This window comes from Medicago truncatula, chromosome 2 (assembly GCF_003473485.1).
Source record: "Medicago truncatula cultivar Jemalong A17 chromosome 2, MtrunA17r5.0-ANR, whole genome shotgun sequence".
In the NCBI taxonomy this organism is placed as follows: domain Eukaryota; kingdom Viridiplantae; phylum Streptophyta; class Magnoliopsida; order Fabales; family Fabaceae; genus Medicago; species Medicago truncatula.
In genome coordinates this window covers 930,478-1,000,222 of record NC_053043.1, presented here as the reverse complement: position 1 = coordinate 1,000,222, position 69,745 = coordinate 930,478, and the positions used below count along the sequence as shown (strand labels likewise).

The 69,745-nt window shown below is 32.8% G+C and overlaps 9 protein-coding genes and 1 long non-coding RNA gene across 14 annotated transcripts in view; 5 read left to right on the top strand and 5 right to left on the bottom strand.

The window, feature by feature from the left end:
* LOC11419778 (FBD-associated F-box protein At5g56370) overlaps window positions 1-5,585 on the top strand; it is a 5,725-nt gene extending 140 nt beyond the window's left edge. For 2 of the 4 annotated variants that reach the window (XM_039830204.1, XM_024777213.2), the window contains exons 2-5: window positions 189-1,120; window positions 1,396-1,533; window positions 1,620-1,909; window positions 5,115-5,585. In XM_039830204.1, coding sequence (XP_039686138.1) covers window positions 272-1,120; window positions 1,396-1,533; window positions 1,620-1,904 — 1,272 coding nt within the window. In that variant the 5' untranslated portion in view covers window positions 189-271 and the 3' untranslated portion in view covers window positions 1,905-1,909; window positions 5,115-5,585. Of the gene's footprint in view, window positions 1-16; window positions 1,121-1,395; window positions 1,534-1,619; window positions 1,910-5,114 lie in introns of those variants that run through there. The other 2 variants (XM_003593019.4, XM_039830203.1) reach the window with 2 other exon arrangements.
* Window positions 5,586-13,640: 8,055 nt separating this feature from the next.
* LOC11423576 (uncharacterized) lies at window positions 13,641-14,392 on the top strand. Its single transcript, XM_039830102.1, has 2 exons — window positions 13,641-13,821; window positions 13,928-14,392. Exons 1-2 carry the CDS (start codon window positions 13,669-13,671, stop codon window positions 14,201-14,203), a joined length of 429 nt encoding a protein of 142 aa, XP_039686036.1. The 5' UTR covers window positions 13,641-13,668; the 3' UTR covers window positions 14,204-14,392.
* Window positions 14,393-15,556: 1,164 nt separating this feature from the next.
* Window positions 15,557-22,742, top strand: LOC11423575 (FBD-associated F-box protein At5g38590). The gene is made up of 4 exons (XM_003593015.2): window positions 15,557-16,345; window positions 17,151-17,276; window positions 17,372-17,516; window positions 22,516-22,742. The coding sequence occupies exons 1-4, from the start codon at window positions 15,557-15,559 to the stop codon at window positions 22,740-22,742; spliced, it is 1,287 nt and encodes a 428-aa protein (XP_003593063.2).
* A 2,185-nt stretch (window positions 22,743-24,927) lies between these two features.
* Window positions 24,928-26,242, top strand: LOC11419777 (FBD-associated F-box protein At4g10400). Its single transcript, XM_003593012.1, has 3 exons — window positions 24,928-25,611; window positions 25,694-25,819; window positions 25,922-26,242. Exons 1-3 carry the CDS (start codon window positions 24,928-24,930, stop codon window positions 26,240-26,242), a joined length of 1,131 nt encoding a protein of 376 aa, XP_003593060.1.
* A 7,985-nt stretch (window positions 26,243-34,227) lies between these two features.
* LOC11419776 (E3 ubiquitin-protein ligase RZF1) lies at window positions 34,228-36,342 on the bottom strand. The gene is made up of 2 exons (XM_003593010.3): window positions 35,175-36,342; window positions 34,228-34,972 (listed from the first exon to the last, which is right to left on the bottom strand). Exons 1-2 carry the CDS (start codon window positions 36,274-36,276, stop codon window positions 34,938-34,940), a joined length of 1,137 nt encoding a protein of 378 aa, XP_003593058.2. The 5' UTR covers window positions 36,277-36,342; the 3' UTR covers window positions 34,228-34,937.
* A 1,932-nt stretch (window positions 36,343-38,274) lies between these two features.
* Window positions 38,275-43,304, bottom strand: LOC11424205 (uncharacterized). Of its 2 annotated transcripts, XM_003593009.4 has the most exons (11): window positions 43,013-43,304; window positions 42,510-42,738; window positions 41,930-42,077; window positions 41,608-41,706; window positions 41,251-41,408; window positions 40,856-41,021; window positions 40,525-40,661; window positions 39,604-40,273; window positions 39,329-39,441; window positions 38,828-39,083; window positions 38,275-38,737 (listed from the first exon to the last, which is right to left on the bottom strand). In XM_003593009.4, the coding sequence occupies exons 1-11, from the start codon at window positions 43,164-43,166 to the stop codon at window positions 38,441-38,443; spliced, it is 2,427 nt and encodes an 808-aa protein (XP_003593057.1). In that variant the 5' UTR covers window positions 43,167-43,304; the 3' UTR covers window positions 38,275-38,440. The 2 variants fall into 2 exon arrangements, with proteins under 2 accessions (XP_003593057.1, XP_024632330.1); XM_024776562.2 differs by lacking the exon at window positions 43,013-43,304 and having other exon boundaries at window positions 41,930-42,085; window positions 42,510-42,649.
* A 5,283-nt stretch (window positions 43,305-48,587) lies between these two features.
* LOC112419225 (protein MAIN-LIKE 2-like) lies at window positions 48,588-50,007 on the bottom strand. Its single transcript, XM_024776393.2, has 4 exons — window positions 49,849-50,007; window positions 49,471-49,728; window positions 49,277-49,351; window positions 48,588-49,226 (listed from the first exon to the last, which is right to left on the bottom strand). Exons 1-4 carry the CDS (start codon window positions 50,005-50,007, stop codon window positions 48,588-48,590), a joined length of 1,131 nt encoding a protein of 376 aa, XP_024632161.1.
* A 1,936-nt stretch (window positions 50,008-51,943) lies between these two features.
* On the top strand, window positions 51,944-55,280 carry LOC11429223 (probable plastid-lipid-associated protein 4, chloroplastic). Its single transcript, XM_003593007.4, has 6 exons — window positions 51,944-52,282; window positions 52,382-52,495; window positions 53,703-53,798; window positions 53,891-53,965; window positions 54,638-54,705; window positions 54,853-55,280. The coding sequence occupies exons 1-6, from the start codon at window positions 51,977-51,979 to the stop codon at window positions 54,923-54,925; spliced, it is 732 nt and encodes a 243-aa protein (XP_003593055.2). The 5' UTR covers window positions 51,944-51,976; the 3' UTR covers window positions 54,926-55,280.
* A 959-nt stretch (window positions 55,281-56,239) lies between these two features.
* Window positions 56,240-57,864, bottom strand: LOC11429222 (increased DNA methylation 3). Its single transcript, XM_024776392.2, has 3 exons — window positions 57,246-57,864; window positions 56,769-57,101; window positions 56,240-56,542 (listed from the first exon to the last, which is right to left on the bottom strand). The coding sequence occupies exons 1-3, from the start codon at window positions 57,862-57,864 to the stop codon at window positions 56,310-56,312; spliced, it is 1,185 nt and encodes a 394-aa protein (XP_024632160.1). The 3' UTR covers window positions 56,240-56,309.
* A 9,383-nt stretch (window positions 57,865-67,247) lies between these two features.
* LOC120578428 (uncharacterized) lies at window positions 67,248-68,781 on the bottom strand. The gene is made up of 2 exons (XR_005644243.1): window positions 68,202-68,781; window positions 67,248-68,072 (listed from the first exon to the last, which is right to left on the bottom strand). It is a non-coding gene; the product is annotated as an uncharacterized lncRNA (long non-coding RNA).
* Between the last annotated feature and the right edge of the window lie 964 nt (window positions 68,782-69,745).

The window sequence follows — 69,745 nt, the reverse complement described above, 5'->3', positions numbered from 1 at the left end:
TTTTTCTTGATCTGATCTATGTTTTGTAATTGTTCATTGTTCTAATATCATATAATTTGTTCATAATTTTTGATTTTATTTCAGATTTATTTTTTTCACTAAAAAATTTGGATTGCAATTTTACAATTTTGTTTGGTGAAGATTTGATGTTGAGATTGATGCAAAAGCTGCATTTCTTTAATTTGTAGATCCTCATTTATACCTTAATTGTTGATTATCTGCGTAACTCCACTTGTGTGAAGTAGAAGAAGAAGAAAAAAAGGAAGGTGAAATGCAGCGACGGCGACCGATAATTTCAACTTCAGAATCAAAGGTGGATAAGATCAGCAGTTTGCCCGACGAAATCCTTTTCCGCATTCTCTCATTTGTATCCACAAAAGAAGCAGTTGCTACAAGCGTTTTGTCCAAGAGGTGGACTAATCTCTGGCATTATCTTCCCAATATCGATTTCACCGACATCAGAGTGAATACCGTTGAATCCAATCTCCGTTTTAACGAATTTGTGTACTCTGTTTTGGTCTCTCGAGACGCTTCTGGATCTCGTTTCATTGACAGTTTCCACCTCAACATTCAGTATAGTGATTCTCATCTTGCCTATAATAAAGAGTTCCCCAATCTCACCAAATGGGTCAACTCTGTTGTTCAACGCGGACTCAAGTATCTTCATCTCCGTCTTCGTGTGCCTCTTCCTGATCACTTTAGTGGTTACCCATACTTCCCCAAACTGCCCATTAGCATCTTCACATGCAAAACCCTTGTAAGTCTAAATCTCAGTTGGTTCCGTGTGGATGGTTTTTCTTTTACTTCCGTTGGATTTGAATTTCCATCACTTAAAACCCTTAGTTTGAGACTCATTAAGTTCTCAGAAGTTCGAGATTTTATGTTGCTTCTAGCCGGATGTCCGATTCTTGAGGATCTACATGTGGCTCTTGTATTCTTCTATTACGAGGAAGATTCTCATACCGTTCAGGAGTTTAAGAGCTTAACCTTACCCAAACTGACTAAAGCAGATGTGAGTAAATGTTGGTGTTCGTGTTATATGGTGAAAGCACTATCTTCTTCGGTGTCTCTCTGCATGGAAACATCTATGTTTTATGCAAAAGACGACAGAGTTTACAAGGTCAGTTTGATTATGGATATGATGCATGCCACCTCAATCTATGTAGCACTAACATTTCATATTGAAGAGGAGTCCGTTGTTTGGCATGTGTCCGTGTTTAACACACCGACACATGGATTCCACTTCTCAGCCGTGACATGTATTAGTGCTTCGTATATCTCAATTGAATACAATACATTGAATGAGTGGGATGGAAAACATAAAAAATGTAATTCATCCAACATTTTTGAGGAATTTTACCCTGATTTGATAGTGTGTCTTTGTACATAATTTAGGCAAATAAGCTGCAGCGCCCTTGTGTTGACATTCCCATGTTTCATAATTTGACCCACTTGGAGCTCTACAATAATTGGGATTTGGTAGTACAAGTGCTCCACCACTGCCCTAAGCTTCAAAATCTCCAACTTTATCAGGTTTGTCAACTTTTAGAATAATATTCAATTTACCTTTTCTTAAGTTGCCTTTATGTTTTGTTTTAATTTTTGTGTACTATAAATAGGAGTTATACCTGTCGATATCGAATCAACAAGATGATCAAGAAAATTGGGTGGAACCAGAATTTGTTCCACAATGCCTTTCATCATACCTTAGAACTTGCACTATTCGAGATTGCTCAGGCCTGCGGAGAGAGTATACGGTGGCAAAATATATTTTAAAAAATGCAAAATATTTACAAACCATGACAATTTGGAGCAAAAGAGAACCACCTGAAATAGAAACGAAGTTGTCCCCATGCCCGAAGGCCTCTGCATCATGTCAACTTTCTGTTTTTGATTACATATAGACTATGTAAGTAGTAGTTTCTCTAACTTGTATCTCGTTTCATTAGCTTCTACCATGCATCTACTTGATTTGGTGGTTTGAACTTTGAATTTTGAGCTATTATGAAAGTCATGACTTTGTCTCGCTGCACAAGTTAAGTAAAAATCATCTTTAAATGATTTATCTAGCACTTGTTTACCTGTTTTATATGTTTATTTATCAAACTTGTTTGTGACTACAATTAGATCAATACTTATCCATTTTATGGCCACTTGTATGCTGAATTTAGATTTGATGCATAACCAAAGGGCATAATAATAACTTATATCAAAATAATAAGTTATTATTTTGCCCTGTGGTTATGCATCAATACTTATCCTTCTTTGCCTTTTGATAGCATTTAATGTTTTGGTTTTCCCATTAATAATAACTTATATGTAAATGATCATTTTGAAAATTTGGTTTTGTTGACCGAGTTTACTAGGCAGTTAAGGTTCACAAGGAATAAACAGTAGTTATATAGTGTAGTCTAGTAGGGCAGGAAAAGGTTGCCCAAAATCTACTGCTCCACAAAATGCCGTAATTATATAGGGCAGTTTAGTAGGCAGGATAAGGTGCTTAAAATCTATTGCTCCATAAACAAAATGCAGTAATCGTATGACTTGTGATTGTGGAGAAGCTTATGCTAAGTGTATTAAGAACATTGGTATTAAATAAATAGTATGTGACCGTGGTCTAGGCCACATCAAGGTTCTGTTATTGAGGCCTCAGCAACCGCGTCTGACAGTGATTCTCTGCAATATCAAAGATTGCGACACAACTGCTATTATCCTAACAACATTTTATAATACCTTGTTAGAAGCTTATGCTAAGTGTGTTACAAACCACAGTATTATGTGACCGTGATGTAGGCCACAACATCGAGGTTCTGTTATTGAGGCCGCACCAACCGCGTCTGACAGTGATTCTCTGCAATATCAAAGATTGTGACACATCCGCTGTTATCCTAACAACATTTTATAACACCTTGTTAGAAGCTTATGCTAAGTGTATTGCAAGCCACGGTATTATGTGACCGTGATGTAGGCCACATCATCGCGGTTCCGTTATTGAGGCCTCACCAACCGCATCTGACTGTGATTCTCTGCAACATAAAAAATTGCGACACAGTGATGCTATTTATTTAATACCGCGTCTGACAGTGATTCTCTGCAATATCAAAGACTGCGACGCAGCTGCGACCATTTTCCAAACAACATTTTAAAACACCTTGTTAAGAACCAAATCCAATGAAGCTTTTTCCTTTTAAGAACCTTCGAAGAAGATAAAAAGGAAAGAACCTTGTTAAGAACCTAATCTAATGAAGCTTTTTCCTTTTAAGAACCTTCGAAGCAGATAAAAAGGAAAGAGATCACTTAAGTAAGGTTAATAGAACTTTCAAGAGGAGTAGGACTAGGACACTCTTCCACCCTCTAATATCTTACTGTGCTTTTTTAGCACTCTGTTTGATATCTTACTCAAGCAAAATTCTTAACTAAGCATTTATTTCTTCCTACAGGCCATATTCATATTTCTATAGTACTAAGCATTTCTGGTTTTTGCCATTTTTTAAGAGCCTTTATTTTTTCTCCTTTAATTTTGTCTTAATGTGATACTGATTGTGTTACATATTTTTCAATGACATTAAAGATGTGGCTGCATGTTAATTTTCGGCCGATACACTGATTGACTTCCAAACAGCTGTCTTTGGATTGACCTAAGAATCGGAAAACTTCAGATGCAAGGCAATGATATACTTACATGTCCCTAATTGTCAGTGGCAATGGATAATAGGCCAAGTAAACTATCAAATTATGAATATTTCAAAAAGGTCCCCGACTATTAAATTGTCAACTTGGTCCCCAAATTTAACCACTTACTATCAATTAGGTCCCTATATTTTAACAACTTAGTTCAATTTGGTCCCTATCTTTAACCACTTATCATTAATTTAGTCCTTAACATGTTTTCAGAAGGACTAATATGAGTGAAATTTGACAAAGTCAGGGACCTTTTTGAAATATTCATAATTGAGAGTGTCTTACAAAGTCAGGGACCTTTTTGAAATATTCAGAAGGACCTTTTTGAGAGTGTCTTACATAGTCAGGGAGACGGACTAATTTGATTGTTTACTCTAGTAGGTCAATGACCAGCTTGGGAAATATTTATGTTGTCACTACTAAAGGGTCTCATGTTGCATGATATAAAAAGGATCTAGCATGCTATTTTTGTGCTGTAATGTTTAGGTTGTACTTTCTACAGTCAGCAGGAACTACATTAGGTTTTTGTGTGGTAGGAAACTGCATTAGCTTTAATTCTTGTTGGAAGGTCCACCATGGAATTGTTTTTCCAAATAACTTGTCCCTCATGTGACTCTTTAACCTTGGTGATCGAGTGGTTCCTCTAGTTTCCACTTCTCCTTCCATTTTTCCGTCTCAGTTCTCTGTATAGGATTTGTCTAATTTACAACATCTAGTTTGTTTTATCTTTCTAGTAATAAGGACTTCACAGTTGGTATTACCCAGTGCTAAATGTTAATATCTACGCTGTTCTCACTCTCAGTACTTTTATTTACTTTCATCTAATATATAACTGTGGCCCCATATAAGGTTTACCATGAGAAAAAATGGTCCACCCCTGCACTTTAGTTTTGTGAGCCATTTGATATTGTAAATATATATAATTGTTGGAAACTAGAGTAGAGAGCGTTGATAATTATGTATTAATGGCCCTTACTTTACAAGAATATTGTTATATAGAAAATGAAGATTCTGAGGAACTAGACACTAGATTAATTGGATCTATATGCTTCTGTGTTATAATATAAAGATTATGAAGTTTGCTAATTTGCCTTTGACTGCAGCCTGTTTTGGAATTATTTAGAAAACATTGCATGTGACATTGGAGAATATGACCGTCAAATAGAACCATGAAAATTATTGATAGGAAAAGATATCTTCAGATTGTCTCAAAAGAGAATACTGCAGTGGAGAAAATTTAAAACGAGTATTTGCAGTGTCCAGATAACATCAATATGTTTCTACTTTAGAAACAGAACAATTTGTGAAGTTAAAGAAACAAGTATTATATTGTATTTGTGTTGAATGCAAAGTTTCTATGGCAAATTTACTTCAAAATTATTGAATTTATGCAATTCAATTAAGGCAGAACATTTTTTTAATTTTGTATGCAGTTATGGACCTACTGAAACAGTTTAGTCTTTCTTGGTGGTTATTTGAAATGATAAAGAGTTTTACAAGGTGACTCTCTTGGTGGTTGCTTCAACTACACGAAACGGTTGAGTTTTTCTCGGTGGTTGCTTGAAAGGAGAAAGAGTTTTACAAGGTGACTTTATATTAGCAAGACATATTCTAAAGAATGCAAGAATTTTACAAACCATGAAAATCTGGTGTCAGGAAACGGTCGCCTGAAATAGAATGAAAATTGTATTCATGCCCTATTATGGCCTCTGCAACATTTAACTTTCATTTCATCGATAACATATAGGATATGCATGTAAGGGTTTCTCTACCCACTGTTTCATTAGCTTCGATTATGTAACTGCTTGATTTTGTAGTTTAAACTATAAGTTTATATGAATGTAACAGACTTTGTCTTAGTGAACAAGTTAAAAAATAGTATCCTTAAATAATTTAGTTTGTAATTGCATGATCTTTATGAAGATTTGCTTATTGATGTAGGTTGCTAGTAGCATATAAAGGGTAGTTTAGTTGGCAGATAAATTTCCAATGTAGGCATGTAAGATCTGAGGACATAAACTAAAATTATTTCCTGATTGAAGAATTAGAAAATTTGCAGGTCCCCAATTGATAATACTCAACCTACCTGAGAAATACATATCACCATTAGAGCAGAGACTAGGGAAATGGGTCAAAGCTACCCTAGCTCCTATATATTTCATAAGTTATATGTATATGCTCTAATGGTGATAGAGAAAAAGTTCATCAACATAACATTGCATAAATTTAGTATGGAACCCTCCTCCTACACCGACCTCTTTCCTCAGTATGCTCTAATGGCCTCAGTCTTACCTCTCCTCCCTCTCCCCTTCTCCTCCATCTCCAAGCCTTACTGTAGACAAACATATATTAGGAATCGATCTAATATTCATTCTCATTTGATCCCAAATGTGTTCTCACAACCATAATTCCATTGCCTGGTTATTTATTGTACGATAATATTAAAATTAAAATGGCATCTCCCCCATCTCAAACAATGCATTGGCAATAAACTTGGATTTTGTATTGCCACTATAGCCATTAAAATCCATGGCTTCCATGCTTAGGATTAAAGCCAATGAATTTTTGTGAACTATCTAAAAGTTCTTTAGCCAGACACAGTGACAACAATCCAGCACTGCAGCTATTCTACTTAGGCGGCTACTCTTTACGTTGTTTTGAATTCCAAAGTTGTTAATGCGTGGTGTGAGAGGGAGAAGTAACAATTTGACCCAATGATGTCAATGCTCTTAGGTTGTATGTATATTGTGTTTAGAAAGAAGAACCTTGGCAATTGTGAAAAGAACCAAATTCAACTTTGTTTTTATAAACATCAGGAGGAGCTCATGAACTACGCATTATTTTAGCCGATGATGTTAGAGACACTGTTTTGTCTAGTTTGAATTCGTAATTTAGTTTCCTTTTATAAAAAAATAAATAATGATATTCAAGTTGCACTATTGATGACTTTTTTTTTTCTTTCTGGTTGTTGTTCGTTTTATTGATCTTTAATAAGATGGAAGGAATTGAAATTGTTTTTTTCTTTCTTTCTTTTTTACAAAACTTTGTTGTTCAATGATTATACAATACTCACACAATACTTGATCAATCACAATTCAAGTTAATAGTCATTTTAGTCAATGCATGAGTATGCGTGGAGTTCACAATAAGCCTGAATGTGTCAAACTTATATAAAAACACACCTGAATGTGTGTGTGTTTTTTTTCTTCCTTTCTTTCTTTTCTTTCCAATAAGCCCAGTGACTAAATATTCACTTCCTAAAGATGAATAAGTGGGTGTCCAATGTTCAAACCCTGATTCTTACATATTATAGTACATTGTCCTTATCAATTAAATTAAGCTCACGGAGACACTTGAATGTGCCTTTTATTAATAAGTTTCATAGTTTTTTGAACAACAAATGTTAGTATAGTTAATTTTGAAATTAATATTTATTCATTCGTCTGAGTTTGATCCTCTCTAACTCTTTATCCTTTACTTCAAACTAATTAAACTACTTAACTCCGGTCAGCTTGAATATATATATATATATATATATATATATATATATATATATATATATATATATATCTTGGTTAATTTGATCCACAAATCGTCCTTTTTGATAAGGAAGACGTATTCATGGATGATTTTTGTAGTTTTGATTTATTCGAAGACTACATTATCACTGGTTCACAAATTTATGAATCAAAATGATTAGTTACATAATTTATGGATCGATGTTTACATTGTCATTTAATTACAAGTGTGCTCTCACAAGATACCAAACCTTGAATTTAATCATTCAACTGATTTGAGTTAAGGGATTAAAGGAGTTGAAGAGTTTAAGGTTCAAGGTTCAAGTACTGACAAAGAGAAAAATATTACTCCATCCGTTTTAAAATGAGTGTCGCTTAAAGTTATTACACAGAGATTAAGAAATGCAATAAAGTAGTCAAAATACATCATTTTTACTAAACTAACCCTATCAACTATTGGTGTGTATCTAATCATCATAAATGTAAAGTAAAAGATATTGTTTTAGGATTAGTGTAATAGTAATAATTAAAGGGCATAAAAAAAACATAAATAGTTGAATTATTTTTTATTTAGAATTTAATTTTTTTCTTTATCAGGCGTGAACCCGACCCAATATAAATTAGAATAGTTTGGTTAAATCTTAATGTTAAAAGCACAGGTTGAACACTCAGCCTAAACAAAAGACAGTTGATTGGTTTGGATATCGGAGAGGGATGATAAAATGGGTTAAACCCACCAGATCAACCCATTTAACCCGCCCTTTTTAGTGGGGTGGGTTGATATTTTGAACTCGCCACTAGTAGACTGTCTGTCTCATCTAACCCGTTAAAAAATGGAGCGCTAACGGGGTTACCCGTTGGGTTGAAATTAACTAAAAATCATGTCTTTTTATTTATAACTTACAATCACTTTTCCAATATTCTTTCTTCATGAAGTAGAGATAAGAAACTCATTTAATTTAATCCAAGGACGCCTTCGACAATTCAGATATCCTCTTTTATAATGTTGTTGACAACTTTCATTTTAAAAGAATTGAAACAAAAATCCAAGACCACTTATAGTGACTTTTATCCATAGATGCATAATTGACTGCAAAATTATTGTCTTTCATAATTTTACCTATAGAAAAATGACATTTAGTGACGGATTTTGTTCCCATGTACAAGTTTTTTTTCTTTCAAATTTTGAGGCCCCTCTAGTTTTAAGGCTTTGTGCCAAGAGCCTTAATTTACTTGCACATGGTCCTGCTCGCTTTTGTTTCATGATTTTAGCCTGATGCTTTTACTAATTAGTCAATTGGTGAACTCATGAAGTATTAATTTTGTATGTTTTGTTGATTTATTATAGATTTTTAGATGATGTAATTTATTTAGTTCGAATGATAATTTTGTTATTTTTTTGCCAAGATGTTTTTGTTGTTTTTAGTATAGTCATTAGTTATATAATTTGATTTTCTTAAATTGGCTTAACATTTACGTATTTTTATATTTTGAAAGATAATTTATATAATGTATTTTTTTAAAAGATATTGACGGGTCAACCCGCTGGTCAACCATAAAACAGGACTGAATGAAATTATCGGCCCGATCCAACCCAACCAGCAACCTTGGCTATTTAAACAAAAGTTTAAAGCTTAACAACATTTTAGCTTCCAACCCTCTAGGGTTAAAATACTTGTTGCTTCCAAATCTCATCTGTCACCGTAATAGAACACTTCTTATGTGAAGATCAAACACTGCAGTAATAAAATGTCTGAGCAGGAAGTTTCAACGGCAGCCATAGATAGATTTAGAAGTTTATCTGACGATATACTGGTTCATATACTCTCTTCTGTTCCTACGAAACAAGCCGTAGCCACATCCATTACTTGTACAACCCTAAATTGCCTGATAGTATCATTACTTGTACAACCCTAAATTGACTCATTTGGTGCTCAACTATGATTGGAATATAGTTGTACGAGTGCTCCACCATTGCTTTAAGCTTCAAAATCTTGACCTTTATCAGGTTTGTTTGTTAAATATAAGATCAGATTTTTTGTTAAATATAAGATCAGATTTGATTTATCTTTTCTTATGTATTGTTTTATTTTATTTGTATCTGACCATCTGTATTACTAACATAAGTTACAAGGGGACAATCGGAAAAATAAGTACATTACAAGAAATTATATACCAAATTGGGTCGATCCTAAATCGAAAAAGGAAAAAGATAAAGGACGAAAATGATACCTAATTACAATATAAAGGATTAAATCTGGACAAAAAAAAAAGATAAAAACAAAAATATTACCTAAAATTAAGTTAAGGGACAAATTGTGTAATTTTGCCTATTTTTTCACTAAATTGTAATTTGGATATTAAAATTTATTCCAAACTATACGACATAAAATTGAATTAGATCAGATATTTTATTTATAAACCATCCAAACCGAATGAAATTGTGACTATTTAAATATATTTTTTTGTTGAAGAAGAAGGCCAAATGCCCAAAAGAAGAAAAAAAAATACTAAGAAGCTAATCGCATATTCCTAGGCATGCACGCTCCATAAATATCATCAAACATGAAGTTTTGAAGCTCATTAGAAGGATACTCCAAAACTACCAGATTTCAAGAATTAAAAAATAAGCTAAAATTTGCTAGCCAATCATCACATATGTTGCCTTCACACCAAGTGTGAATAACTTGAGTATGTCATTCTTGCCGAAGGATCTCTTGAATACGTTGAACCAAAGAATGAATGGTTCCATTGATGTTACAATTCTTAGTAACCATGTCAATAAACACCATTGAGTCACTCTCTACAATCAAGTGAGATAAACCCTCTCTCCAAGCCATATCCAACCCAGATAAAGACCCCACATCTCAAAACATTAAGATTTCATATTTTATTTAGAAACCATCCAAACTGAATGGAACTGTGACTATTTAAATATTGGATTAAATAAGTAAATAGTCTCTCTAAATATACCAACATTTGATTTTAGTCCCCTAAAATATTCTTTAGGCTTTTGGTCCCTCTAAAATTTTTCATTTATGAAATTAGTCTCTGCTCTAGTGTAATACTCAATGTTGAGCAGAGACTAATTTCATAGATAAAATTTTTTAGGGGACCAAAAGCCTAAGAAATATTTTAGAGGACTAAAATCAAATGTTGATATATTTAAAGGGATCATTTACTTATTTAACCTTTAAATATTTTAGTGGTATGATTATCCGTCGGAAAAATGAGTTCCTGTGAGTTTAACTCAGTTGACAGGGGACAATGCATAAAATATGCAAGGTGCGAGATTTGAACCCGACCAAAAAAACAAAATCTGTCACAAAACCCATATAATTTTCGAAACACCAAACAAGTATAATCGATCGATTTTCTTTAAAATAAAAAAATTGGATTGATTTTTTGTCAGAGAAAAATATAATTGATTGATATTTAGATATTGAATTTGTCAAATTGCACTGAACCCTACCTGCTAACACCGGTAAACCTGGCTAGTCTCTTATTCCTAAACAAAGCTTGGTTGCCCTAATTTTAACCTAATATTTTAGCAACTTTTCCCTCCTTCAAAACCTAACCATATTTCCTAATTCCCCTCCTCGAAACCCTAACCATGATTTCCTAACTTCACTCCCCCTAAAACCTATCTAATTGATTTCCATAAACCATATCTCCTAACTCCCCTCCTCCAAACCCTCACCAATATATTTAAATCCTTTCTCCTAAACCGAAATCTATTTCTAAAACCATACCTTTCTCTTAAACCGAAATTTCTTAATCAACCATATTTCCTAATTCCCCTCCTCGAAACCCTAACCATGATTTCCTAACTTCACTCCCCCTAAAACCTATCTAATTGATTTCCATAAACCATATCTCCTAACTCCCCTCCTCCAAACCCTCACCAATATATTTAAATCCTTTCTCCTAAACCGAAATCTCTTATTCCTAAACAAAGCTTGGTTGCCCTAATTTTAACCTAATATTTTAACCTAATATTTTAGCAACTTTTCCCTCCTTCAAAACCTAACCATATTTCCTAATTCCCCTCCTCGAAACCCTAACCATGATTTCCTAACTTCACTCCCCCTAAAACCTATCTAATTGATTTCCATAAACCATATCTCCTAACTCCCCTCCTCCAAACCCTCACCAATATATTTAAATCCTTTCTCCTAAACCGAAATCTATTTCTAAAACCATACCTTTCTCTTAAACCGAAATTTCTTAATCAACATGGCTTCCAGAAACATTCAAACTTTGTTGTCATACCACTACCTCACTGGTAACCATATCTTCATTCCACTCTGGTTTAAACTAAATATATAGATTTTTGCTCTTATTCCTCGCTGTTTGAAAGTATAAATCATTCTTTCAATCCCTTTCAATCTTTTGTAGGTCCGTTGGTGAAAAACTCTTTTTCCGATCTTGACAAAGCAATCAACAAGCTCAGACTGAAATACAGATCATATATCGTTGAATATGACATTGATGTTGTATGTGTTTTTTGCGAAATATACCTATTCTTAATTATTTGCATTCTATTTTATCAATGTTTGTGATGTTTTTGTTTGTTATTTTTTTAGGGTGCAGTATGCTTGCCAAACATGTTTGGCGGTGATTTCGGAGATCAAATTGGGCGCTATGCAATATTGACTGATCCTAAGTCCAACAAGGTGTGAAGATCAGAGGGGATGCTCCGATGGTTGGGCCACATGATACCATCTACCTTGATGTTATTTACAATTAGTCCATGTTTAGATAAATTGTGCAAGACCTTTTCAATTTGAATTTTAAGTTTTAGTTTCTTAAAGTTTTGGAAGCATCTATTTTTTTTGTCTTTGAATTTAGCAAATGTCCCTTGAATTTCATAAATAATTTAGCCTTGCTTGCTTTGCTTTTTGATTTATATATTTGTGTTTGTTTTTGTGTTGCTGAATCAATTTAGTAGCATGGTTGTGTTACTGAAGCATTTTAGTAACATGGCTTTTAGTAACATTATTAGTAACAATTACTAGAATCAATTTAGTAGCATAGTTGTGTAACGTCTCCTCTTAACATTATTACTAACAATTACTAATCCAAATCTATAAAATATGTTTTGGGTGGAAACAAACTAAAATCCTAATCCTAATTTCTCTCAATCAAGTAACTAAGAGATTTCATCCACATCTCTAAACTAACTTTTTGGTGGAAAGAAACTAAAATCCTTATTTCTCTCATTCAAATAATTAGGGAATTTCATCCACATCTCTAAAATATGTTTTGGGTGGAAACAAACTAAAATCCTAATCCTAATTTCTCTCATTCAAGTAACTAAGAGATTTCATCCACATCTCTAAACTAACTTTTTGGTGGAAAGAAACTAAAATCCTTATTTCTCTCATTCAAATAATTAGGGAATTTCATCCACATCTCTAAAATATGTTTTGGGTGGAAACAAACTAAAATCCTAATCCTAATTTCTCTCATTCAAGTAACTAAGAGATTTCATCCACATCTCTAAACTAAGTTTTTGGTAGAAACAAACTAAAATCCTTATTTCTCTCATTTAAATAATTAGGGGATTTCATCCACATCTTTAAAATATGTTTTGGGTGGAAACAAACTAAAAATCATAATTCCTCTCATTCAAGTAACTACTAAAGATTTCATCCACATCTCTAAAATATGTTTTTGATGGAAACAAACTAAAAATCCTAATTCCTCTCATTCAAGTAACTACTAAAGATTTCATCCACATCTCTAAAATATGTTTTGGGTGGAAACAAACTTAAATCCTAATCCTAATTTCTCTCATTCAAGTAACTAAGAGATTTCATCTACATCTCTAATCTAACTTTTTGGTGGAAACAAACTAAAATCCTTATTTCTCTCATTCAAATAAGTAGGGGATTTCATCCACATCTCTAAAATATGTTTTCGGTGGAAACAAACTAAAAATCCTAATTCTTCTCATTCAAGTAACTAAGAGATTTCATCCACATCTCTAAAGTAACTTTTTGGTGGAAACAAACGAAAATCCTTATTTCTCTCATTCAAATAAGTAGGGGATTTCATCCACATATCTAAAATATGTTTTGGGTGGAAACAAACTAAAAATCATAATTCATCTCATTCAAGTAACTATTACACATTTCATCCACATCTCTAAAATATGTTTTGGCGAATCAACTATGGTAATTCTTAAGTAAAAAAAAAATGTAAATTCTTAATTAAAACAAAGTGCCCCATCAACAATATTAATTTCATTTTATTCATATTAATCTTTATCCTAAAATGTTGGCCACTTCCTAATTTTGTTCCACTATTTTGTGCTTATCCTGATAACTAATACTCTTTATTGCTCAACCGACATATCCTACTCACACATATTCCACCTTTTTCCTATAAATATATCATAACCTATTAGCCAAACCATCTCAATCTAAATAAGCATCCTCTTTCTTGGAAAGGAAAAAACAAGCCAATGATGTCTGCCAAATACACTCCAATCTCAGCTGTTTCTGGAGGAAGAAAGAATCTCAAGATGTGTGTGCGAGTTGCTCACATTTGGTTGATTCGAGAGAAGAAGGTCCCCACTAGCATCATTTTCATGAACATGTTACTGGTCGATGAAAAGGTTTCTGCATGTTTGCACTCTTAACTTTAAAATTAAAGTAATGTCATTTTTGTTTTTTAGTTATGTAATTTAACCAGCTGTTTAATGTTGTTGTTGTCGTCAACAGGGTGGACGTATTCACGCCACAACTAGAAAAGATTTGGTGGCAAAGTTCAGGTCCATGGTTCAAGAAGGGGGTACATATCAGCTTGAAAATGCAATTGTAGATTTTAATGAAAGTCCTTATAAGGTAACTTCACACAAACATAAGCTTAGTATGATGCACAATTCAACTTTTACCAAAGTACACTTGCCTGCTATCCCTATGAACGTTTTTGAGTTCAAGCCATTCAATGAAATTCTCTCTTCAACTGTCGAGGAAGTATCTACGGGTAGGACTTGAATTCTGAATGTGTGTTGTACATTATTTCTACCTATAAGCATTCGTTTAGGAATTTCATACATTTGTTTTTGCTTTTGTATACGTAATTTCAGATGTTATTGGTCATGTAATTGAAAGAGGTGATATAAGGGAAACTGAAAAGGACAGAAGGAAAAGCAGGGTTATTGATCTCACTTTAGAAGATCTTGAGTAAGATTTGTCTCTTTCTTTGTACCTGGTTGTAATATAATTTTAATATACCTTATGTTTCTGAATTGATATTTTGGTAATATTTTATTACAGAAACAACCGCTTGCATTGCTCTCTTTGGGGTGAACATGGCGACAAAATTGTGACCTTTTTTGGCAACCATGACAACGACACACCTACTATATTGATATTGCAGTTTTGCAAGACACGCGTGTATTTAGGTATGTCGTGTTTTAAGTTTTTGCTTTCTGCTGATATCAACAATGAAATGGGAAATTATGTTCACTTGCTGTTGATTTTTAAAAAAATTAGGTGCTATGGGAGTTGTTAATGCCTTTAATGGGACTAAGCTGATACTTAATGGCGATTTGCCTGATGTCGCTGCGTACATGACACGGTAACCATTTATATTTTCATATGCTTTAGAATAAAGACAAGTTTTTTTGGTCATAATTAAGTTGTCTGGAGGTCTCACCACTCTTCTATTAACATTGGTGCCATTTTATTAGAATGAAAAATGCATCAATACAGTTCACCCGAAGTGTCAGCCAAATTTCAACGAACAGCTCCGCGTCTTTATCAGATGACTTGCTCAACACTAACCGAATGACAATTGAAAGCATGATTGAGTCAACTGAGGTAGCTATCTATTTATTGAAATTTTTAGATGTCGTTTTGGATTCATCTTTGTTATTTTTCACATGGACAGTTGTACATTGCAATATCACAGGTTACTTCGAGGGGTGGTTTAAAGATATTGATTAATGACGACGACGGCGATGATACCGATGTTGCATCAAGTGTGGTCTACAGAGAAGTTTTCCGTAATGTGTAGGACTTTTTTGGGTACTATTCATTTTCTTACTTATTGAAAGTATTTGCATGAACGAACTTCAGTTATAGGAACTACGTACTAGAATTATGGAACAATAACAAAGTCTATGGTAATTGTCATTTTGCTTTGATTCACGACAATTTTTACATTCAAGCGAACTACAGTGTCTTATTTTTCAGTGAGTATTAATTTTTTTAAATGACACGTGCGTTAGCACGGGTCAATGGTCTAGTTAAATAAAAGCTTGTTGCTTCTAAACCCTAATCACTTCCAGCCCTATCTCTTGCCGTCACTCACTACTACTGTGAAGAACACATCGCTGGAAAATAATGTCTAAGCAGAAAATTTCGACGTCGGTGATAGATAGGATTAGCAGTTTTCCCGACGACATCCTGATTCGCATTCTCTCTTCTCTTCCCATTGAACAAGCCTGTGTCACTTCCATTCTTTCAAAGCGATGGACTCATCTTTGGTGTTTTGTTCCCGATCTTGACTTCACCAAAACCAAATGGAAAGACCAAGAATCCTATTCCCGCTTCGAGGAATTCGTCTTCTCCGTCTTGTACTCACGAGAAGCTGCTGGTAATCATTCCATCAACACTTTCATCCTTGACATTGAATACGATTCCTCTGAACTTCTCTTAGATGGCATTAAAAATATCCACAAATGGGTTGACATAGTGGTTAAAAGCAAAGTTCAAAACATCCATCTCTATCCTCATGTCCCTCTTAACGGTGAGGAAACAATACTCCCTAAGTTTCCTATGAGTAGTATCCTTAGTTGTACAACCCTTGTAGTTCTCAAGCTTCGTTGGTTCAATTTAACTGTGGTTAGTGATCTTTCTATTAGATTACCCTCACTAAAAACCCTACATTTGAAAGAGATTTACTTTGATCAGCAACGTGATTTTATGATGCTTCTAGATGGATGTCCAGTTCTTGAAGATCTTCAACTATGTTATATATACATGACACGTCAGAGTCATCATTCTCTTGATGACTTTGAAAGCAGCTCAATGTTAAAAAAATTGAACAGAGCAGATATTACTGACTGTGAATGCTATTTTCCGGTGAAATCACTTTCAAATTTGGAGTTTCTACGCATAAAACTATCCGAGGTATGTTTTATCATAGAATGGAATGAGAGTGAACAATGTGATTCATTTGTATTTTTAATTTTTAATTTTATAGAATTGAATTTTACCCTAATTTTCTATGAAGCACAGACACCCCCCGGATTAAGCGTGTCCCGTTGTAGACACATGTCGTGTCCAACACGACACCGACACTTGTAATTACACTGAATAATGTGATCTTTTCAAATTATTAGTTGTGTCGCGTGTCCTGTTCGATGTACGTATATGTGCTTCATAGCTAATTTCTACTACCCAAGGTTATCAATATCGGGACTTTACTTCAAGTCGAAAGGGAGTAGCAAAATCGGAAACTCGTAAAATCGCAATCAAAATCGAAGGATTTTACTCAAGGACTTTTGTAGAATCGATATAGGATAGCGAAGTCGGGACTCGTAAAATCGCAATCAAAATCGAGGATTCTACCAAAACAAAAATAATGTTAAATATATGTTATAAATTGCATATAGTCATAAATGACTTAAAGTTCAAAGTCCACAAAATACATATACATAAATGACTCAAAGCCTAGATGCAAATATTCTTTAGTAGTCATAATAATGTTAAATAACCTAACAATGCTAAATAATCCTGTGTAACAATTGAGGAAGTGAAAAATGAAATTTTTTGGCATTTTTTGTCACAATTTTGATAGGATTTTGCCTGTTTTTGGGACTTTGCTATGAATTTGAGTCATTGAAGCTACACAAAGTCGCAAAAACCAGGATTTTAGGACTTAAGTCGCGTTTTTGATAACAATGCTACTACCTGTCTTTTTAATAAAATTTAGGTTTATCACCCTCGTGACTTTCCTACGTTCAACAATTTGACTTGGTTAGTGCTCAACTATGATTGGGATATAGTTGTTCAAGTGCTCCATCATTGCCCTAAGCTTCAAAATCTTGACCTTTATCAGGTTTGTTTGTTAAATTTAATTAACATTCATATTGGATATGATTTATCTTTTCTTAACATTCCTTTCTTTTGTTTTATCTTTATTATTAAAATAAGGTACGAGGCGAAGACGAATGGGAGTACGAATATGAGTTCTTTGCAGAAAAAGAAAATTGGGCCAATCCAAAATTTGTTCCAAGTTGTCTTACATCAAACCTTACAACTTGCACTATGTGGGACTTTGCATATGCAGGCCAACAACGTAATCACATTATGTTAGCAAGATTTATTCTGGAGAACGCAAGAGTTTTACAAACTATGAAAATCTGGAGCAACAGTAAACGATCTGATATAGAAAGTCAATTATCTCCATGCCCAAAGGCTTCTGCAACATGTCAGCTTTCAATTAATTGTCATATATAGGGTGCGTTTGCTTTAGCTTTTAAAAAAATAGATTTTGTGTTGGAAGAATCTAGAGATTTTAAAAAAAATCTAAAGTTATTTTTGTTTGTCTACTAGCCATAAAAATCCTTTTTTTTTTCCTTCCAAAAAATGAATTTTAACATGTACATGTGCTTCCTCCTTGTTGAAAAAAACAGATTTAAAAAAAAACTAATCCTAATAGCTTTTCATTTTAGAGTTAATAGATTTTTTTGATAAAATGATTTTTCTAAAAATCCTAAACAAACACTTGAAAATGAAAAAAAGTGATTTTTTTAAGGAAAAAAATCCAAAACAATTGCACCCATAATATGTAAGTTCAAGTTCATCTATTCTGTCTTTTGTTCATTAGCTTCTACCATGTAACAGTTGAATTTGGTGGTTTAGTGAGCTATATGTTGTTATGAAGGTCGTCATAAAAGTTCACTCTATGCTTTGTTGATTTTCATTTGTTTTGAATAATTGTGTTTGATTTATTTTAATTTATTTTGCTTGAATGTATAGTGCTTTATTTTATTTTTAATTAATTTGCTTTAGAATGCATGTCACTAAACCAAAATGTTTTAATCACAAACAGAAAGTTTGTAATATTAGCACCTATATGAGTTTTGAAAACATGTCTTATTTGAGAACTTTTCATTATCTTTTAATTAGTTAGGACCAATACGAGCATGTTGTGTTGTTATCACTGAGGTAACAATTTCTTCATATCATTTTTGTGAATTTACTGTTGTTGGAATAGAAACTTGGAATTTGCGATGATAAGGGTTTCAGTTTGAAGTTTATGATTTTGAGTAATTTGAAATGTGAACTGAACTAGTGAAGTAGCAGGCTAAAGTTCAACAAGTTGTTTAAATATGTGGCTATTTTAAATAAGTTGGAATGTATACTTTTAAATGTCAATGTTTAGTAATAATTTGCTTATCATGTGATGTTTTGATCATGTTTTTCAATTTTATATACAAATTTATTATAACTTTTTTGATGTGGCATTTTTAACATCTTTAAGCAACATACCCTAGCTGATTTCCACTGGCATTTGGTACGACTAGTCTATTACTTGTCTAAAAAATATTAGACTTTCCTTATTGTCGAACATAAATTAATGTTACTTTGCAAGTAGATTTGTTTACTATATTTCTTGCTTAAGTGAATTTTTTAAACCATTTTCAGGTATAAAAAGGTGGGTATGGAGTATATGTAGTTGTTTTTTGGGGAGATCTTTCGATTGGAAGTATTAGAATCAAGAACTAACATCTTGAATTGGTATGATCTGAATAAGATGGGAGGCACTCTATGTGTGATTCTGGTTGATTTGGTGAGTAAGTGATGTGTCAGCGTTTCGAACCCCGACTTTTATATATTACAATGCATTGTTCCTATCAATTAAGCTAAAACTTATGGGGAGGTGGTTGTGAGATTTCTAGTTGGCTCTCAAATGTTATGGACTGCTGCTATAGTTGGTTTAAGGGAATACTCTTGATTGTTACTTTAGTTATACTCTTGAATGAATGAATTACTTTAAGGGAATCGGTCAAAGAATATGTATGTTGTCTTCACAATTGATTTTATGTTATTTTTTAAATCCATATTTTGGTGTTATGTCGATTTTTGTGTTCTGTTGTTCTTTTTAGAAGTTTTCCAAACTAGGATTGGTTGGTTGGTTGATCTATCCAATATGTCATCAATTACCAAATTGACATCTTGCAGAATAGCTTTCTTAGTCCACAAGCTTTACCCTTCGTTGAAGATGGCACATCATCATATTTTGTTGTTTTTTGCTTTGAGCTCTACACATGTCAATGCCAAAAGCCCAAAAAACAATCATTGTCTTTGAACAATGCAACATCAACATTAGGGGTGTGCATATAAACTAGTTTTAGGCCCAAACCCATAACCATATCCAGTCCACTTTAAAATATCTGGATTTTTTGTAAATGGGTTACCAACCAACCCATTTTAAACGGGTTGGATATCCAAACCGGTTAAAATTTGGATCCGGATCTAACCATTTGGCCATTTTCTTTCTCTCTTCCAAATTTCCAATTCCGAAATGCCAAATCGCGAACCCTAAACCCAAATTCTCTATCACTAGGCAGTCGGCACACACTCTCTGTATGATTTCTCTCTTTTATGATTTCTCCAGGTTCATGATTCATCTTCTTCTTCTTCATTTTATTTGCTCCATTTTGATCATTGTTTTCAATTTTGTAATCAAAATTTGATTTTGCTTATGTTTTATCATCTGGGTTGTTTTCTAATTCTTATTATTTGAAGCTTAAACTGGAATATTTCAATAGGATTGTGAATAAATAAACGTGCATTCATTGTTAGAAGATGGTATTTCAATAGGATTTGTTATTGTACAATAATCTTTACACTATATGGTTTATAGGTAATCTGATTTTGATTGTTATTTAGTTCATTATCTACCTTTCGATTGTTTTTGTCTCTTGTTGCTTGGCCACAATTCTTAGGTACCGTTTGACCAGACTTTTTTTCGGTCTAAAAGCTACTTTAAAACAAAGTTAAAATAAAGCTCTTTAAGAAAAAGGTTAAAGCTGTTTGGTTTCTTTATTTTTTTTTTAGTTCTAAAGTTATTTTTGAGTTAAAAGCTGTTTGGCAAAATATTGTACAAAACTTTGAATTTATTATTTTTTGGTGGTGTCTGAGGTTCGAACCCGGAACCTTGCATATATTTATGCATTGTCTATAAATAAAAAAACTTTGAATTCATTAAGAATTTACATAATAAATAAAAAAAGGTTTAAATATGCATTTAGTCCTTGCACTTTCATCAGATTTTGGCATTGGTCCCTACACTTTTTTTTGTTTGAAATTGGTCCCTGCACTTTGTAAAAATATTGGTATTGGTCCCTCTATTAACTTTCTGTTAAAAAAAAACACAAAACTATTGGTATTGGTCCCTGAACTTTGTAAAAATATTGGTATTAGTCCCTGCACTTCGTAAAAATATTGATATTGGTGCCACGTGGCGTGAAATGATTGGGCCACGTGGCACTCCGTTGGTTTTGTGTTTTTTTTTTTAATAGAAAGTTAACAGAGGGACCAATACCAATATTTTTACAAAGTGCAGGGACCAATGCCAAACAAAAAAAAGTGCAGGGATCAATGCCAAAATCTGATGAAAGTGCAGGGACCAATTACACATTTAAACCATAAAAAAATGTCTAAAATATTTTTTGAAGGGAAAAAATGTTTAAAATATAAAAGATATATTTTTACCAATACTATATTTACTCAATGACGTTTATTTTGTGTAACATGAATACAAATTTGTATCATCATATAAACGACTTGTTAAATATTTGAATAGGATAAATAATTTAAGGAGGCTCAAATAATAACATTGTTACACGGCCGAAGTTATTTATCTCATTTTGATTTCTTCAAAAAAATAACATAAATAATATCAAAGTAGTTTGAAAAATTAAAAACAATAATCATTTTTTTTAAAGACATAAATCATCACAAACTCAAATATTTCTACTCTCCATCAACGCAACTCCTATTTGATTTCTAACTTTATTCATGTAGCCTCCATCTTGCACTCTTCCTGGATTATATGAACTGATTTCTTCATTTATATTGCTTTCTTCGTCACGCTCAATCATATATATAATATGTATATGTGTGTATATATAATGAGAATAATTGGTTTTTTCTTTTCCAATTATACTCTATAACAAATTTTGTTATAAGAATACCATATTTTTAGTGTTGGTCAAACAGATAAGAATTTATATATATAATATTATATTTGTTACATTGCTGGTGTCATTGAAAAAGATATGTTTAGTTTTTTTAATAAGAAAAAGATATGCATAGTTTGTTACAATAAAAATGTGTAAATTATATATAAGTATAATTTTTTTAGGCAACTACACTTGTACTTTTAATTAAAATCAAAATTTTATAAAAATAATTATACGCATTACAAAACACTAACAAAAATTATACGCATTAGCATAACAAAAAAAAAACAGAAAGAGGAACATAAAGTATTACTCTAAACACTAATGTGTGTGTGTATTTCTGTGGTTGAAGAAAGGGAATAAAAATATTCGGTGTCATTCATTGACAGCGTGAATACAAATATTTGCGTGGTTGTGATGATCAAAAGATATTGAAATTAATATATAAGTGATAAAAAGATAATAAAATTCCTTAAAAAAATAGATAATAAACTTAAATGGAACCTCATTAAAAAATTAAATGGACCGGTTAAAAAAAAAAAATGGATGAAAAAAGCGTATTGAAAAAATAAAACAAAAGGTTGCCGGCGGGAGTTGAAGAGAGGTGCTTGTGAAATAAATTGGGGAGAAATAGTTTTTTGAAGTAGCATTCAACAACTTTTGGTTAAAGCTCATTCCATTCAATTTTATGCATTCTAAAAAAAGTACTCTTTTTCGAAGGTACTTTATTGATATTGTGTTTGGCCTAACTTCTCCTTAAAAACGTAGAAAAGCTGAAAAAAAGCCGGGCCAAACGATACCTTAGTAGGGGAAAAGAAACTAGATTTCTACCCTATTGTTAATTGTTTTTGTTCTGGTCTATTTCATTCATAAGTTCTGGTCTATTTCAATGCCAATCTTTCATAATCTGTGTAAATACGATAATACTATGATAAGAGTTGAAATATAGTATTTGTAGCTATGATGTTAACTACTTTGAAGTTTGACTATGTTTTGCTTGTATATGTAGTTTGACTTTGGTAGTGATGTCAATTGTAGTGAAATTTGTTGAATGTTGATTCTAAGACCTGAAGGTGAACTCACTGATTTTGTTAAATGTTGCAGTGATGGATATTCGTGACTTTCCAACCTCTGAAACATCAGAGCATGAGGTTTCTAGTCCTACCCCTGCTGCCAATCCATTACCTCCTCCCTATCGGATATGCAAGAATCGCTCAGAAGCATGGGATCACTTTATAGTTGTTTTAGAGGAGGAAAAGAGAGCAAAATGTATTTACTGTCCCAAGGAGATAAAGTTTAACGGTGGAACAAGTTCAATGAGAAATCATTAGTTGAAACACCAAGAGGAAGATAGGAATAAGAAGCAGAAATCAGGTTCATGCTCAACAACATATATGGAAGGGAGTTCATCCGCAATCTCAAAGTTTGATCAAATGGAACTTCAAAAAGCATTGGGTAAAGTGTTCATAGGTCTTGAGCTTCCCTTTAGAAAGGTGGATCATGAAGCACTTCATTATTTTTTGAACCTTATGAAGGTGAGAAAAACACAAGAAGGGGGGGGGGGGGGGGGGGTTGAATTGTGTTTTCTTTTTCTCTTAAAAATTCTTCTTCCGGTATTACTTCAGAAGCTAGTTGGGAGTGCTTCTGATGTAATGTTCAGAATCAGATATGCAGCGGAATAAAACAGAGCAGAGAAAAGAAAGAGAGACACAAGCAATTATCCTGGTTCCTTCCACAATCCGGAAGTAGTCCAGTCCCCCTTGCACTTCCAAGGAGATTTGCTCTAATAATCACACAGATTACAAATGCTCAATACTCTCTTAGTATGAGACTTCTCAAATGCTCAAGCACGCAGGCGAGAGACTTCCAATGCTCAAGCACTAAAGCAAGAGTCTTCTAATGCTCAAGCACGCAGGCGAGAGGCTTCTAATCAAACAAAATTACACAGAAAATGTTTGACTTTGAACACTTGATATACAATCAGTGGTGTTCACAATACAATGCAATAAAGACTCTAGACTTAAGAATTTCTAAGATATATCATATCAGTGCAGAAATTCAAAGTGCTTTATAGAATCAAATTTGGCAGAGTTTTGACGCTTTTAACTTGTGTTGATGTCTCTTACCAATCTTCAAGTCTTCACTCCTTTATATAGAGGTGAGTAGAGAGACGTTGAGATTTTTAGCACGTCTAAAGAGTCGTTGAGTTCCTTTGATCATCCACCAGTAATCTTTTGCCTGATTTGGGTGTAGTCCTGTGACGGATCAACTTCAAATTCATTCCTATCTTGAAGGAACATTTCTGCAGGCATAGCTGTTGTCTTGTCTTGTAGCGTAGACAAAAACAGAGTAGTGGAGGTAGTGGTTGTACACTTGTACTTTGTCAACTCTTCAATGAAGGACAAGCACCCAGTGCTTTTCAAATGACCGTTGATACCTCCCTTTCAATTCTTCGTTTTCTTAGACGAGATTAAAACGAAAAACAGCTCCTTTGAAACTTCAGTTTAAATTTACTGATCAACTGTAGCTTCTGGTGATGATATAGCTTCTGATGAAATCTTGCTTCTGATGGATTTCTGCTTCTGATGGACTTCTGCTTCTGATGACGTCATTACTTCAGAGGCACTTGTAACTTCAGAAGCACTTCATAGCTTCAGACGCAGTTTTCTTTAGATGTTTTAGATTCCTTTGCTTTCTACTGTTCTTCCAAGACCTATTGAAATTGATTAACTATGCCTATGGTCCTGTACACCTGAACAATTATTAGCAATAACCAATTGACAATTTTTAATACCTTGTTATCATCAAAACTCATTAAGGTTTATTGTGAAACGCATTTTGTTCCAACACCTTAGAATACCACAATTTAAGATTCCCTCACGCACTACGTTATAAAAGATGATCTTACGATGCTACTGTGCTAAAATATTGTTGCTATTTTTTTAACTGCCATATATATTAAGGAAAATGTTACATGAACACCCTTTAATCATACACCCTATTGTACACCCCATGCATTAAGAACGTTTTGGTAAATTCATCTCACAAACATACTTTCTCTTTCATCTCCCCTCCCTTTTCCTTGCCACATGTCAGGATTTTGTGTGGGTGTAAGAGGTGTATTTCCACATGGGGATGTACATGTATCACCACTCATATATTAATACCACTCATTCCATTTCCATGTACAAGACAGACGCGAAGTTCAACTAATGCCTTGTTTTTGTACGGTCAAAACAAATTAACAAATTTTAGGGTTGGAATCAAAACAAATTTTTGTAGTGTGGGTAAACCAGAAATCGGTAATATTACATGATAAACATATATTAACAAAATAAAAAATATCAATGGACGTGTGTTTTGGATATTGGATTTGGTTAAATTCTATTCAACCCAACCGCCAACACCCTTGGCTATATAAACAGACTTGTGACTAAAATCCATTGCTTTCAAACCTTTCTGTCATCGTAATAAAATAAAACCCTGCTATTGTGAAGAATACTGTGCCGTAATAGAATGTCTAAGCAGGAATGTTCAACGGCGGCTGTAGATAGGATCGGAAGTTTACCGGATGATACATTGATTCACGTTCTCTCTTTTGTTCCCACCAAAAAAGCGGTAGCCACATCCATTCTTTCAAAGCGATGGATTCATCTTTGGTGTTACGCTCCCGTTCTCAACTTCACCGAAAGGAAATTGGAAGGCCAAGAATCCGTTTTATGCTTCCACAAATTTGTCTGCTCCGTCTTGCACTCACGAGAAGCAGCCGGCAATTATTCCATCAACACTTTCATCCTCCACATTGAATACTTCTTTGCTGACGCGCCAATCCCTAAATTGCCTATAAGTGACCTTACAACCCTTGTTGTTCTCAAACTCCATCGGGTGTCGTCTAAGACTTTTGATTCTATTTCAAACTTTCCCTCGCTCAAAACCCTACACTTGAAAGACATTTACTTTGATCAACTATCTAACGTACAGTTCTTCAGATGGATGCTTGTAGATGGATGTCCAGTTCTTGAAGACCTTCAACTATCTAACATAAACTTCTTCATATGTTACACTCATCATTCTTTTGATGACTTTGAAAACAGCTCAATGCTAAGAAAGTTGAACAGAGCAGATATTACCGACTGTGAATGCTATTTTCCGGTGAAATCACTTTCAAATTTGGAATTTTTACACATACAACTATACGAGGTATGTTTTATCATAGAATTGAATGAGAAAGAACACAATGTTAGATAGTTTATAATACTGTCTTTTTTTTTGTATAATTTAGGTTTATCACCCTTATGACTTTCCTACGTTCAACAATTTGACTTGGTTATTGCTCAACTATGATTGGGATATAGTTGTTCAAGTGCTCCATCATTGCCCTAAGCTTCAAAATCTTGAACTTTATCAGGTTTGTTTGTTAAATTTAACAATCATATTCGATTTGATTTATATTTTCTTAACATACCTTTAATTTTGTTTTCTTTTGTTTTTTCTATATTATTAACATAAGGTACGAGATGACGACGATTGGGTGTATGAATCCGAGTTAATTAAGAAATATTATCAAGAAAAAGAAAATTGGGCCAATCCAGAATTTGTTCCAAGTTGTCTTACATCAAACCTTACAACTTGCACTATGTGGGACTTTGCATATGCAGGCCAACAACGTAATCACATTATGCTAGCAAGATTTATTCTGGAGAATGCAAGAGTTTTAGAAACTATGTCAATGTGGTGCTACACGAAAGGGTCTAAAGTAGAATTAGAAAGAGTATTATCATCATGTCATAGGGCTTCTTCAGCATGTCAACTCTCAATGTATTGCTTGTAGTTTCTCTGTTCTGTCTTTTGTTTCATTAGCTTCCATGTGTTTTTACTGTCAAAATAATGAACTATGACTTTTGACTTTATTTCAGTACACAACTTATCTTTTAACCAGTTTAATTTGTACTTACATAAAGGCTATTTATTCACAAAAGCTATTTGTTGTCCAAGGAATGATCAGTTAAATATAAAGAGTAGTGTGATAGGCATAGGCAAATAAGCTTTCAAAAATCTACTGCTCCACAAAATTAATGTTCCGAGTTGTCAATGCCATGGAAAAATAATAGCTCAATAACCTGCATAAAAAATGACGCATAAATGAAGCAGGTTTATGCATAATACGTGTCTCTCCTTCCGCTCTTTATCATGCTTAATTGTATATTTATTTTATCACATCCGATTATACTTTCTTTTTCTTATGTCACAATCAAATAATTTTGTCAAATAGTATAAAATAAGATTTGTTTTCTATTGCAAAACTAAAAGTTTTATTAAAGGCACTCCATTTTTCTTTTAATTTTAAAAAGAACCATAAAGTTATAATAAAGAAAAGGTTATCTAAATACAATTATTCTTAGAGTGATGCTAAATGGTGCGAAAATATTTCGCACAAACCACGCGAAGCATCTGTTTTTATTATTCACCTAAGTATGTTTGCACAATTAAAAGCAAGTTACTTACTAATCGACACTTTATTATTTTTATTATTCTCCCAAAAAATTATTATTAATATTATTATTATAAATAAACAAATGATCGATGGGTACTCCGTGTTTGTTTATTTGCTCGTTTTATTGTTTTGGCGCATGTAAATTATGTACCTTTATATTGTAACAATCTATATTTATCTTTTTCAACGATACAATTTAACAATTATTTGTAAAAAAAAAAAAAAAAAAAGACTTAATTACAATTTTGGTCCTTCTATTTTTATCTTTTTGAGGAATTGGTCCCCCTATTTTAAAATTCGACAGTTTTGAAAAATAAAACTGTATCTTATACCTTAAAGATTATAGACTATTATTAATTATCACAACTTTCTCGCTACAATTTAATTGAAAAATAAAATTAATTAAATATATCAGTTTTATGTCATTTTATATTTATAAGATAGTTCAATCAGTACTTTATCAAACACTAGAAATTTAATCAACTGGTTTATCCGCTATTAGTTATACACAAACTTATCAACTATCCGTTATAAGTTCTGTTATCAAATATTCGTTATTTTTTGCGAAACAAATTTTAAAATTATTATTATTATTATTTAAAATAAAAATTACCACATATGATTGTTTTTTATGGTGCGTACTTGCTCAGTGTTAGGGGAATAACAAAAATGTATGCTTCGTCCTCTCAAAATAAAATAAAAAAATACATGCTTCGTGTGATATTTGCGAAAATGTTTCGCACCATCAAGTATTTTTCGTATTCTTAAACTTAACAAACCTGATAAAGCTCGAGATTTTGAAGTTTAGGGCAGTGGTAGAGCACTTCTATAAAGATATCTTACTGTATATAAAGAAAACTTTCAACTCTTTTGGGTTGACTTTTTCTCTTTTCAAAAATGTCCTTGATTTTTAATACAAATAACTTATGTAACAAATAGATAAGAATAAATTTAAATATTAAAATAAAAGTATAACAAACAAAAATGTCCAGTTTTTTCCTTTATCATTTAAAAGTGTAACAAACTAGATGATTGTATTTATACTTATTTTTTCAATATCCCAATTATACCCTTAAACAACAACTTTTTTTATAATAAAGATTGTTGTTGGTGTCATTAAAAAAATAGAAATTTAGATTATATTATTTTGTTATTCTGTTGGTTTCATTAAAATAGACAATCATGGTTTCTGTTGGTTTCATTAAAATAGACAATCATGGTTGGTTTGATTTGTTACAATTTGAAAACAAAAAACATTTATATTTTCACTTTTAATCAAAATAAAAATTTCATAAAAAAAAATAACGTTCATAATTTTCAAACGTTAGCGCAGTGCCCGTCTTTTCGCTAGTACATATAATAGTTGATCACCAAGTGAGTCAAAAGACAAAATCAGAAATCAGAACAAATTTCAATAAAGCAAAATACAAATGAATCATATATCATATTCAAACGAACCTGCCATAGTTGTATTCTTAGAAGTGCCTTTCTGAGGCCTTTCTGAGTTTATTAGGTTTCTATTTGTTGGGTCATGGGGGAGTTTGGGGACCGTCCACATGCTTTATGTGCAAACGGACCGGCTACCTCAGTCGCACCCTTCATCGAACCGGGCTCTAATACTACTGTTGGATCATGGGGGAGTTCGGGAGACCGTCCACATCGAGGCTAGAACAACCACACAAGCAAGAGTGACAACACACTCTTACCCAAAACCTTAAGACAATGGGTTTATGGGTCCTCTCACTTATAAGGTGTTCAACCTTTACTTTTCTATCCGATGTGGGACATATAACTCACACTTGCATACAACATTATTTCCATTTTTTATCTTTAGTTTCTTTTTTCGGTTCTTTATACCATCAATCAATGTTTCTTTTGAATTATTAGACACGCAGCAATCGCGTTAATCGTTAGTGAGTTTATTTAATGCACGGAAGTTATGAGTATTGAAATCTTTTAACTCCTCTTCTATTTCTATTAATCTTTTTTTATTGTTTTTTGTTATAAGTTTTTTTTTTCTGATTTTGTCCTTTTGGGTGCGTTTGATTCCTAAAAAAACAGGGCACTAGACTAAACAATTAATTTGCATTTTGTTCGATTGAAAGACCATTTATGAAACGGGAAAAAACATATACCAAGAGATTCTCGACTAAAACATAAATTCTTGTCCTTCAATAAACAATGAGACAACTTTTTGTCTCAAGTATATAAATAGAAACCGAAAGGATTCAAAAAATAATATTATGTAAACCGCACCTCATGTGTCTGGTTTGACGCACACCGTCCTACATAGCTTCTTGCCATTGGTCCACAACTCACATAACCATCACACACACACACACACAAAAAGTGTCAAAAATAGAGTGGTAGCCAAATTGTGTGCATGTGTCCTTAATAGTTGGAAAGCAACAAAGACCTTCGCATGGCAATTTGTTAGACCCATATTAAGGATCCTCAATTTGTAAATTGAAATTGTATTTTAGTTGTTATAGTATTAACACATTTACTTGTAATTTAAATTTGTTAGAAAGAAAATAGACTAGACTAAGTTTATAAGGTATAAGTATAACCTACTTGAAAAATATTAGACATAATTTGTCATATTTCCTATCATTATCTTGTAGTCCCATTTTTAAGGCATAGCCTAACCTTTAGAAAACTTTAAAGTCTTTTAAAAGTTTAATTCACTGCTAAGCCTAGATACTTAAATGGTGAGTCGTGTAGGGTTTTACAAATAGATTGTTATCAATGAAAAAGATTCTATATTAGTCAAAAAATTATTAAGGTGTCTACCTTAATAATATTCACATTATCAGTTGAGTTAGACCTTAAAAATATCTACCTTTATATGACATCCTATTTAAAAAAAATTACAGTAACCAGTTTGTTGCCTATTTATATGTTTTTCTCAAACTAAAACCATAGTAGGCCTCCATTATGAAAAATATTAAATCTGAAGTTTTAGAAAGAAATTGTATCATCTAAAAAAATTATTTTATTTTTAATTAATAAATTGAATTAGGCCTACTTTAGATTAATCTCATCATTAGATTGATTCTAAAATTATGATTACTAGAAATTTTATTTTATTCAAATTTAAAATATGGATTAGAGTAAAATATTTAATTAGGTAAAAAGGTTAAAGTTGTAAATAAAAGAGTTTAAGTGAGATGTAAACTTATTAGAAAAGTTATACAATTGTTTTTATTTATTATTCCTTTTATTTTTTGGATGGTCGGGTTTGAATCATGGACCTTGCATATATTATGCATTGTCCCTACCAATTGAGTTGAGTTAAGCTCACAAATACTGTTTTTATTATTTGTAGTACAACTAGCAAAACACGAACAATAGGAATAGGTTCGTTAATCAATTTGGCCTGAGTTTCGTTAATTAGTTTTAAGGTTCTTCTCAATTCCATGTCTCGTATAACAACTTCATTATTATATAATGGCATTCAAACGGTCATTCCGTATCTGTCTGTCCGATCTTTCTTATTGTGTTAATGCATATAAATTATAATAAGAACAATATTATCTACAACAATATATATAAAAAAATATGAGATTTTGGGTTAGATAATTTATTATTTCAATTATACACTTAGACAACTTTTTCTAAAATAATATTTTTTATTTTTTAGCCCACATATCAAAGGTCTTCCAACACCTCAATGCCCCTAGTTAGTAGTTAGGTTACAAGCTTGTGTTACAAAACTCGGCTATAATAATGTTATATTATTGATGTCACTGGAAAAAGATAAAAATTTATATTAGTATTTGTTATATTGTTGGTGTAAATTTAAAATACAAGCATATCGTGACAATTTGAAATTACAAAAATATATACGTATAATTTTAATAAAATCTAACTAATTTCATAAAAATAATGTTCATAATTTAATTTCGTTAGCGCGATATAAAAAAATGCATACGGGCACGGAGTGTCCATCTGAATGCTAGTAGATATAAATGGGATAAGGGATTTTGGGCTGACTTGTTTTATTATTCCAATTATACGTTAAATAAATTTTCCTATAATAATGTTTATTGTTGATAACATTAAAAAAGATAAGAATTTATACAATATTTGTTATATTCTTTGTATCATTGAAATAGATAAACATAGTTGGTTGAATCTGTTATAATTTTAAAATCAACAAAATCTATATTTATTTTTTTGACACAACAAAATATATATTTATACTTTATATCAAAATGAAAATTTTATAAAATACACAGTTCATAAATCAAAGATATTTCCTTAAAAAAAAAAAATCAAAGATGTTAGCGCAATAAAAAAATCATAAAGACAATCACGCGAGTATATTATAACAAACTTATAAAAACTTCATCGTATATTTTCGATATTATAAAAGGGTTATTATATGTTTAACCCCTGTACTATTAGTGATTTCTTGTTTATCTCCTTGTAAAAAAAATTGTTTAGATTCTCACTTTGTTTTTTTTAACAAGGCAAAATAGAATTAAATACCAGAAGTAATTCATCTCGCACAAGATGTGCAAAAGAGAATCACTTAAAACGATACAAGTTCACCGGTGCCACTAACACAAGCACCGTGGTTTCAAATTCAAAACAAAGAAGATTACATTAAAACAAAGGGTTATTAGATTCTCACTTTGTAATGTAAAGATTATTTAATTTTGAACCTTTATGACATTAAATTTTAAAATTTAAGGTACTTTCGCTCCTTGAAATTTGAGCAAATTTCAATTTACCATCATATTATATGAATGATTTTATACGGTCAAAGTTCATAGAGGTTCAAGCCCAATATATTTTCAAATTATAAGGGTTGGAATAAAAAAAAATAAAAATTATACGGTGGATAAACGAGAGATCACTAATATCAAATGGTAAATATACATTAAATTGTATTCTATTTCAATAGACATGTGTTTTTTATATGGGAAAATATACATTGACACCCTTTAAAGGGTGTACCTTCTATACACACGCTGACATGGCAAAAAAAAAAACTATTAAAAACTAATAAAACAAAAGAAAAAGGAACAGATCTGGAAGAAGAAGAAGGTCGGAGTTCCAATCTCTCTTCCTCCAACCACTTTCTCATCCAAATCCTCTGACCGCTGCCGCCGCCTACCGTTCTCACCTCATATTTTCTCTGCAACACGTTGGCGACCTCATCTTTCCCATCGCATATCTGCGCCCACCGTCCACCACCCCACCGCCGTAGCAAAAAAATTCATGTTGTCTGCTAGCTCACGTCGTCGATGAGAACAGAATTTATATCTGCACTGCCCCACCGCCGTCGCTTAAAAAGAATGGTAAGAGCCCCATCGCCGTCGCTTAAAAAGAGTGGTAAGAGCCCCACCGCTGTCGCCTAAATGAGTGGTGCGAGAAAGACAGAAACGGTGGTGAGAGAAGGAAAGAGGGAAGAGTGGTGTTGAGGACGGCGGAGAGAAGGAGGAGGTAGCGGCGCGGTGACGGTGGAGGAGGGAGGGGACGCTGAGGGGAGAAGAAGAGAAAACGTTCTGATTTTTTTCAATTTCTTTTTACACAGTTGTTGTGTGTTTTGACAAAATTGCCCTCAATTAAGTATTGAAATATCAAAATTACCTTGCCACCTAGGGGGTGTATAAGGATGGTTGCCAGCTATGTATGTCTCCCTAGAGAATTGCTGTTCACACATGTTATAAGGCTGAGAAACACCAGTAAAATACCAAAATACCCCCTCTGCAGTTAACTACCGAGGAAATGTTCCATCATTTGTTAAAATAAAACAACAACTAAAGAGGGGGTATTTTAGTATTTTGATGTCATCGTAATCATGTCTAAACAGAAATTTTCAACTGCGGCCATAGATAGGATCGGAAGTTTGGCGGACGAGATTCTGATTCACATTCTCTCTTTTGTTCCCACCAAAAACAAGCCGTAGCCACATCCATTCTTTCAAAGCGATGCCGATGGATTCATTCTACGCTTCCACAAATTTGTCTGCTCCGTCTTGCGCTCGAGAGAACCTTACTTGTAAAACTCTTGTTGTTCTCAAGCTCCTTCAGGTGTCGTGTAAGACTTTTGATTCTATTTCAAACTGTCCCTCACTTGGAAGACATTTACTTTGAACAACGATCAAACTTAGTCTTCTTCAGATGGATGGTTCGATTTCCAGTTCTTGAACACCTTCAACTATCTAGTATACTCACACTTGATCGGATGTTACACTCATCAATATTACCGCATGTTATTGTGATATTCCGTTGAAATCACTTTCAAAAATTTGGAGATTCTATAAAAAGTAGTTGGGTAAAATCCTTCCATTTTGATTGCCATTTTATCATTTTTGACTTGAAGCCAAATCCCGATTTTGACAACCTTTATTCTTTTGTTTGTATATGTATTATTAACAGAAGTTACAAGGCGGCAATCGGCAGGATAAGTACATTACAAGAGATGATATGCAAAATTGGGTAAATCCTAAATCAGTTCCAAGTTGCCTTTCATTAAACCTTACAACTTGCACTATGCGGGACTTTGCACTTGCAGGCCAACAAAGTAATCATCTTATTTTAGCATTATTTATTCTGAAGAATGCGAGAGTTTTAGAAACTTTGTCAATTTTAGCATTATCCTCATGTCCATGGGCTTCCTCAGCATGTCAACTTTTAATGTATAGGTGTTAATTAATTATTTTCTCTATTCTGTCTTTTGTTTCATTAGCTTCTACCATGAAATTGTTGGATTTAGTGGTTTGATGAACTATGAGTTTTTACTGTCAAAAAAATTGAACTATGAATTTTGACATTATTTCGGTGCACAACTTATCTTTAACTGGTTTAGTTTGTACTTGCATGATCTTAATGAAATTTTAGTTTATTGACAAAGGTTATTTGTTGTCCAAGGAATGATCATTTAATTATAAAGAGTAGTGTAGTGGGCATAGGCAAATAAGCTTTCAAAAATCTACTGCTGCACAAAATGTAGTAATAGTGTGTTACGCTGTTCCGTTTCTCTTGACTTTGTTCATTTGTTAAGAGTTATTCTTACATTTCTTGCACATAGCATTCGTAAAAAAATAGCACATCTCTTTACAAAAATAGTACCTTCCTAGTTAATCAAGACTCAAGATCATGTATTGATGTTATAGCGACATTTCTGCAGAATCAGAAGTGATATACAATCTTAACTACAGGGTGAGAAAACAGACCCTAATTAACAATGGATAAAGATAATTCAACCCTGGAAGCAGCCGATATATAGAATGTTTATTATTAACAGAACTAGTCCATTTTCATGAAGATATAAACTAGATAACTGATCAAATTTTTTGTAAGTTGTAGTGAAATTAAGCTCATGAATAAACGAAAAAAGACCTTGAAACAGGAGTGAAGAAGAGCCTCAAGTTGGAGATGGTGGCTGATGTAGCGGAGGTAAGCGGCCGTGATGATGGAGGCTGTAGCACATCCAAATCTACTGTAGTATTTATTTCCAATTCCACACACAAACTTTTTCACCATCAATTCCTGACACTATTATTGTTACGCAGCTATGCTACATGTTTTATTGTTCTCTTCTCTCTTTTTTCCATCTTTTGTATTTAAGGTGATAAGAGTTATGGAAATTTCAAGTTTTCTTACAATAGATACAAAAACAAACTAAAGTTTACAAACTGACAGAAGAAACCAGATTGAGTAGAAAATAAAAACACCACAAAAATTTAGGGGGTATATTACTAACAATATAGAAAACAATCTTTGAATATATTTATGCACATTATCATATATACAGTGTAATTAATTTCTTGTGACATGCACATTACCTATATGTACACCTCTTGTATTGTATCAACTAAATTTAATGGAACTGCAATTTGCACCTTACAATGGCCAAAAGCCAGACTGATGAAAGTTTAAGTTAGTGCAGCATGTTAATGAGCATCACACAATTTGATAGGCGAACACTCAACAGTATAACCCTCAATAGTGTGAAGCAAACGACTTACCATAAATAATGGAATAGCTTCAGTGTGATCGAGATCTCATAGACGAATCTATGAAATGAGCAATGCTCTCCACCAAGCGCTACCTGCAGACAGTTATCTAACGACTTTGTTACTCTTCAAAAATCAAATTATAGTCTCCCTCCTTCCTAATGATTGGAGTTATTGGCTTATAATTAAATTAAACAAATTAATATCATCATAAGGTAAAAAAAATGCAACTATAGCAAAATTTGAGGTTACATGTGAAACAATAGAAGTAGCAACAGCCTTAGAGTTTGATCTTACTTCTACTACGAGCACGAGCGTGGAGTTCAAAATAGGACCGCGTCCAATCTAGGACTGCTCGAATAGGCCTAATCGAAGCAAGTTGGTTCCAAATCCAATTAAAGCTGCTTGTAAATTCCTCAAACCCCAAGAACCCCTGCTGCTCAATCTCATTTTGGAAAAAGTAGTAATTAGCATTATGATTATCAACGCCTTGTAGCTCGTGACGGCATACAGGGCAAGTGTTATGCATTTGAAGCCAAGGGAGAATGCAGTCAGAATGGTAGAAATGTTTGCATGGTAACTCTCTCACTTGCACATCAACCTCAAACTCATCTTTGCATATTGGACAATTCGGATCACTTGCTAAATGTGTTTCTGTTACCTTAACCATTGGCAAGGCTTCAATGGCCGAAGGTGACGCTGGAGGCGGCCCCGGTCTAATGTTGTTGTGAATCACACCATCAAAGAACTCGTCTAATGACGGGGTTTCAATGTCATTGAGTTGAGGAGCCATGTTTTGTGGTGGTGGTGGTGCAATAGGCCTTGTTGGACGAGTTGGTCGTACAAATCTTAGTGTAATCCATGCTTGTGGATTTTGATTTTGATCATCTTCATGTTCTGTTCCCCATTGTGGTGTTGTGTTGTTTTGGTCTTGTCTTCTAAGAGACGGATCAAGGATGAAAGCTAAGCTACCCATTAACTGATTAGTAGAAGGAGGAGGGTCAATATTTCTGTTGTTAGGGTCGTTCATGAGAAGTCTTGGCCTTGATATATCAAGTTCATAACGCAATTGATGGAAGCAATATGGACAGAAAGAGCCATAATTTTGAATGGTATTTGTTGATGGTATTCTAACAGTACGTTGGCAATTGAGACACCAGAAATAGTGGAAGGTTCTCATTCTTCGAACACCGTTGACAATGACACGAGGACGGCCTGTCAGAGACATATTATTGGAAGAAATGAAATGGTAATGTGGTTGAAGTAAATTGTTGAGGAAGATGGAAGGAAGAATATGGAGAAAGTATTTTATTTTATATGTGGGTTTTGAGGAAGGAGAAAAAGGGTGAAAGGGATGGCTTTGGATTGAAGTCACAAAAAGAAAGGGATTCCTTTTCATTTGTATGTTACTATTGGTGATATTTGCTTTGGTTCACCCTAATGTTTATGTTATCATGTTTTGCTTTTCTTCACAAACTGAGTCTTCCTCTTTATAAGGCAAACAAAAGATGCTTGAATGATGATGGCAAGCAAGTTAAACAAAAATGCTTTTTTGTTTCCTTGAGGAAAGTTGTATGTTATAATACCATATTGTGTTTGGAAAAAATATTGTTGACAATTGTGACAAGAACCGATTCAACTTTTGTTTGTGCATGCTATTTAGAAACATATATAGTGGGGAGGTCATGAACAATTTACTCTGGCATGCAAGCCTCTACTTCAATCCAATACCAAATCTTTCTATTACTTTGGAATGAAGGTCTATGGTTTTTTGGTCACTGTTGCAATGTGAGTGAGTGAGAGAGCCTTAAATTATTAATTAAAAGAGTTTCATAAACTACTAATAAACGGTTCATACAACGCTCCATCATACAACTCATACACATTTTGCTCTTATGGTAAAATAAACAAGGTACCTTATATTAATGATGATAGGATACCACACACAAATAAGCAATTATGATAGAATATTATATTATGCAACTAAACATTGATGTTGATATCATACTTTATTTAAGTTTCTTCTACAATTTTTATGTTACCTACTTTGACACAAAAAATTCCTCCAATAAAAAAGAAAAAATCGTGAATGAGTTCATTCTTCTATAGAAATCACTTGGATATCTTCATTGGAGATGTTCTAAGTGCATATTTGGATCGAAGTGAGTTCAATAGAATTATGTTGTCGTGATTTAATCAACTACTCTACCAACCAAAAAAAACTTATTTATTAGGTAGAAAAGTCTTATAGTTTAAGTATTATTGAACATTTGTATCTACATATGCGACTTATTTTTGAAATAATAATTTGACTTATTATTTGTACTGTATACTTTTTTTACAACAAAAGGTCCATGCTAGTTAATTCTCACTTCATGCATATCGACACCACAAAGCAATAGCAAAACTCAGGTGTAGCATATATAGGTATGCAAGAAAACTGGGTTTCAGAATATATTCCAAAGAAAATAAATGTTCACAAACACAAATTATTTGAGTAAGTTGTTTTTATCTCGAAAATGATCATAAGCAAATGTTGCTTCAATCAGCATAATTTATCTATTAACTAATATAAAACGAAAAAACAAAAAAAAAATCCATCATTTTGTCTAATATATCGTCGGTTAGACCCTTAGACCATCATCAATGATAATGCTCAACTTATGAAGCATTGGTATTCAATATTGAGGAGAAATTCAATTGGTGCTTGTGGAGCAAGAGTGCTCAATTAAGCTCTCTTTTTGCAGGACCCACAATATTTTAATATTAAAATATTAAAATGTAAATGATATAAGTTATTGGTGGGATTCATTTACCACTTTTTTTAAAGATATTTGGGTGGGATGGAATGATTGAGTGTTTATTATTTACTATTATTAAAAAAAAAATATAAATGAATATTTATTACTCTCTTTGTTTCATAATAATTGAGGCTTTTGTTCAAAATAATTCTCTCCGTCTCATAATAATTGTATATTATTATTAAAAAGTTATAATAGAGTATATAATTGATTTAGTTACGATTACAAGAGAGAATTTGTAACAATCAAATCATGAATCTTAATGAAGTAGATGTAGTGTTTATTATCTTTGTTGCAAAGTAGACGTATTTGGCAGCATCTACTTTGTAACCACAATTTAAGAACGGTAAAATACTGAATTCTTATTAGATGTCAGTGTAAACATAAGTCCCCTATATGTTTTCTATTTTCTTTTTGTCCTGAACTAGGACTATGAATTCAGTATTATACAGTGTAAAATACTGAGGAATGTAAGATACAGTGTCTCTTTCATCCCTAAATAATCAATAATACCCCTCTCTCCTTATAAAAAAAAAAGAGAAGACAGTCTTATAATGAGAACCAACATTGAAGATGGTTGAAGTTAGAGAGAGGAGTTGAAGCTGAAAACTATCCAACTCTAGCATTGCAAAACATAAATATGAAAAATCCAAAGAGCTAGTTAAAAGCTAGTACACAAACTTCCTATTTTTATTTACAGCAAAAATTAAAATAAAATTTACATCTTTACAGTTTCTGTAAGAAACCCTGAAAATGGTATCACTATCCGGACTTCCTCTTGCTTTGGTTTCCTGGTGGTTTTGATTTGTTCTCAAGTTCCTTCAAGGAAACTTCTGATTTAGATTCTTCGTTTTCAAAAGGTAAAACTGCTACTGGAGCAGCAGGAACTGCATGCCACCGCTCTCTTAAAAGTTTCGTGAGTCTCTCAACCATTTCCCTCCGGAACTCGAGCTCGCGTGTGAACATGTCGAAGAGAAGAAAGGAAAGAATGTACTTGAATGGAACAATGAAGAGAATGGTAGCCCAAGTTAACATCAGCACAGCAACCTCAGTTGTTATCTGACAAAGGATTGGATCAGATTAAACTTCTACAGAATGAAAGTTATAACTAAATCTCTCATTAACCATGCATGATATTAATTATAATACCTGTGGATTTCCAGAAAGTAAAATTGAACGTATTTTGAGAAGCGAGACATTCACTTTCTGTGTCATATTCTCAACGTCACGCATGGCATCTTTTACAGCAATGATCTTTTGTATTGTATTTGACGGTGGCTGATCGCGTATCATGACTCCGCCAAAAAATCGCCCAAGGCGGCCTTGCTCCTTAAGGCTCCTGATAGTCAGCATTCCAACAGCCGTGATCATCAGCATAACTGGAAAGATATATGACAGCAAGTTTCTGGAAAGACATAACAAGAAGGTGGTCAGAAACAACTATGTTCTTCAGCATCAATTACATCCAAATTAACATTTTCAACAAGTATGCTCTATGGGAAATGTTGATAAGAAAAATAATCCTTCAATATGAGAAAACTAATTACCAAATAAGTTTACATAAAAAAAAAAACTAAGAAACAAATCATATTATCAGACAAAATAATCATCATTAGACAACAGCAGCACAGAAAAATGAGGTGAGTTTACCTAAAAATTAAAGTATAGGCAAGTCCAAGAAACCCAACAGTCAGGTGTGGCTCCTCCCAGTGCCTTAGCTTTTCAAAGTTTTTGGCAGTTAAGGTGATAGGAAATATTAGCTCCTGTACAGGAACATGATTACTGTTTAAGACCGTATTACTTTTGAAACCCAATCAAATGAAAAAAGATATTAGAAATATAATTGATCAAGGTTTTCTCAATAGTTAAAGGAAATTGTGAGAAATATCATTAAAGGAACACAAAATCAAGGTAAGCATTCCAACCTTAAAAAGATCAATGTTGCTTGGTATGCCTTTCAGTGTTGCAGCATCAATGGTTGCTTGAGTCTTCTCCACAACCTGAGACTTTTGTTTGCTTGTTTTTGCTGCTCTTTCAGTGAGCGATAGGTCAGCTACAACATGATTCTTACTTAACACTAAACCTTTTGTTGAAGTGTTCTTCCAAAAACTAGTAGAAGTACTAGACCCCCAAGATGGAGATTTCATCCACTTCCGCAAGTAGACACTTCCGTCGATGTCAAAAACATGGTTACTGCTATCAGCTATTTCATTAGAAGGTCGATTTTCTGGCTGATGGCGGGTACTTGTAAATCCTGTAACCAGTTGACTTCCCCAATAGTTAACAGCTAAAGACTGGAGGACAATATCACCATTCGGTGCATTCTGTAAATATGAGAACTGAACGAGCTTGGTAGGATCGTCGAGCAACTTCCGCAAATGTTGAAGGGCCTGGAGTCTAGCTATACCATTAATGGCACTGCTTGTTGCTCTTTGCTTTCCTTTGCGAGCCTCGAAAACATTAGGTCCATACTCATCAGGTCCATACTCATGCGTGAACTTGTGTAAAGCGATGACTTCGCTAATCAAGGCATGCCAAACATCCCTCCTCATATCACCTCCCAAGTCAATAAATTCCAGCACCCACCAATTCGACCTAAGTATGAATGTAAGTAAAAATATAAGCACGGACTATTTAAGATGATGATGATGATAAAATGCAGCAAAAAGCAACAGAGAAAAATGGAGGACAAATGCTGTGAGTTCTAAATACACGATGAATGTTAACTCAAATAACCAGAACATCAGAGGACATGGTTAGAGTACATCATCAAATTTTCGTAGAATGCAAACGACAATTCTAAGACAGAAAAAACTGATAAATAGTGTTTGAAGCAGCCTACTCACTCTGAGCCAGAAGAAATAGAAACAGCAGAGTCAAAAAGCGAAGACCCTAAAGGCCCAACTTTTGCCTTCTCTACTCGCAATCCATCATATGTAAGATCCAATCTCATGGCTCTCTTATTCCCCAATAAGCCAGCTCCCTAGAACATTGGAGAACATCAATAAAACAATATGGTGATTAACTTTATTCTATCAACAACCTACCAATCCTACTTACGAATTGTGTTACGACCCTCGTGTTTGCGATCATTTACCAGCCTACCGATCCTACTTAAAAACTTGAACCTGACTACATTGTATAAGGCAGCATATATAAACATTTCAGAAATTATACCTCAAAATAGATTGCTTTATCCGTAAGAGTGAGTTTGCCAGGCCATGCCATATTATTCTCCCACTTCAGAACAGGTTGCTTACTGTTGGAACCAATGCATAAGATTTTCTCCTCATCAATTTGGGGAAACTCTGGAATCTGATATGACCTATTTTCTCGACGTACTCTACAGAAATATCAGTACAAATTCAGCAGAAGAATTCTATAACTCTTGAAACTTCATTTTATTAAAAATTAATTATCCAGATAAAATGGGAACACCTAATGAACTAGAAGCATTTGAAATTGGAAAATCATTATTAGACCATTTATCTTTAACTCAGGGATCAAAAACACATGTTGCTTCTCCTAAGGTCATTATATCATCAACAAAAAGATGATCGTTAGAAACTCACTTGACAAACTCATTAATGTAAGCTAGCCACGTGCTCATGGAAATGCCATCTTTATCACCGGCAAGAACCTTAAAAAGATTGTGCACTGTGGGGCGGTCAACCACACCAGAGACTGCAGGAGCAATACGAACAAAAGCCTCCTCAGTGACACGCTTACTCTGCAAAGTTACCCAAGCGACCTCTCAAAATCATAAAGATAATAGAACTAAATGGAATAATACAGATAAGAAGAAAAATAGAACAGGAAATCCCTAACAAAAGAAAATCACTCCTCACACATCTTCTGCATCCAATCGGCTGTGTATTCACATGCTCATAGAGTGGCTGAACTAAATTAAGTAAAGAAAATAAGTGAACCTGTAAAGAAGCCTTCTCTGCATTGCTGGAAAGGACATAAGTGTACGGATTTTCCCAGGCAAGCATTGTTATGAATATCAGCCTCTGGAAAGCGGGATCCTATAAACATGTCCAAGAGCAACAAACAGCATTACATTTCTTTATGCGATAGAATACATTTTATTCGGTATTACTATATTTGAATAGCTAATTGAAAATGATAAAATGGAAAACGGAAAAAAGGCCAAATGCAAGTTTGATGAGACTATTATGAACTTATACAAAACAAAACAGAAAATGAACATAGTTTTCAATTTATCATCCAAAAAACAGAATACAATACCTGGAGAGAAGGATGAACATCGGAGTTGTCCCTTGACAAAAATCTAAAGCAGCAGTACTCAACCAAATTACGGGCATCATTATATACAGTTTCTGGAACAAGTGTTTCAAAAATATTCTTCATTTTCTTCCCAGTCAATCCACTCATCCTGCATATCTTATTTCCAAAAAGTCAAATAATAGTATATGTATCAGTTTGATAGACATAAACGTCAGCAAGAAATGCAAAAAGACAAGACCATCGTTAAGGAAGGATTCAGATTTCCATTGATATTAAATCAACAAAGCCGACTTAGTCATAGCTAGCACAAAGGCCAAAGAATGTAAATATAAAGATTTCAAGGCAAAAGAAGAAACAAGAGAGTGGAAAATATACATGATTATTAAGTTGTTTGGGAGTAAATAATTGTTTTCTGCATTCCAAGGACACAAGTTCAAACCATATGTAACTTGGTTAAAATATTATGATTTGGTGTATGCATCGGCACAAGTAGAAGGACAGAAAAGATAGACTCTGCAACATAAAAAAAAAAAAAATATATATATATATATATATATATAATGATGTATATGTAATTCACCTGCTGAATTGCTCAATACATATAACAGCAGCTAAAGAAAGGTTCCCATATGGCATTTTGCGGTCAATTGTTTTCTCTACCATCAATATATCTTCCATAACTTGAAATCCGATATCATTTTCAGGATCAGGCTTCCGACTTTGAGCAGTTTTTGCAAGCGGAGAAGTCACTTCATTCAAAAAGTTTTGTGTCCTCGACATCAATACATTCAATCTTTCTTGGATAGAACCTTCGTAAAAGAAGTTAAAATTTGAAAATTAGAAGAAATAGCCAGGAAGACAGAAAGAATTTCGGAAATACTATATTGAAAAGAAGTGCTTGGCCCTGTTTGGAAAAAGAAAAACAACTTATTTGCAGCTTATAGCACAAGCGCGATTAAGTATAAATAAGCTATTTCTATAGGAAATGTTATAAGCTGTTTTCATAAGCAAAATCTTGGAGAATAAAAAGTTGAAAACACGAAATAAATAAAGTAATAATGAATGAATCGAATCGAATCATACTAGCACTTAAGTCACGGAGCTTGAATCTATGACCCAAAGATTTGAATGAAAATTTCTGGTGAGAGAGTATTATACTTCTTCTAGAAGAAGAAGAAGAAAAGAGATAATAAGTTGGTGATGTTCTCAACTGAATCATGGGAAACTTAGTACCCATTCTTCTTCTTCTTCTTCTACCTTGTGTAAGTGTTGTTGGCTATATCACTTAGATTATTCACTTCAAGAAAAACCATTAATCGAAAAGTAACTCAACTGTTCATATCATTAATTAATCATACGAGAGAGAGAGAGAGAGAGAGAGAGAGAGAGAGAGAGACAACGAAGCAAAGAAAGTAAAGTAAGCATCAATGCACGTGCCATTAAGATTAGATTAGTTCGACTCAACTTCTTTGGTCGTTTCTGTTGATTTTTTGTTGCCAATGGAATTTATGTCACGCGTTTTTTTTTATTCTACAAATTTATGCTACACATTTTAAGTCTTTCTTTACACATACAAATATCAGTCTTACATTATGATATGATTAGATAAAAAAGTTATATCGATTTAATGTTTTAAATTTTTTAGTTAAAAATATAGTATTTAAATCTCATATCTCAGTTGGCATAGATAAACATTATTATATAAAGGCGGTGATGGACCCAGGAATTTTAAGTGGTGTAGGCCACAAAAATATAAATTCGTTGAGGCAAAAAAGAAAAAGAAAAGAATATATACATATATGTATATATATAATATTTTATTTTTAAACGTATAAATATACATCATAATTGTTCTCTACAACCTTTCATACTCAAACATTAAATAATTTTCTCATTTTCGATGTCAATAAAAATATCACTCTCAATATAAGTAAATAAATAATTAATTAATCATTCATCTTCCATGCAATTTCACATCCAATTCTTGTAAATATTCATAACAAATAACTATTTCATTAGTTGTAGTTGCCATGTTTTATCTCGAATGGGGTTTGCAATTTGAGAATTGAGATATATTTGACTTTTAGTTTAGGCGTTAAATATACTTTTAATCCCTACAAAATTATGAGCTTTCAAGTTTAGTCTCTGTAAAAAAAATTATCCACTTTTAATCCTTATTCGAATTTTATAGGGACTATTTTGGAGGACTAAAAATACATATTTTTTGCCAAAAAGTTTTCAAAAAAAGGACTATCCTTATACACGACAATAGTATTTATAGAGGATTAAAAACTACCATTAAATTATTAAACTTAAAAACTCACTAATTTTGTAATGACTAAACATATTTAATTATTTAGATTATTAAGGGTGGCCTTTTACTATTTATATCTTTATTTATCAATTATGACTAGAGTAGTAGTATATATAATAAGTGTTATGATTAGAAAGAAAAAAAATTGAAAAAGTAGTGAGGGTTTTGGCACTCATAGTGCTTAACGTAGGTCCGTCTTTGGGGGTCGGAGTTCGAATTTATTAAAAAAAGAGTCTCATATTACTCGTAGCTCAAATGATAATTTCTCTTTTTTTAAGGCTTGTATGGATTTTCATACTCCACGAAGTTTGGAATCCATGTGGTGAAGATAGAAAATAATTTGGAAGATATCAAATTCACCAATCCTTATAGAAAGAGCAAATCAAGTGCATATCTCAACACTTCACTATCAAAATTCCTTCAACAACGTATGTGTTTATCGTCGTCTTTGATACCATTTTATTTCTCTTTTTGTTTGCTTGTTTTTTCTTTTATAGTTTGTTTTGGAGGATACCTTCTTATTTTCTTTTTCTAATTTTTTTACCCCATCTTAGTGAAAAGAAAAAGTATCGTAGCAACAAAATCTCTATATAGCATGTATGTGTGATTAGATTGCTTTTAAGAGATGCAAGAGTTTGTACATATTTTGATAGGTTCATTAAATCAATGATGTGAACTTCAATCTCCAAAAACTTGAATATTTTTTTTTTTTTAATAACAAATGTTAGTATGTTAACGGTTATGTTTAACAAGAACAATCTTTAATCTCTATCCATTTATCAAGTTACTCAAACTCACATAGAGATCCTAATTGAAAATAAGAGAGAAAGATTTGATCGTTTGTCTAACGAGATCTCAACTACTCAAGATGCATGAAAATTGTTTCCCAACCCAAGAATCGCATTGAAAGACACTTCATGCAGTTGACCTCATGATGAGTTGTGGCAACGGATTTGATTCTACTACGTTTAAGATAGAAAAATCACTTTAACTTTATGTTTATCTCTCCTCTATATTGATCTCTCTCACTTCATATATATATCTTCTTCTTTTTTCATCATTATCTATCATATAATACATCAAAATGCACTCAAATCTCGGTGATTTTTGAGTCACCAAAATCACTAAATCCCAATCCTTGTGGCAATAGAGTAGGGTGCAATGTATTAACCATGTAGAGCAAGACAACTTGATCACTATGGTGAGCGATGGCAGTATCGAAATGGCATACTGGTGGGGGAATTGGTCATTTGTGGACAAGTACACCAATTTCTCATTTATTTTGTATCTTATACTTATATGGATATGGATTGCATCAAAATTTCTCTCAATCATCTTTTGAATTACCATAGCTACAAATATCTTTTTGTGGTCGTTTCGTCCAAGCAACAAATTGTAGCTCAATAGTTAACATCAGTTGACCAATTTTCCATCTTGAAAACAAACTAAATAAAAAATGGATTATATTTTCTACTAAAACGTGGTAATATAAATCATTTTTAAGGAATGGTAATCACAATTATTGATGAATGAATGAAACAGTTATTAGTCCTTTAGAAGAATAAGTAGGGACAATTTAATCCCTACTTTTTAAAAACTTTGTTAGGTTCATGAAGAAAATATAGACAAAAGAAAATAAAGAGAAAAGAAGATAAAATAAGATGATTATCTAGTGGTTTGGTACGAGAAAAATGAAAGAAAATTATGATTGGAAATACATGTGTTATATAAGATACATCTCAAAAAATTTATATATAATAAAAAATTATTATTTCACTACGATAAAAAGAATAATAAAAATACAAAATAAATTCCATAACAATATTTAAAAAAAAACAAATAAATTATAAAAACTGTTTTATTGCTAAAAGACAAAAAAAATAGAATTTTTGTATTTACACTACATACTATGAATAATAAAATATAAAAAATAATTTAAATTAATAGATAAAAATATCAATCAAAAATTACATAATAAATATACTATTATTAAAACAGAGTAATTATTGTCTTTTTTATTGTTTTATTTCCAAATTTAGAGGATTAGTCTTTAGACCGAAAACTGATTTTAGTCATAGAGAAAAATTGTGAGACTTAATTTATTTTATAAAAAAATTAAAAACAACTTTTATTCTTAAAATATAACATTTAAATGCATAAAAGTATTCGATAATACTCCCTCCGTCTCAAAATGTAAGTAAAAATTAGTCAACATAAGTTGATGTATTTGGTACAAATTTTGAACTAAATACATTAACTTTTATTGATCGATTTTTGCTTATATTTTGAAACGGAAAGAGTAGTTGTTTATATCAAGGAATGTAGGGACTATGTTATCTCGGTTTATTTTTCTTAGGGTCTTAAAAGTGACTATTACATTTCTTATAGACTAAATTGGAACTTACGATTTTTTTCAAGGACTAACAATTTTTTACTTGTTCTCCCCTAAAAAAATTACTAATCATTCGATTAGATTTACATGCCTGACAAATTATGACTAGTTTGATTATCAAGGATGACCCAACAAATTTAGATGCCTAAATCAAAACGAGGACTTTACAAAATTAAATAAAATTAAAGATGTTTTTAAGTCTAAGTAGTTTTTGAAATATTAGACAATACAATGTTTCTTTTTAGCTAATACTCCTTAAACAACATAAAGTTAAATATTAAATACTTTCACATGATTGATTAAATTTTTAGTAAATCAATCAGTAGAAAATTAATGAGTAAAATTAATACCATATGACGTAAAATAACTACTAATAATATTCATCAAATCAAAATAATAAATGTCTAAGAAAATGAGAGGTCATAGATAGGGTTGATAATGCAGGCCTACCCGCCTCGTTTAGGTCCGGCCCGTTATTAGCCCGTAAAAAATGAGGCGGACGGGACGAGCCAACTTAAAGTAGTGAGCTCAATCACACACCCCACCCTGCCAAAATTTTAAGATTTTTGACTTTGAACCTTCACGAATTTTGACTATACAAAATCGATGATATAAGAGGAGGTAAACCGAAATTTGTTTAAATTACATGAGATAAACTAAAATTTGCTCGAATTACAGAGGACGAAAGTAGCATAAATTTTGTAATTTGATGCCTTAAAAATCCAAAACCAAAAAAATTTCAAATTACAAGGATGGAATCTAAAAAAATATATTTTATAGGGGTAACCCGAAAATGACATATATTACAGGAGGTAAAACACTATTAACCCATCATTTTATTCTCATTTTAATCCCACATTAAGAGAAAACTATTGTCTAATAAAGAATTGTCGAATTATTTTTAGGAGAAAAAACTCAAAATTGAAACATTTATTATTTATTAGTACAATAATAATTAAATAAAACTTTTTTAATTAGCATGCGTCCCACCCCGCTACAACCCGTTTTTTCAACGGGTTTAACGGGATGGACCAATTATAGGAGGTGAGTTCAAATCCTCGGTACAACCCACCTAAAACGGTGGATTAAATAGATCGACCCACCGTTGTACCACCTCTAACTTTAGGCAACCATGTCACTTGCCAAATGCCACTTAAAACCAATACAATCATTTATCCTGATAAAAGAATATTTATTGACACTCATTTTGATTATTAGTAACACTTAATTTTCTCACTTTACTAACTAACCAAATCATTTATTTTTATCTCGAAGTCATTTTTTTCATTTTCCACTCATCCTCGTTGTTGTCCCTTATTTTTGTTGGATGGAGAGTGTCGATAATTCCCCGAATTCTGTTCATTATCCAGATGGTTTCGCTCATTCATAAAGTAAAAGACTTTTTTACCCTTACGCAACTTAACATGCGCTGTGCAAATTGGAACGTGACTTAAGACAGGTAGCGTGACTTAAGTCACGCTAGTGCAATATGAAACGCAACTTAAGTCACGTTACTTGACTTAAGTCACGCTAGTTCTGTCTCTTGTACAAAGCATGCACCAAAAACTTCAATGAGTAGTGTGAGTTAAGTCACGCTAGTTTTAACACGAGCGTGAGTTAACTCAAGCTGGTGCTTCTGCTATGCACGCTGTAGACCAGACTGGTAGTGGCAGTGGCAGTAGCTGCTGCCTTTGTTCCTTCATTCCTTGTTTAGTGAACATGCAATTATTCAATAATAATTTTGGTAAAATCATTCATTGATTCAACCAGAACGAATAATTTAGAGAACGAATAATTTTAGAAACACAATTTTAATGAAAAATAACGTAAATGTCATAAATAAGCCCAACCGTGCAAATGTAAAAGTAGTACAACCATAATGTCAAGAAAATACTACAAACATCCAAAAAGTCATAAAAAAAATAAAAAAAAACAAGTCATAAACTAAGACCCTACTGTTGTTGCTCCTGCAGACTATGACTCCTAGACCTCCTCCTCGGAACTTGTTGATCGTCAAACACGCTATAATCGGTCTGGAGGCCCTCTAAGATGTTGAAGAAGAGTGGATTAAAAACCACCTCTGGAATCTGCATCGCATGCTCCACTCTGCCTCTCATGTTGTTGATGACCTGCAAAGGGTCGGGAGGATGTCTAGCCCACTCCTGGTCAACAAGAATATCCTGGTAGACAGGCCTCGGCATGACAATGTCAGGCTCTGGAGCATGGTTGACGATGAGAGGATGGGATACACGGTAGAACCACCTAATATAAGTCTCTAAATGCTTCCAAGGCTCGTCCTCCGGGACCTGGCGACCCCACTGCTGCTGGGAAACGACATGCAGAGCAAACTTCAAGAAGGCAGCAGCCACATCTACTGTGGCAAGAGGCATAACCCTAGTAGGAGGTCGAGGAACCCTCTGAACATGTTCGTACTGCCTCAGCACCCGCTCCAGCAAGTGACACACCATGCTTTGTCTGTCGACATGATCCATCTGGAGTACCAGCACACGTCCTGAAAAAGCATCACGTCTTGTCGGTGCTTGTACGGCCTCCAGGTGACGTGACAATGCTCCATCGAATCCAGCAAGCCCCTGAAGTGGTCAGCATGTTTAAACCCCATTTGTGGTCTCCATCTACCCACATACGGGTTATGTCGTTCATACTCTTCAAATTTCTTCCTCGGAACCACATGTCTGAAGTGAGTTATAACCCATCCCTACAAAAACAAAGAGACAAATCTATATCAGCACACGGGTGTCATTAAAGAAATTATACATTTACGTTTAACTTAAAAAAAGAAGGAAAAATATATTACCACAAGCAAGCTCATGTAACCACCAACTGAGCAACACTTGAGTCTAAGGTAAGATTCAACTGCTCATACAAGAAAGCAAGTCCCATCGCGCCCCATGACCACGTGCCTATGTTACCCAAATCCCGAATCGCAAGCATCCACAGCAGACTAATGGTTTTGCTGTTCTTGTTGGCAAAAAGGGTGTAGCCAACCAAGAGCAACAAGAACGCCTTGACACAGGCGGGCCTAATACGACTCACCTCCTGCTCCTCCTCCTCTGATAAATACTCCCCCAACAACTGGTTACAACTATTCAACAGGTACTCATAACGGTCTTTCAAGGCCGTGAAAGTGAGAGAGGCACCAAAATCAGTCTACTGCTCAACCGCATCCTCCATCGAAAACAAAAGGTGAGTCACCAGCAGATCTACAACATGGTTATGATCTAAATCCTCCTCCTGAATGATCCGTCCAGCGACGGGGATGTCTAGGAGACAAGCAACATCATCCAGTGTGATGGTCATCTCCCCAACAGGCAGATGGAAGCTGCTGGTCTCTTGATGCCATCTCTCAACCATGGCACACACTAACCCGTGGGAGATGTTCTCGTACCCAGTCAAAAGGAGGGGCCTTAGACCCGATCTATCCACCGGTTCCTAGAACCAAGGGTTACCATCTACCGCCAACATAAGGGACAAGGCAGAAAGCTTCAGTTTCCTCCCGTGCGAGATGTCAGTCATCTTACGATCCACTTGCAGTTGAAATACAAAAAATAATTAAAAATGTAAAATAAACATGAAATAACATACTACAAATATACTTAAATACGTAAAATAAACATGACATATTCTACGTAAAATAAACCTGACATAATAATAAAGTATATATATTCTACGTAACATAAACTTGACATAGTAATAAACTATATATATTCTACGTTAAAAATAAATCAATTATACTTAAATATGTAAATAAGCATGACATATTCTACGTAGTTATACTTAAATTAAATAAACATAAACATATTCTACGTAAAATAAATTTGACATAATAGTAAAATATCATTAAATTAAATAAAGCAAATTATACTTACTGATTTATCGTTCAAAAGCTTGCATGCCACGTGTTTACCGAAGTCCGGTAAAAGAGACAACTCATAAGGCCCCCCTGGAAAGCCCCCATCCTCATCCTCCAAAACATGCTCTGCATGTTGTTGCTCAGGATGCTGCTGCTGAGGAGGCTCGACATACTGCTGCTCAGGCTGATACCTCTCGTGAAACTGAGGCTGATACTCCTGGTGATACTCATACCCCTCCTGATACTGATAACCCGGCTGAAATCCAAAGTGCTCCTGATAATGATACTTCTGATAAGCCTGCTCCTGATAATGCTGCTCATGCTGGTACTGTGGCGGGTCCATAATCTAGGATGCACCTGTCTGTGACGTCGATCCCCCCGCATCATCAACAATAGCAAGACTCGTGGCCCCTAATCTCCCTCAACCTCGACCAGCCGGAGGGTGTAGTGCTTGCTTCTCCCTCCGTGCACTACCGGTAGGGGCACGCCTCCCAGCCCTAAAACTGTCATCCCTCTCCTGCTCAGACATAGCTGCACAAAAAGCAAAAAATCTTTAACACATTTGCACATAATTTCGACAACAACACATGTGTCATCTTTAATAATACAGCAACAACACTATAATCAACAACAATGTCATTTGAATCCATAAACTACCACATTGCAATCAAATTAACTATCATCAACATTAACAAACATAGTTCTAACTAATTACATCATTAACAATCCAAAAAAAAAAAATCATTGAAACATTTCATCGAGTGTGCATTTTTCAAACAACTATGTAATCTTACATTTTCTAAACCCTAAACTATCACATTGTACCCTAAACAACATCTAAGCAACAATTCCTAAGTTAAATCATCACTAACAATCATAATCTTTAACATGCAAGACAATTTTTTAAAAACCTAAAACTGTGTTTTTTCATCAAAAATTCGAAAATTTAAACCAAAATAATGCAAAGAAGTAGTATAATAATCACTTACTTGATATTGTGGATGAAATTTGGTTTGAATGGCGCAAGAATGGTGAAATTCGAATATGAGGGTGAAAATTTTGTTTTTTGAAAAGTTGCAAAATGGAGGAATGGAGGTTCTGTGTTGCTGGAAACTGACTTAAGTCACGTTTCTCTTACAACTAGCGCATGTTAACTCACGCTACACAAGTTAAGTTGCATTGGGGCATTTTGGACATTTACATTGGGAATGAGCGGAATCATTTGAATAATGAGCAGAATTCTAATTCCCCTAGTGGAGCCACACACACCTAGATCCTCTGTTTGAGTCCCCAGTCAAATAAAATCTCAACCATCGGATATAAAAGTATAACATAAATCTAACCGTCAAAATTTGAGTGGAACGCACTGGACTCTAGACACCCACATGTGCAAATGAAAATACGAAACCAAACCAATATATATATGTCTGAAAGTGAAACCAAACCAAACAAACGATTTAAACTCTAATAATGGCCTTATCTTCTACTTCACTCATTTCACCTCTCAACACCACAAATCATTCACATCAAAAACTACTCCATTCACCAATACCTTCTTCTTATTCTTCTTCTCATTTTCTAATCACACCCCTCATCCACCACAATCACAACCTTGCTACTATCTCACAAAAATGGAGAACAAATGTTTCATTTTTTCCTGCAATTTTTAAGAAAGGCAAAGATGCAAGCACCATCAAAGAAGAGCTTCTTGATGCCATTGCATCACTTGATCGAGGAGCTGATGCTACTCCTGAAGACCAACAAAGTGTTGATCAGGTTGCCTTAAAAACCTTTGATTGCAACATTTCAATATCATAAGTTCTCATGCATGCATGTTTTATTGTTGATTCATGGAGTTCATTAATTTCTAAATAGATTGCACGCCAACTTGAAGCAGTTAATCCAACAAAGCAGCCTCTCAAGTCTAGTTTACTTGATGGCAAATGGGAGCTTATATACACTACCTCTCAGTCAATCTTGCAAACTAAGGTATTATTCCATTTCTTTTTCCTTGCCATATGTAGCCATGTTTGGATAAACTACTTAATTAAGGCCTGTTTGGACTTTGGATTGGCTTATTTGGATTGCCATATGATAAGCGCTTGTGCTATAAGTTGCAAATCCAAACAGGCCCTGAGTGCTCATAGTCATAGCATAAGTGCTTATGTATAAATTGTTTCTATAACAAGTTAAAAATAGAAAAAGTTTTTTCATATAAGCTATAAGCGGTATTCATAAGCTATCTTAGAGAGCTTCTGAAAATAAGTTTAAAATGGCTTATGGATTTGTCATAAGTTTCTTCCATAAGCTCTCTCAAACGGACTCGCACGTGATTATAAAATAAGTCAAGCCAGACAGACTCATAGTTCATAGTTATACCCTATGAAGCATTGACATAGACATAGACACATGATTAGATGTGTCAGTGCGGTGTCGGTATTAGACACTAACACGTGTCGAACACCGGACACGCCTTCAATTAAAAGTGTCAGTGCTACAACAAGTAATGTCTATATTGAACTCATAAATCATTCAATACTATACGTTAGCCATTATGATTCATCAAATGTGTGAGAACATTGCATGTTGTATACTTCTATCTGCCAGTGCCCCTTTGTTATGTGTTTGATTTAATATGATAAATTGGAGCAGCTACTGAACATTTATGTGCTAGCCACTCATTTCACTAACCATCTAGAATGATCATTGTTGCTACAAGCTTAAATAGGTTTGTTTATTTATCCTCATATAATGAAGGAAATGCACAATTTCTATTTCATTTACATTAGTACATGATTTGTAGTTTAACAAACTTTCTCTAATTTTCAGCTTCTATATTATATCTTTGTTATTCCCTTTCATTTTTGCAAGACAAAATACATACTGAAAATCACAATTAGAATAAAAAAAACAAAGTAAAGTTCATAATTTCATAAAATCTAATTAGTCAAACTATTTTAACTCTGTTTCGGTTTTGTGAGTTAACTTGCTGCTCGCTGGCCTGTTTAGGATATCATTTAAACTTTAAACAGGTCTCCTAAACTACCATCTGGCCTGGTACATTTTGACAGTGTTATTTTCATATGTTCATCTCTTTGATAAATCGATAACGACGTTGGCTTCTTAACGTCTTCTCTGTTTGCTCATCTGCATTTTGCCTTTATATTTTGTACTAACATTTTCAATATAATGACAGAGACCAAAGCTTTTGAGATCAGTTACAAATTATCAAGCAATCAATGCTGACACTCTCAGGGCCCAAAATATGGAATCTGGACCGTTCTTCAACCAGGTGACACTAATGAAATTGAGATAAGTTCCTCAATATTTATGCTGCGTTCCAACTCTAACATTTGCATATGTAAACGAATCAATATTGTGTAGGTGACAGCAGATTTAACACCAATAAATGCAAAGAAAGTGGCTGTGAAATTTGATACCTTCAAAATTGGAGGCTTAGTAAGTATTCAAAGTCTCAATAATCATCATTGAAATTATATTTTGTAACATTCTAGATGTGATGGCTTGAGAACCTATATGAATACAACAATAACCAAGTCTTATCCCACCAAGTGAGGTCAGCTACATGGATCAGACGATAGGTCCTACCCCAACTCTCTCTATTGTTTTCATTTCTAATCCTATCATGTCTAGTGTTTCATACATGTTATATTAGTTATAACCATATTTTCAACGATAGGTCCTACCCTAACTCTCTCTATTGTTTTCAGGCCTAACTCATCCCTACAAAACCGGCTTCAGCCCGAGAGTTGGCCGCCAACACACCCCCTCACGCTTCAGCCCGGCCCAATGGGCCTGAAGCGTGGAGATGTAGGAAGCCCAACGATGGACCCGATAGGCTCTGATACCATGTCATGAATATCGAGGCCTAACTCATCTATACAAAACTGGCTTGTACGGTGAGGAGTGTCTCCTCTTTATAAACTCTTCTCAAGATTCCTATCTATCCGATGTGAGACTAAATCCCACCCGAGAGTTGGCCGCTAACCTTTAGTTCCACAGTTAGTACCAGAATAAGTGATGTGTGTTTATGCTTCTGCAGTTCTATTGAGTATTGTGTATAAATGTCGGTATCATAATTACTTTGATCATTATAATGTACATTTGCAGATACCTGTCAAGGCTCCTGACACAGCTCGTGGTGAACTTGAAATAACATATTTGGATGAAGAGCTGAGGTGAGTTGCATTTTATCCTTGTATGTATAAACTGCATTGGACCTTGTGATCCTAATCTCAACTTCAAATTGCTTAACTATCAACCATGTGGTATATATAGACATTACCAAGTACTTTTTTTCATACTTTCTCATTATAATTTGACAGGGTATCAAGAGGTGACAAAGGAAACTTGTTCATCTTGAAAATGGTGGATCCATCTTACCGGGTTCCTGTCTGATATGCTGTCAATATATATAACACCTTATCGCCGTCGTGTTTTCTTCCTTTCAAAGGATTCAAACTACCCGTCAGCGCTTTCTGAAGTTGAAACTTATACTAGCAAGTCAATGTCTGAGTGTAACCACTATTCAAGCTAACTTGAACCATTTTTGGACTATGCTTTCTGTACAAGTACAAAGTTTCTAGATAAACTGAAATAGTGTGAATGAATATAATAATGTAATGGGGTTTATTTCTCTTGAATGTGGAAAACTCTGATACAAAAATTGTTGTAAAATCTTTACATATTGATATGAGTATATGGTATCAGAGTGGGTGAATTCCACTCTGCTATCGCAACGATCTTCTCCATCCTTCTTCCTCACAACTTTTATCTTCCTTGCAAATACTGTTAGATCAATAGCCTCTCTTCACCATCAGTGTCATGCAATGCAAACAACGTCAATGGTTCTAAAAACAACAATTACAGTGGAAATGGAATCACGGAACCAACTCAAAACACTTACGTTCGTCTGAATGATGGGCCAAACTTTCTCACAGTTGCCACAATTCGAAGGATTGAACTATCTAGCTTGGACTCGTGCGATATGGAAAGAACCAGCTTTGACAGAACAATAGGAGTACCAGCTTTGACAGATCCAAGTTGTCAAGCTTGGGAAAGATGTAATAATTTGATTCATTCTTGGATCACAAATTTAGCCAACACATTTTCTGAATCGATTTATTCATTAGAAATGTCATGGATGTATGATGATGAGAGTTAAAAGAACGATTCTTCAAAGCAGATCGAATCTAGGTCCCAAAATTCAGATTTTATAATAGCAGTTTGAAACAATGATCAATTGACAGTCTTATGGGAGAAATTAGAGAGACGAGTTATCACCTTATCCCTACCTACACTTAACCCTATAATATGTGTATGTTTGTCAATACGCAATGGGAGAGAGTTATGTTGAAAGATCAGGTTATGCAATTTCTTACTAGTTTTGAATGATCAATTAAAAATCAGGTTATGCAATGCAAATGCCGTTTTCAAACTAGTAGTGAAAGGTAAATATGAGCTTGTTCGACATACTCAACATGAACTCTGGTGCAATACAGTATAGACCAAACAGGCAGAGAAAGATGTTATTCACCAACACCGGTCCTGGCACCTTGAATTAAAGGAAAGTGATGCTTTACAGCACACACATGCAAACTCTTTGCAGTAGCAGACTAACCTAGACCGTTGTATTTCCTCAATTGTTAGATAAACAAAATTAGTTCAATGTCAACTTAGATGACAGAATAGCATTTGTGCAATACAGCAAAATAGAAACCAAAATTTGTGCGTCACACTTTCGGAACATTTAGATTTACGTACAAAAGCTAGATGCCCAAAACTAGAGCTTGATAACAACTCCTTCAAAAATGCCATCATCCCTAAAGTTAGGTGCAAAGAGTCTTGGATCAACAGGTCCTGGAAGACTGAATGAAATTGTGAATGGTCCAGGAGAGCACAACTGCTGGGTTTTCATCTGGAAAACACGCGACTGTGTTGCTATAGTTCTTATACCAGATAACAACCCTCTGATCTCAACCTTCCCATCAGATTCAATATCACAACTGAACTGATCTGCAAAATGTACGATGAACATTCACCTAAAGAAACAAGTAAGAAAATATCTTTCTGAAAAGCATATATACATGTCGAGACATTTATATTATGAATGTGTCTTTTGATAAAGATAACTGTATATTCCAAGACAAGGACAGGAAAGGGACATTTCAACAGCTGTAATCAAAGATAATGATAAAACTGGAATAAGAAACTTGACTAAATAGAAAGACGAGAAACGTACTGTACTCTCTCTTGACACCTGGTAAGGAAACTCGAAATAGATATGCCACTTTACTAATACCAATATCCACAACACCTACAGAAGGACCGAGCAGCCCTCTATTGGCTGTTCCCGTCAAAACAATAGAATGATCTTGAACACAACTGTCAATGTCAGGTAAAGATATAAGCGGCATCAACGAAGGCTCGTCCGATTTACACATCCTGCTGGAAGAAGGATTTTCATTAGCAACATGAGGAAGTTCCGGCATCGAAGGAGTATCATCATCAACATACTTTCTCTTACACTCTTGTCGAATATTCCCTGACTGCGACCCCCCATTGTTAACACAATCTCCATTAGCAGTATTTGGAAATTTCAGCATTGAAGGAGAATCATGATCAACATACTTTCTCTTACACTCTTGTCGAAACTTCCCTGATTGGCACCCTTCATTATGACTACTTTCCAACAATTTCTTAACATGATCACCGTCACTTTCTTTGCTCAATTTGTTAACACAAACACCATCACTTTCTTTGCTCAAACGAGGTTGAATCCGAACATGCAAACATTCACTTAAATCCAACTTGAAACTATCAACGCCACTTAACAACCTAAACCTATTCAAATCCTCCTCTTTAACACACGACGATACAATCAGATCATCGATCAAAACAACCCCTTTAACAATTCTAAAGCTATCAGGATACCAAATCTGTTGATGAAGATTCAAAGGGAAAAAACTTGTGAATTGTTGACAACCCTCTGAAAATTCAGAGTTGGGTAGGTCCAAATTTCCCTTTAAATACATATGAAACATATTAAGATCTAATATAAGTTCAGGAAGTGCATTTTTAAGGAGATAGTAATATAATTTCTCTAAGAAAGAAATTGAAACATATGAAGATCCTAAATCGTTCAAATTATATGATGGTAATCCTGAGATTAGTCTTTGAAGTGATGAACATCTTGGATTATCATACTTAACATCAGGTCCTAGGTATGTTGTGATTATGAAATCAATGATGAATTTTCTGTCACTAACAACATTGTTTAATGGTTTCATTGTGACAGATTTTCTCTTGTAACATAGATTTTTTCCTTTCAAATCCATAATGCAAAAACCTAAAATGAGGAACAAATTAATCACGTTAATGTATGGTAAGGAACATTAAATCATAAAACCCTAGCTACTACTATATGTATCATTGAGAATTAAAATACAGAAAAATAAATAAATAAATAAATAACTTACAGAATTTGTTTTTTGAAGGAAAATAACTTACAAAATGTGAATGATCACAATATTGGTTTTTCATTCATTTTCTGTTCTCAATTTGAAGATTAGTTTATTGAGAAATACTATATGAGATGCATGTGTAATTTTGTCATGTGTGTTTACAATGTACGTAACATAGCTACACCGCACATGCAAACAGTGTCGACGTTTGGAGGGTTTTGACTTTTGACTTTTGACTCTAAAAAATAGCGTTATGATCATCATGATGGTCCGATGCGGGTCTTGACCGTTCAAACATTCTTAACCGCATACAATAGCATAAACTGTGGTTGAGATCAATGTAGATAAGAGAACATGATTTTTTTTTTTTGACAAAAGATCAGAGAACATGATAAAAACAAATGATAAGACCTCATAAAAAAAAAATCATTATTAATCCCATAAAATTTAACATTTTTAATCAATGATTGTGATTATTCTTACTTTGAAAACTTTAGAACCATTTTAGATTTAAGGTATGTTTGTTACGGATTAAAATAAAAGTGATTTTCATAGTGAATAATTTAAAGATTTTATAAAAAAAAAATTAGAATATATTTTGTGTTTGTTTCTTGTATTAAAAACAATAATTTAGTTTGTTTTAATACAACTATATAAAAAGTGTTTTTTGTTACAAAACTAGTTCAATTTTTTGACATTCAAGGGCCCGTTTGTTTGAGATTTTTTTTACTAAAAAATCATTTTTTTTTTTTTTACTTTTGTAGTGTTTGTTGTTTAAGATTTTTGAAAAATCCATTTTGTTAAAAGAAAATCATTTTTAGCCTAAAAATGAAAAGCTATTCTAAAATCTATTGTTTTCTAAATACAAGGAGCTTAAGTGTAAGAGCTTCAAATCTTAAAAATATATATATATATATATATATATATTGAATTTTTCTAATTACACCCCATGTATTTATGGTTATACTTCAAAATGACAAAATTACCATTAATTAAAATTTATTTTAATCTTAAACTCAGATTAAGTAGGTCATGTAAATTGAGTTCAAGTGTACATACTTAAAATCAGTTTAAGTAAGTCATGTAAAATCAGTTTAAGTAGATCATGTAAACTCAGTTTAAGTAAGTCATGTAAACTCAATTTTAGAGTGGGAATGAGTGAAATCAAGGTTTCAAAAAAATTTATATAAAAGGACAATTTTGGTATTATTATAAAATTTAAAGTAAATATGGGTGTAACTAGAAATACAAATACATGGGTGTAAGTAGAAAAACTCTTTTTTTTTAGTATACATACAAACATAAATAGCTTTAGATTTTTTTTAAAAATCTCTACAAGAAAATCGCTAAATTCTTTTAACCCAAAATTTACTTTTTTTTTTTTTTTTAAAGCTGAAAAAACGCACCCTTATTTTCTTTCTCCTCTAAATTAAATCTAGTTTTTGAGAAGCTACTCTTAACAACTTTTTATTTGAAGTTGTTTCTAGATTTTTTTTTAGATGTTAATTTTTTTTAAAAGTTATTATAAAGAGATGCAATATTCTTAAAAGTGATTTTAAAAAGAAAAAATACTATTTTCTTTAAAACAATTTATAACAAACAGGCTGTTAATTTAGCTTTGGAATGTTTGTTTAGCTTTTTAAACATCTAACCTCTTAATTAAAAATTGACTAAACTAATTTTGGTCATTCATAATTTTAGCATGAGTTAATTAAATCTCTCACAAAAATAAAGGTGAAATATCTCATGTGGTCCTTTAAGTTAGATGTTTATAGTAAATTAGTTTTTTAAAAAATTGTTCTTATAAATTGGTCCTTTAAATCATAGAATGTTTACATTGTTGGCTATTTTTCAGCTAATTTCGTTAAAAAAGTGTTTATGGATCATTTAACATTGAGGGGGGTATATCCAAAAATGCTTACAACATCAAACATGATTGCTTAATTAAAAACATTTTCTTTTTCTTACTTTTGAATTCAAGCCCAACTTTACAGATAAATATTTCATCAGCGACATTATAAATCAAATAATCGACCAGTTTTGTTTCAAAACCATACTGCACAATACACATATGAACCTTAGTATTTAAAGTGGAGAATTTGAACCTACCAACTTAACATTAAACGGCCACATAAACACCTTTTAACTAAGTTTGATGAAAGTATGATAATGATGCATATATTTTATGACTTAAAATACCTATTTGTAAAAAAAAATAAAAAATTAAAGTATTAATTTATTATAAACATCTTACTGAAAAGACCGCAGATGGTACTTGACATAAAAAATAATATCAAAATTAATCCTTGACATTTTTATATAGATAAAAGCTTAGTTCCTCTATTAATTTTGACACATATTTAACATATAAGTTGCTAATGTATCAAGAAAATGAGGAAGAAGTGAAATGTATTCAGTCTAGAGAATTTGAATATTTAAGAGGAAGTGTTGAAAGGTAATTCAATTTAAGAGCTTTAGGAGGGATACATACATTGCAATGTCTTTGTTAATTAAGTTAGGTATATATGTTACTCGCTGTACAAATCACTAAGAGCACTTCTAATGGTGAATTTTAGTCATGGTTATTTTGTGGGTTCTATTATGATACATCATTTTAAAAATGAAAATTGTTGGTCCCACGTCAAAATTTGCTATGAAACACCATAAAATTACAAATATAATATCATCGGCAGCTAAATACAATCTGTTAGTTTTCAACGGCAATTAATTGCCGTTGCAATTTAAAAAATATAAAAAAAAACACTATCGACACTTAACTGGCCTGGAGAATGAATTTGCTTTTTTAGAGTCTGTAATTCCACCCATTTCAATGTTGGGTGTTGTTGGGATCTCCTATGCCATAGGAAAGGATATAGTGGGCATTATGCTATGTGTGTAGTGTGTGGACTTGTGAATGGACCACTGAAGCTTTAAACTTTCATATAAATGCTAATGAATTTAACCTATGAACTTCTAACATTTTGTATTGATGTGAAAGACAAAGGCAGAGATTGCTTATTATGGCAAAACAGTCTAATATTCATTTCTTCTCCTAGGATGACAAATTATGCTTAAATATTTAGTGTGAATTGATATATATGAGGTGATTATATTTTTAATAGAAACTTTTTAAAATCTTTATGGATAAGATAAGATGGTAGCGTCTTTTTACTGAGAATTTGAGATAACGATTGAAAAAAGCAAATTCATGCTCCACGGCAGTTAAGTGTCGATGGAGTGTTTATTTTTTTTTTTTTAAATTATAACAGCAGTTAACTGCCGCTGAAAGCTAGTTAACGGTAGTTAGCTGCGGATGAAATCTAATCCGTGGCAGCTAATTGTCGATAAAGTTATATTCGTAATTTTATGGTGTTTTATAGCAAACTTTCACGTGGAACAACAATTTCCTTAACATATTCTTTCATTTTTTACTCCAATGATAAACTTTATAATATTCATATTGAATCCCATAATTTTATCACACATATTAATATTTTATTTTATTTTAATTGCATTATTTCAACTTTCCACCTTTTTAGCATTGAGAAACATGAAGTGTTGGTTGCTTCAGAAAAGCACAGTTAATCCATACTGGCCAACTCCAATGAAAATTATGGCAAAATACTCTCCATTTGCAAAATACTAACTAAGTGGAATATGATATCTTGTGCTCATTAGTGCTTTGTAAGCCGAATTCTGACATTGTGATAATGAATGCAAAATGCATGAAATGCATAGGCCTATTTGGATGAGTTTTGTTTTTTAGTTTTTAAATTCTATTTTTGAAATCAATTTTAAACAACAGCTTTTAAAAACAAATAAAAAAAAACTTGTTTGAAAATTAGAAAACAGTTTCGAAAAATAAAAAATATAAAAACTTGTTTGATGATAGTTCTACCGCTTCAAAGCAACATACACGCAAGACAAAACAATTTACAAAGAAAAATAATTGTTGAAAGCTTATGTGCCTAGCATTCTCGTGTTTTTTTATAAAAACAACGAAGTTCTATATTATTCTCTCAAAAAAAAAAAGTATATTATTACATTTATGCTACTAATGAAAATTGCCAATTCTCCATGTTTTTGCGATTCATAAAATCAAATGCAAAAAAGAGAAAATTAAAAGGATCATGTTAACTTGTGTCCTAAGGACACATGTTAAACAACTCATAAGTAGAATTATTCTCTTAAACTTTGTGCATTCAATTCTTCAAAAGTAAAAAATTAAATTCAAATGCATTGATTACAACAAAATATTTCTACTTTTGACTCTTTAACTTGTGTCTTAAGGACACAAGTTAACATTTCCCTTGTACAAGATATCATAATCAAGAATTTTCAAAAATTGAAAATTATTTTTAAAAACTAAATCAAACAAGCTCATAACCATTCCAACTATTTTAACTGATTCTCGTTCAGATGTGTGTGCAATCGAACAAGTGTGCTTGATTCATTGAATTCTAAATATGGTAGCGGTAGTTGTGGCAGGGTCGTTGAATATTAAGGTAAGAGTTAAGAAGTCGGAAGTCCAAACTTCAAATTCTAATAAAGAGAAAAATTAACATACCTATTACTCCCTCAGTCCCTAATAACCGAGTCATTTCAAAAAAATATTGTTTCAAAAAAATTGACCAATTTTACTTTTTAATATAATATTAATTATTTTTTTCAATTATAACACTAATTAATACTACTTTCACCACTCTCAATAATATATTCTATTTTGCATTTATGATAAAGAAGAATGCACCAATAGTTGATAAAGGCACTCAAACCCATTTTTTTTCTCTTTCACTTATACGTTTTTTCTTAATAAGTGTGAAATGAGCCAAGGGCTCAGTTAAAATGGGACGTATGGAGTAATATGTTAACATTTATCATTAAAAAAATGACAATATTCAACTACATCTTAACTTTAAAATAATTTCAATCAATTCACACTCGGAGAATCTCATATACACATGCATATCGGAAGAATAACAAAAATCCAACTGGCCTCAATTCTTCAATAACATTAAATTATACTCCCTCCGTTCCTTTATAATTGTCACTTTTGCATAAAATTTTTGTTTCTAATTAACTGTCGTTTTCAAAGTCTAATACATCATTAAATGTTGTTTTACATATATTATTCTTAAATATTTATTGTAGAGAGAAATATATTAAATGAAGTATTAAATGATTAAGGTTATTATAGGAAAAAGATAAATTGTTACATCAAAAATAGTAAAAGTATTTGTTATCTTAGTTTATGTAAAAAGTCAAAATATGACAATTAAAAAAGAACGGGGGAAGTAATAAGGGATTGTAGATAAAACCATCCCCAATGGTTTTTCCTTTCAACACTATTCAACACCCACTTTTTTAATTCCCAACACTCCACATCATTTTCTCTCTCTTATTCAACACTCATTCAACTTTTACACTCTCTAATGGTTTTTCATTCAACACTCTACCCCACCACTTTTTATTTCTTATTCTTATTTAATTTTTGTTTGAGTTTTTCTATTTACACCCCATGTTTTTCTGGTTACACCCAAATTTTCTTAATTTTTTTTATAATACCAAAATTGCCCTTTTATATAAATTTTCTTAAAACCCTAATTTTATTCATTGTCAATGAGTTTCACCCTCTTTTACCCCACAAAGCGATCTATCAAACAATTTGATGTTCAATATCAATCTCCATGAAAATTAAAGAGTGAATCAAAATATTTTTCATCCATAAGTGAATTTCTTCTTCTATTTGCTAGTTTCGATTTTTTTCCTTCAACTGCAATGATGCACTGTACGATTACGGTTTTAATTTACATTGGCAAGGTTAACTTAAATTCAGTTTAAGTAGGTTCATGTAATAGTTTACATGAACCTACTTAAATTGAGTTAACATGAATCTACTTAAACTGAGTTTACATGAACCTACTTAAACTGAGTTTACAAAATCGCAGAACTGTGAATCGCAGAACAAGGAAAACACAAAATCAGAACTGAGAACCCATAACAAGAAAAACACAATCGATTGAAGAACAACACTTGCTAACCTGATTTGCTTCGAATTTTCTTTGAAATCATGAATGGACGTGAGAAAGTATGGTTTTGAAAATCTTCGCAGAACACAATCGATCGATTGGAGAATTATGGTTTTGGGGTGTAAAAGAAGGAATAGGCTTTTTGAAAATCAAATTTTATGAAAGGGTAATCTTGTCATTTTGGGGTGCAACCATGATTAACTAGGGTGCAAGTAGAAAAACTCTTTTTGTTTTTATAATTACATAAAATTATCGATTATAATTATCGATTATAATTAAATTAAAATAATGCAATTAACTATTTATTTTTATTTTTGAACTTAAAATGCAATACAACAAACTAATCACACGGAACACAAATAACTTAAAATGCATTACAACAAACTAAGCATACAACACACAAGTAATTTATAGAAATCATCTTCAACAAATTAAACGGGGGTGTTAGAGATGGATATCTCATCATAGATCCATAATATGAATGAAAGTTTGGAAGAGAGGATGACTCGTTGAAATTTGGTGTAAAACCAAAATTAGGTATGTTTTGAGGACGTTGGTTGAAAAATTGATTTGGATTTGGATAATTGTTGAGATTTTCGCAGTTAAATGAGAAATTAGAATAATTTTGGGTGTTGAAATTGTTATTATTGAGATTCATTTCACTAAAAATAATATTAAAACTTCACTTAGTTTGCTAATAGAAAGATAATAATAAGATTAAGATAGTGAAAAACTTGGTTTTTTTTCTGTGTCCAAATCAAATGAACCAAGTCTCTATTTATAGAGAGAAAAAAAATCATGAATTTTGGTTTTTTTATATTTTTCTTAAAAATTAATTTAAAACGAAATAATTGAGGTCCAATTATTAAAATGGTAAGAATGTGGACAACCAATCAGAACTGAACACGTGTCCGTACTTATCCAAAAATCCGTTTCTCTCTCCACCTCCTGCAGCTTCACACGCTGTTGTCCGCGCGTGTGCTACACGCACCGTTTCTAGCCATTCTCGGCTTGCCACGTGTCCCTGCGTGGTCAGATTAAACAATGTTGAAACCATTCAACCTCTCTCTCATCCAGATCACCCTTCAACACCACCATTGGAGCATTTTACATGTTTAATGTTGCTTTCAACATACCATTTTCACACCATTGGACTTGGTCTAAGAAGATGATATCGATGTGGAGAGGATCCATAAGAAAGGGAGAATAGAGGGACCGTGGCTCGAGACCAAATTGAAATAGCAGACAAAGTCATCAATTGATTATAGTTATATTTAATGGCTCGAGACTTCCTTGATAAGTGGGAAGCTTGTTTATTGGTGATAGTATTTAGTAGTTCAAGATCAATAGAAGACTTTTGTGCTAATTTTGGACATAACAATAGTCGTGATGCATGGGAAATACACAAACATTTAGGGTATTTTTGGTTACAAAGAGAAAGTGTAAGGAAAGATAGTGAAAGGAAAGATTGTATAAGGAAAAAAAAAGAGTGGAAAGTAAGAGGATTGATTTGGTTGTTTGGTATAAGAGAAAGTAGAGAAGAAAGTGAAAGGAAAGAAACATGTATTTTTAGTAATTGACATATATAACCCTGAATAAAAATAATTGATAGGTTAAAAGAAAGATGTATATTCATAATTATATTCATATTAATTTGAGGAGCATGGGTACAATTACAAGCTTAGTACTATCCTATTACTACATACTATATATGTGTGTTGTGGTTTTTAGAAAGTTAAAACAAGGGCTATATTGTCTTTTTAATTAAAAAAGTTTGCTCCCTCCACTTTCTTCTCATATTTGAGGGGAAAGGATTTTGGCATGGGATCCACGTGTCTCATTCTTTCCTTTGTCACTTTCACTTGTTCCAAACTATGGAAAGTGTTTCTTTCCCTAATCTTTCTCTCCTGCTTACAATCTTTCCATAGAAACAAACACAGCCTTATTGTCTATATGGGAAGAATATGGAAAGGCTTACATTAAATATGAAAGTGATCAAATTTTGGGGGGAAATTCGAAATTCAAATTAGGCTTGTAATGTGTGCAAGTTAATTGTGTAATAAAGGCATGATTTGAGGGATTAAGTCTAGCATTTAATGACAAAATGGTGCCAAAAAGTAGGGTTAGGGTTTGCAAGGTTAAGTTGCAATGTTAACAAATTAGAAATAACTAGAATTTTTACTCGTGCTACCGCCCAGGTTATAAATAATGGAGAAGCTAATATATTGTAATATTATACAATCCCCATTGTCACATGTTCTATCGCACGGTCTATTAAAGTTGTTTCTTAACGATTAATATTTCTCGTTCTACTTTTTTAGTTCTATTTATAAGAGGTAAACAATTATTTTTTTTGTCAATTTATGAATCTTGTTATTAATACATTTAATTTAATACAAAATAAATCTTTTTTCAAATTTCACAAAGGGCCAAGTCAAATTTCTACGATAAATTTATTTTCTCATGCCAATTACTCTCATTCAATTCTTCAATATGCAATGACAATGGAACCTCTATTGTAACCATCTCATTATTCAATTTATAGCAACAATAAAGAGCTTGCAATAGTGTCATTTGAGATGGAAAAATCAATTCGTCAGGCACACATAAGAGAGGGTATTGAAAACAAAAATCCTTAAGTTGAGTTTCTTCCTTATGTTGTTTTAGATATTCTTGTTCATTCCTTTTGCGGCTATAGTAGAGAGGCTGAACTATGGTTACAATGCCTGCATTAAACAAAAACCACTTGAATTTGTTCCTTATGTTAGAATTCACTACAATATAAATGAGTACACTATTAGTGTAGAAATGCATAGAGAGACTATTGGCTTATTCTTTTATAACAAAAGATGAACAGTCTAATGAAACTTGTGAAAAGCCAATGTCTAAAACAAATACATTACAGGAAATTAAATATAAGATTTTGGATTAATTCAATAAAAGCTAATTAGAATAAAATAGCTAATTGAAGGTTATTGACAAAGAAAACACTTTACTCTCATTATGCAGGGAAAGGGTGTTAAGATTAGTATTCAGTGCAAATGAGAGAATGAATGGTATGAATAAAAACATTTGTGAAAGGAAAACAAACTAAATACGTTTGTGACACATTTAATATATGTGGAACAACTTCACAGAGTTGACAAAAAAAAAAGTATACTCCATTTCTCATGGAGAATAAGAATAAAAATCATAGGCAAAGAATTAGGTTAAAGAGTAAATCCAGTCATTTTATCAACATAACAAAGCAAAAGTTATTAACAATATGAAATAAATCTGATGTGAGAGGAGTTAATGATGAATATAAAGATCGGAGAACTGATATGTAGGGTTTTAACTCTAACAACTGCAGCTTCAGAGCAATCCATGCCCAGGTTAGGTTCATCATTGTCTTTTACAACCTCATCACCTATGTTAACATTTTCAAAATCGGACGTGTTCACATTTTCAAAATCAAGCGTGACATTAACAGCCTCATCTCAACGCAGAAAAATCAATTATAAAAGTTATTATTAGAACACATGTCCATGTGTTTGAAACTTAGATCTGCTGCATTCATTTCTAAACTCTAAAAAGACACTATTTTTCTATCTAAACTCTTAAAGAAATCTAAAAAGACACCATTTTTCAATCCAAACTCTTAAAGAAGAAAAACATATGATTAGAGACACACTTTAAAATAGTGATTGAAACATATGGAGATATTAACTCATAAAACAAATTAAATTCAATTCAATTCAGGTTTAATATACATTTACAGATTGGAAATATCAGCCTCACCTGCAAAATATGAAAATTGTGGTTTAAGTTAGACAAACGGTATAATAGAAAAATTTACTATGATTAGGAATGTGGCCATGACGAGCATCAAGTTCAATCACAACTCTAACGATCCTCAATGGAATCATATAATTCAACTGATACAGAGATTAATGTTTTTGTCGAAATATGTAGTTTTATTCATAATTTCGAAATTCTTTAACAAAAACCAGTTGTAAACAGAATATCGCCATTCTTTTTCCACTTTTCATTCACAACAACACCATTGTTTACCTAATAAAACAAAACAAAATACAAAACATAAGTAAGTTAACATTAACTCAAACGAAACTAAAACAAACACAAGTTTTTTATTTTAAAATTAACAAAATAGCATACAACAGATAGAGATAGATTGAGTACCTAGCTAGGGAAATGGAATTAGGTCAACAAATTCAATTTGTTTTCTTGGATTGAAACCAACAGATGGAGATACATATGATTTTGAGTTCGAGATCTAGATATGATGTAAAATTCTCTTCTCTTCCGAATGTGTTGACTCTCAATCGCATGGTTCTCGCAGTGGTTTGTGGATGAGGCCGAAAGTGGAAACATTGAGATGAACATATAGAGATATTAGATGAAGAATGATTTTGAGAGAAGAGCATCGATGAAGAAGAGAAGAGGAGTGTTTGAGAATTTTGATATCATCGTAAAAAAAAAAAATGGAATCAATTAGCAGAGAGAGGGTTGTGAGTTGTTGTGACTAATGAAAGCCACCTTGAGCATCGCAAAATAGACATTGAAGCCTGCCGAATGCTTGGGAAACAATAACACCATTTAATGTCCTTGGGAAAGGTGGAAAGTCATCAAAAAGAGCATTAAGTGTCATAATTGCATGGGAAAATGAGAGTTTAAATTCAGATTAGATCAAGTGTTCTGATAACACCATTTAATGCACTAGGAAAAGGTGGAAATTCATCGCAAAGAGCATTAAGTGTCATAATTGCATGAGGAAATGAGAGTTTAAATTCAGATTAGATCAAGGGATGAGATAACACCATTTAAAGTACTTCGGAAAGGTGGAAAGTCATCACAAAGAACATTAAGTGTCATAATTGCAGGAGTAAATGAGAGTTTGAATTCAAATTAGATCAAGGGATGAAATAACACCATTTAATGTACTAGGAAAATGTGGAAATTCATCGCAAAGAGCATTAAGTGTCATAATTGCATGAGGAAATGAGAGTTTAAATTCAGATTAGATCAAGGGTTGTGATAACACCATTTAACGTACTAGGTAAAGGTGGAAAGTCATCACAAAGAACATTAAGTGTCATAATTGCAGGAGGAAATGAGAGTTTGAATTCAAATTAGATCAAGGGATGAGATAACACCATTTAATGTACTTCGGAAAGGTCGAAAGTCATCACAAAGAGCATTAAGTGTCATAATTGCATGGGAAAATGAGAGTTTAAATTCAGATTAGATCAAGGGCTGAGATAACACCATTTAATGTACTTGGGAAAGGTGAAAAGTAATCACAAAAAGCATTAAGTGTTATAATTGCATGGGGAAATGAAAATTTGAATTCAGATTAGATCAAGGGCTAAGATGATAGCCGCGCCTAAGGCATGAGATCCAAAGACCTTGCTTGTTTAGTGCCTAAAAATCAGGTTTAGGGTTTAGAGTGGTCATTGCATGTTAATTATGATTAGATATAAATATGATATGATGATAATTTTCAATAAGTATCAAATGGGGTGTAAAAATTAATTTCATTCTAAATTTCTACTCACTTCTTTGTCAATTATAAGTAAATTTGATTTTTTAAGTTCATTCAATTAATGATGTATCTAGTCCATAATATAGATCACATACATCATTAATTGAATGAATCTAAAAAGTTATTAAATTTACTTATAGTTTACTCACTCCATTCCAAATTATAAGCAAAAAAAAACTCT

What these genes read in the sequence shown, in the direction of transcription:
- LOC11423576 (XM_039830102.1), top strand. Translation starts at nt 13,669, where the DNA reads ATGATGTCTGCCAAATACACTCCAATCTCAGCTGTTTCTGGAGGAAGA. An exon ending in TGTTACTGGTCGATGAAAAG is followed by an intron (nt 13,822 to 13,927) that starts GTTTCTGCATGT and finishes TGTCGTCAACAG; the next exon opens with GGTGGACGTATTCACGCCAC.
- LOC11423575 (XM_003593015.2), top strand. Translation starts at nt 15,557, where the DNA reads ATGTCTAAGCAGAAAATTTCGACGTCGGTGATAGATAGGATTAGCAGT. An exon ending in TACGCATAAAACTATCCGAG is followed by an intron (nt 16,346 to 17,150) that starts GTATGTTTTATC and finishes AATAAAATTTAG; the next exon opens with GTTTATCACCCTCGTGACTT. An exon ending in AAAATCTTGACCTTTATCAG is followed by an intron (nt 17,277 to 17,371) that starts GTTTGTTTGTTA and finishes TATTAAAATAAG; the next exon opens with GTACGAGGCGAAGACGAATG.
- LOC11419777 (XM_003593012.1), top strand. Translation starts at nt 24,928, where the DNA reads ATGTCTAAGCAGGAATGTTCAACGGCGGCTGTAGATAGGATCGGAAGT. An exon ending in TACACATACAACTATACGAG is followed by an intron (nt 25,612 to 25,693) that starts GTATGTTTTATC and finishes TGTATAATTTAG; the next exon opens with GTTTATCACCCTTATGACTT. An exon ending in AAAATCTTGAACTTTATCAG is followed by an intron (nt 25,820 to 25,921) that starts GTTTGTTTGTTA and finishes TATTAACATAAG; the next exon opens with GTACGAGATGACGACGATTG.
- LOC11419776 (XM_003593010.3), bottom strand. Translation starts at nt 36,276, where the DNA reads ATGAAAAGGAATCCCTTTCTTTTTGTGACTTCAATCCAAAGCCATCCC. An exon ending in CGCTCGTGCTCGTAGTAGAA is followed by an intron (nt 34,973 to 35,174) that starts GTAAGATCAAAC and finishes AACTGTCTGCAG; the next exon opens with GTAGCGCTTGGTGGAGAGCA.
- LOC11424205 (XM_003593009.4), bottom strand. Translation starts at nt 43,166, where the DNA reads ATGGGTACTAAGTTTCCCATGATTCAGTTGAGAACATCACCAACTTAT. An exon ending in TGTATTGAGCAATTCAGCAG is followed by an intron (nt 42,078 to 42,509) that starts GTGAATTACATA and finishes TAAGATATGCAG; the next exon opens with GATGAGTGGATTGACTGGGA. An exon ending in ATGTTCATCCTTCTCTCCAG is followed by an intron (nt 41,707 to 41,929) that starts GTATTGTATTCT and finishes ACATGTTTATAG; the next exon opens with GATCCCGCTTTCCAGAGGCT.
- LOC112419225 (XM_024776393.2), bottom strand. Translation starts at nt 50,007, where the DNA reads ATGGTTGAGAGATGGCATCAAGAGACCAGCAGCTTCCATCTGCCTGTT. An exon ending in CAAGTGTTGCTCAGTTGGTG is followed by an intron (nt 49,352 to 49,470) that starts GTTACATGAGCT and finishes TTGTTTTTGTAG; the next exon opens with GGATGGGTTATAACTCACTT. An exon ending in ATGAACGACATAACCCGTAT is followed by an intron (nt 49,227 to 49,276) that starts GTGGGTAGATGG and finishes TGACCACTTCAG; the next exon opens with GGGCTTGCTGGATTCGATGG.
- LOC11429223 (XM_003593007.4), top strand. Translation starts at nt 51,977, where the DNA reads ATGGCCTTATCTTCTACTTCACTCATTTCACCTCTCAACACCACAAAT. An exon ending in ACCAACAAAGTGTTGATCAG is followed by an intron (nt 52,283 to 52,381) that starts GTTGCCTTAAAA and finishes ATTTCTAAATAG; the next exon opens with ATTGCACGCCAACTTGAAGC. An exon ending in CCTTCAAAATTGGAGGCTTA is followed by an intron (nt 53,966 to 54,637) that starts GTAAGTATTCAA and finishes GTACATTTGCAG; the next exon opens with ATACCTGTCAAGGCTCCTGA.
- LOC11429222 (XM_024776392.2), bottom strand. Translation starts at nt 57,864, where the DNA reads ATGGATTTGAAAGGAAAAAATCTATGTTACAAGAGAAAATCTGTCACA. An exon ending in TAACAAATTGAGCAAAGAAA is followed by an intron (nt 57,102 to 57,245) that starts GTGACGGTGATC and finishes CTGCTAATGGAG; the next exon opens with ATTGTGTTAACAATGGGGGG. An exon ending in AGGTGTCAAGAGAGAGTACA is followed by an intron (nt 56,543 to 56,768) that starts GTACGTTTCTCG and finishes TACATTTTGCAG; the next exon opens with ATCAGTTCAGTTGTGATATT.